Genomic DNA, 71,062 nt, shown 5'->3' with positions numbered 1-71,062 from the left:
CCTGCCTTGGGAGTTAAAACTCAGTCCACACCAGGTCCCAGGTCAACTGCCGCCTGTGATGATGGCCATGTGCCCAAGGCTAAACAGGCACTTGATGCGGACTCCCTGCTTGTTGATCCTTTGCCAGCGGAGGTTCAGAGAGTCATTGTGGAGCACATTGTAAAACATGACTCGCCCATGCACACTCCCTCTGGTTTTGAGCTCCGCTCATTTTCAGGAAACTCTCCAAAACCCCCTAATGAGGTAGAGTACAGGGTATGGCGACTTAGAGCTAAACAGGTACTAAATGACTCTACCCTTTCCGAAGGGCAGCAGCGCCGTGTTTTCCTCGATAGCTTGGCTAGCCCTGCTTTGAATGTGGCCCTTTCTATTGGGTCTCAAGCATCACCAAAAGACTATCTCGATGAGCTTGACAAGGCTTATGGCAATGTCACTGGAGGTGAAGAGCTGTATATCCAGTACCTAGAGACTCATCAGAATAGTGGAGAAAAGGCATCTGATTACTTGCGCCGACTCCAGACGTTGCTGCAGGAGGTAGTTGACGGTAATGGCATACCTAGAAGTGATTTTGATGTTCAGCTACTAAAGCAGTTCCTCAGAGGTTGCTGGGATGACTCTCTAATTGCCACTCTGCATCTAAAAGAAATAGTGGGATCTGCACATCATGTTATTCCCACTTTCTCAGAGCTGCTTTTTAAAATCAGAACGCATGAGAAAGAGAGTCAGTTAAAAGAAATGCGCAGGAGACGTTACATGAGCGGCACCTCAACTAAAGTGCAGGCTCGAACACTCGTAGCCACAGATGACGGCAGGCATTCTGGCACACCTCCCACAGCGCTGGATGCTTGTACCAGAGAGCAACTGGAGGAAAGAATCAGGCAGCTAGAAGCAGAGCTAATGAACAGCTCATCTGCAGCAAATTCTCAGTGTCCCAAAAGTGATAAAACTAGGCAGAAGCTATCGCACAGAACCAAAATCCACAATCCAGCTCCACCAACTCCTGCTAGGCTACCTGGTGATCATAAAAGGGTTGGGAAATTTTGCTATAATTGTGGGGAGGATTCACATATGTTGCCACAATGTTCAAACCCAACCAATGCCATATTAGTGCAAAAGAAATTGTGTGAGAGGCACAGTGCTGGGCAAAGCCAGTGTTCAATGGCTCAGCGACAGAATAGTCCACAGTCCAACTTGCTTTTAAACCAGTAGGAGCTCCTGCTGTGGAACGAGCAGGAGCTGATGGTCAGAGCAGTTCCAAGCCTTCAAGCCAGTGCATGTACGAAGCCCCAGCTCCAACGGTGCCTCCCCAGTTTCCTCAGGGTCTAATTGGGGAGCCTTGTGATGGTTTAGCATGGTTAGATCAAGTTCCGTGTCGGTGTTTAATTGACACCGGGTCCCAAGTGTCAATAATATCAGAGTCATTCTATTCTCGCTATCTTTCTCATAGAGAACTGCTCTCTATAAAAGAGGTACTGGACATCGAAGGTGCGGCTGGACAAAAGGTACCATATGTGGGGTACATTGAGGCTAAAGTTCAGTTCCCTGAAAGTGCTTGTGGCACAGACAAGTGTTTCAACATCTTAGCATTAGTTAGTCCAGATCAATCGTACAATGATAAGTTTTCTCTTCTTGTGGGCACAAATGTGTTAGGTCCCATGCTACAAGACTGTCAAAAAAAGGGTGGAGCAAAGTTTCTGCAGACTCTACCCATTGACACTAACTGGGTCATGGCATATACCAAATGTTTCAAGCAGGCTGACCCCCAAGCAGACGAGGTCAAAGCCCTCCGTGTTGCACTCTCCAGCAAGGTACCGGTGCATTTGAAACCAGGTGAGGTGTATACTTTGAAAGCCATCTGCCACACTAAACCTGGGAGCGATAAATTTCAGGCTCTTGTGTGTAGCTCGGAGGACACACCTACACCAGGGGGGTTTATCATCTATGACCAGATAGTTGATGTAAAACCTATGTCTCACTGTAAGTTTAAAGTTGCGGTCAAAAATGCCTCTCGGCGGGGCATCACACTGTATCCTGGAACAGCTATTGCTGAGTGCTCCCCCATTGATTGGGCGGTTCCTGTTGCACTCCCTGATCTGAACCCCCAGCCCGAAGATGCTCCTCTGCAGGCACAGTCCCTGCTAGCTTCTCATAGCGAGGACAGTAACCAATCTGCCGTGCTTCTTGGCCTTGATTTTGTGGACAGCCCGATATCACCACAATTCAAAGAGCACATACAGGCTAGAATTGTCAAAGAAGCATCAGATGCTTTCTCGAAACATGATCTTGACGTTGGTAGTGTGACGGGGGTCAGTCACCGCATTGAGTTAGAACCTCATGTCCCATTCAAAGAGTGGACAAGACGTGTTTCGCCCGCTGATTTCAATGATTTGAAAAGACACCTCCAAGACCTTTTGGCAACAGGCATTATAGAGGAGTCACATAGCCCCTATGCCTCTCCAGTAGTGCTTGTAAGGAAAAAGAATGGGGAACTGCGAATGGTTGTAGATTACCGGAGACTAAACAACCTCACCAAAAAGGACGCATACCCATTGCCTCGTATAGAGGAGACGTTCACTCTGCTCTCTGGTTCAAAATGGTTCACTGTTTTAGATCTCAAGAGCGGGTACTATCAACTTGAAGTTGAGCCATGTGATCGACCCAAGACAGCATTTACAACGCCGTTTGGAACATGGCAATTTCGGAGGATGCCTCAAGGCTTGACTAACTCCCCTGCCACGTTTCAACGGACAATGGAGAAAGTGATGGAGGGAATTAACCTCCAGGAGGTTGTTGCATTTCTAGATGACCTCATAATCTTCTCCAACTCACTGGAAGAGCATGAAGAGCGGGTGATGAAGGTCCTTAAGCGCATTGCTGAGTTTGGTCTGAAGTTATCCCCTTCTAAATGCAAGTTCTTCCAAACCTCCGTGAAATATCTGGGGCATGTAATATCTGCCCAGGGGATCCAGCCTGACCCAGACAAAATTACTGCTGTGAAAGACTGGCCATGCCCACAAACTGCCAAAGAGCTTCGGTCATTCCTAGGTTTCACGGGGTATTACAGGCGGTTTGTGAGGGATTATTCTTGCATTGTCAGGCCTCTCAATGACTTGTTAAAGGGAGAACTAGCCCCCAGGCATAAAGGCCAAAAACATTGGCCACGAACAAAGTCACCCTCACTTGGGGCAAAATGGACCCCTGCCTGCCAGGCTGCTTTTGACCTTATCGTTGAAAAACTGATTTCAGCACCTGTTCTGGCTTTCGCCAACTGGCAGCTCCCGTACGTAGTACACACAGATGCCAGTATGTCAGGCCTGGGAGCAGCGTTGTATCAGGTTCAAGACGGCCAGACTCGAGTAGTAGCTTATGCTAGTCGTGGCCTCTCCAAAAGCGAAAAGAATTACCCTGTACATAAATTAGAATTTCTCGCCCTCAAGTGGGCAGTAAGTGAGAAGTTCCATGATTATTTGTATGGGGCTAATTTCAAGGTGCTGACTGATAACAACCCTTTGACGTATGTGTTGACCAGTGCGAAGCTTGATGCTGCAAGTCACAGATGGCTTGCTTCTCTGTCGATTTACAACTTTGACATACACTACAAATCTGGCCAACATAACACTGATGCTGACGGGCTCTCTAGGAGGCCTCATGGACCCTCAGAGGAGGACGAGGAGTCCCTGGAGACAGACAGAAGAATCTCCAGCATGCTGGACTGTGCTAGTTTGTCCCCTGAGGAGTTTAAAGTTCTCGATGGGGAGGCAATGAGTACTGTGTGTAAGCGTCATAGTGTCAATGTCAACACGATCTTAGGTGAAGGCACACAGACAGTCGACACTGTAATCCCTGCCGTGGAAACACTCTTGTGCAATGACAGTGCGGTTCCTGATGACCTTGAGGATCCGGTCCCCCTACCTGGCCAGTCAGCCCTACCGGGAATGTCTATGGTGGACTGGTATCAGTTACAGAGAAATGACAGCTCTTTAGCCCGCATCATAGGCATTTTAGAGACTGGGGATGAGACTTTTGACAGAAAGTCTGAGGAACCTGAGGTGGTTCTGTTTTTACGGGAGAAATCAAAGTTACTTCTAGTTGATGGGGTGCTATACCGTAGAGTTTTTGATCAAAAGGGGAAGGCCTTCCATCAACTTGTCATCCCTAATAGCCATCGAGAGAGAGCTTTCCAAGGTGTTCATGACGAGACAGGTCACATGGGTATTGAGAGAACCTTAGAACTGGCTAGAGCGAGGTTTTACTGGCCAAAAATGGCTAGCTACATTGAGAACAAGTGTAAAACATGTGAGAGGTGTGTGAAACGAAAGGCACGAGTGCAGAAAGCCTCTAAACTTGTCAACATCAAAGTCAGTGGTCCCCTCGAGTTAGTGTGCATAGATTTTCTGACAATAGAACCCGATTCGAGAGACACCAGGAACATCCTAGTACTAACTGATCATTTTACAAAATATGCACAGGCATATCCCACGAGAGATCAGACAGCGAAAACGGTGTCCACAGTGTTATGGGAGAACTTCATCAGTCACTACGGGTTTCCTCGCAGAATCCATAGTGATCAAGGTGCTTGTTTTGAATCTGAAATAGTGGCAGAGCTTTGTAAACTAGCAGGGATTACAAAGTCCCGTACGACACCCTACCATCCACGTGGAAATCCAGTGGAAAGATTCAACAGGACTCTGTTGGACCTCCTCGGAACTCTGGAGGATAAGAAAAAAGAGGAGTGGAGGAAGTATGTTCGCCCCCTTGTACATGCTTATAACTGTACAAAACATGACGCAACTGGAGAAGCGCCCTTCCTTCTGATGTTTGGTAGAGAGCCACGCCTTCCGATTGATCTCTGTTTTGGACATAGTCCACGTGGCCACAGCACCAGAACACATATTCAGTATGTACGAGAACTAAAGAGTAGGCTGAAGTATGCATACGACCTAGCCTCAAGAAATGCTGAGAAGAGACAATTGTTGAACAAAAGACGCTGGGATGCTAAGGTTACTGCCCTTCCATTGGAAGTGGGTGACAGAGTCCTGGTAAGGAATCTGAGCCTAAGAAAGAAACACAAAATCTCTGATAAGTGGGAGCCTATTGTGCACATCGTTGTTAAGCAGACGGATGAGTCTATCCCGGTTTATGTGATTAGGCCAGAGGATGCAGAGGGCAGAGAGCGAGTTCTGCATCGTGACATGCTTCTTCCCTGTGGGTTCCTACCGGTTAACCTGCAATGTGACAGTCAGGATGTGCTAACCAGTTCGGTTCAACCTCTCATGAGAGTGGATGCAGGGAGCAACACAGAAGAAACTCGGCTGGAGGAGGAGTTTGGGCAAGACGAGGAAATAAACTTTACATCCAGCCAATTTCCTGACAATGACTTGTTGGCGGATCAAAGGGATGTTCTGGGAGAACAGGAGGCGTCCCAGCCACAGTATCCTCTGAATCCTGGGGCACCTGAATTCATTGTAGATCTGACAGGATCGGAGACAGCAAACGATGAGGAGGTGCTCAGCCCAGCCCCAACATGTGGTAGGCCACAAAGGAGGAGAGTGCCACCGGCTTATCTCAGTGACTATCAGGTCGGCTACAAAGTCGATTGTAAGCATCACAGTTCCAATGTGCCGATGACACTTGCATTGCTCAATAACTTTTTCCTGTCATTACAACAACAGATTGCTGGGTTAGTGCAATCTCTGTCGGGTGATAGTGACGGGGACGTCACACTTTAAGCAGGGGTGGATGTAACCCAGTGTTAATTTGGTTATCTAGTGGGAGGGGCTATGAGCTCACGTGGCTTGTAGCTGTGCCAGAGAGCAAGCTGGGGTGAGCTAGCGGGGAATATCGCCTTCTGCAGTAGCCTTGAAAAGGACTATTGTTCGTTCTCCTGCCAGGTAAAAATCTGTTTCGTATGTATATTATACTATTCCATGTGTTATCATGTGTTTGCTATGATGTGATGTGTAGTAATGGTTATTAAGGTGCTAATCGCTAATCGAGGCTAAGCTAGCAAGCTCGACAATTAGCCGCCATGCTAAGCGGACGTTGGTAGCCAAGTTCGTATGTCACTATAGGGCTATGAGCTCACGTGGCTTGTAGCTGTGCCAGAGAGCAAGCTGGGGTGAGCTAGCGGGGAATATCGCCTTCTGCAGTAGCCTTGAAAAGGACTATTGTTCGTTCTCCTGCCAGACGCTTCGCTGCTGTGCTGCCTTACTGCTGTGCTGCCTCGCTGCTGTGCTGCCTTACTACTGTGCTGCCTTACTGGTGCCATTAAAGGACAGCGGCCGCCATCCCTTCATCCATCCGGACCTTGATTATTTGGACCGAAGTACTCACACACATCCGCACTCAGTGCCATACACTCTCTTTATTTTGCTGGCCAGCTAATACCATTTGTTTTTTTTGTTTTGTTTTCATTCACAAAGACTATCCAAAGACATTTTGGTTATTGTCAAATAGACACTCTTTGATTACGGACTGAGGAGGTTGTGGTGTTACAACCCCAGGACTGAGGAAAAGGACTCTTTACATAATATATTCACTTGTCTCCTGGTTAGGAAAAGTGACTATTGATGGAAATATTTTTCTTCTTCTTGTCTTTGTTTACATTGTATCCCAGAGAAGTTTAAGTTGTTCAGGTTGAAACATTTGCACTTAAAGTCGGTTAAGTTTCCTTTGATATATCAGTGTCAAGCTGATGTTTAAGAGGGTATGTTAAGGACAGATGTGCTCCAGTCCATCAATCCTTTAAAGTGTTGGATACCGATGGTAAATTGCCATCAGACCCTAAATAAATTGTCCTCTGCTGTTATCCATATTGCTTCACTCATTCTTTGGTGAGTAGACGTATTGGTTACATAAGCACAGCCAGGTATAACCCAAAGTGAGCGGAGAATCAGGTGAATCGAGGACAAAAAAGGTGAGTTTCTCCCTATGATTCCCCGAAGTGCACAGTGACACTGGACCAGTGTGAAAAGAAATTTTAGTGAAAACCTGGTTATTAATCGCTCTAACTGGAATGGGCGGCTCAAGGCGCACGAGCGGAACGCCTAATCGTTCAGCGAGATCGAGACTGATTAAATTCTGTTCAGAACCAGAATCTAATAAGGCTGTGCACGAATGACTAATCTGTAGCATCTCCAAGGTGACAGGGAGTTGTAAACGGGGTTTCTGACCAGAATTCGAACCGCCCACCCGTATCCCCGATTCTACCGGCGGGCGACACCTTTTCCCTCCTTCGGGCATGCAGCAATCAAGTGTTCCAGCGAGCCACAGTAAAAACAGGCATGAGCCCGACGCCGCCGCTCCCTCTCCTCCGGTGTCAACCGTGACCGGCCAATCTGCATAGGCTCCGGCTCGGGATTAGTGACGTAAGCCGAGGCGACAAACTCATGCGAGTCCACAGTCGGAGGCGGCGACGGTGACGTACCCGGAAACGAGCGCGGTAAACGGCGCTGGGATTTGTAGTTCCTGTCCCTCTCCCTGTCACGCAACCTGTTGTCAATGCGAAGGGAGAGGGACGCCAGTTCCTCAAAAGATTTTGGCTCATCACGGGAGGCAAGCTGGTCTTTCATACCCTCGTTCAATGCCCGGAAAAACACCCCACGCAGAGCGTCGTCAGGCCAACCGGTTTTAAGATATCTTATTAGAATCCGCAATAAATGTGCGTGGAGAACGACCGAAAACAAGGTCGACCTGAAGCAAAAACCCGCTACAACTCCCTGGATCCCCTGAAAATGGTTCGGGCTCCGGGGACGTAGCATCACGGAAAGCTGATGTAGGTGGAGATGCAACGGCAACAGGTTGAGGCAGAGGAGCTGGTGTACCGGAGTCTTGGCCCGCGGGGCCCGAGGCGGAACCAGCAGCAGTAGAAATATCCGCTTGTAGAGCCTGGAGGGACTCCAGTATTTTACTTTGGCCATCTCTAAGAGTCTGCTGCTGGGCTAACAGGAACTGAATAGATTGTTCATGACTTCCTAATATCGCCCCCTGCCTCTGAATGGCTGACCGTTCCGCGTCTGCTGAGTCCATAACTGCTGGCCAGATTCTACTGTTACGGCCGAGACCGTTTCAGACGAGTGACAGGACTCAAACGCAAAACGCCGAACAGCTCGTAAGTATGTTTTAAGAATAATGTTTAATGTTTACACAAAATATTCATAAACAAAAGGTGAGAGTAGACGTTAAACTAAGTAACGATCTGGTCCGGGTCAGAGAGGACAGCTATTCCAGGGATTGGACTGGAAAGCAAGTCACATAGGGTCCAGGAAAAGGTCGGGGTCACTGTAACAGAATGCAAATGTTCAAAACACAGATAAGGAGGCATATGAATATATTGTTGGCTCAGAATCCTCCTTCGTACTGCGTACTTGCCAACGGAGGTCGGAGATGACATAGAGGGGTGAGTAGTCCGGGTGTGTAAATCCAAAAAACTCCTGGCGTGGAGGCAGAGAGGCAGGTAGGTAATTTTGGTAATAGCCTGAGGGACTGCCAGAAGGTCCAGCATCCAAGTAGAAGCTCTTCGACAGGGGTTGACAGTTAGGTGTAGCTAAGAAGAGGCGCACAAAAAACAAACATATAGTGAGGCAAGGTGATTCACAAAAACACGTAGGGAATTATGGTGGTGGCCTGCACTGACTGATGTTAGCAGAGAATCTGGCGAAGAGAGATTGAGAACGCTGGCCTTATGAGTCCCCGGCTAATAGCTAGGTTTCATTTGACGTAGACGTGACGTCGACGTAAAGCGCGAAATTTGACTGGCGGTCGGAAGTGAAAAAGATAAGCGCAAAATCACAGACAGACAGTACGCAAAATGCCTATGTCCTGTTGTGTTTACGGATGCTCCAGTAGGTCGACCAGAGAAACTGATAAACGGTATTTTAGGGTACCAAAAATAGCCCAACGAAGAGGAGAAAAATGGAAAATTCTAACCGAAAAACGTAGGAAAAAATGGATTTTAAATTTACGTTTACAGTCGGGAGGAGCAGAGTCTGCCAATGCCCGTGTCTGCAGCGACCACTTCTTCAGAGGTAATGTTATGTTTGCAAACGAACTTATTAGCATTAGGTTGTCGTTAAATTCTCGTTTACTTAGTGCTTTTAAGTTAGTAGTCTAATATTGACTTGATTGGGACTATAGGCTGCCCAAGTGCTTTGGATGACGAAGAGTCGGAGGACTGGGCTCCGACGGTCAATCTCGGCTACGAACGAAAACCCAGATCGGAATCAGTTCTCAAACGAGAGAAAAGAATGAAGCTTAAGGCAGAACAGCATCGATGTGCAGAGGCGATTTTGGATATGCAACAGACGGCTGAGAGCCCGGATTTGAGCCTAGTGACAGTGGAGAACCCCGAACTGCAGCTTCCAGCTGAGAATCCACAACCAGAAGACTTCAGTGTGAATGAGACATTCACTTATCCAGGTAAGATATTGTGCTGAGATGTAAAACAAACAAGAATCATGTCAAAGAGAAAAAGATGCCATTATCTGTAATGATTATGGTCCAAGTTACATATTACATGTTTGTGATTTTTTTAATCACAGAGTAAATCCATACCATTTTATTCAGAAAAAAAGAAAAAGTGGCACTTATTACCGTCAGGCACACACCACAGGTTTTTGTACACTGCTATGGTTCTTATATTGCCAGATTCCAGACAGTCTCCTTTCACAGATAAGTAAAGATATCCGTAATGTAAGGTTTCTGTGGTGAGAAACATATAAATATATTTTTTGTTTAGACGCAACATGTTTTTTTGTTGATTAAAAAAATTATTACATTAAATTAACATAGTGAATTAAACACATTACACCAGATTCTAATAGCCCACTAAAAAACTCCTACAGTGAAAATGAGTAAAAATTGAGGTTGCCTCTATTATGCTGATTATGCTCCCCCACTGTTATATTGCAGGCTGTGCGGATGCTGGATGCCAGACAGAGCTGACGATGGATGACATCGAGAAGATGGAGGATGTTTTGAGACAGAACACAGCAGAGCTGGTTGATCTTCGGAGCAAGGCTCTGGACACACAGTTCAGCCAGGAGGCTTTTGAAAAAAATGAAGACAAGACAAAGTTCTACACAGGGCTCCCCAACTTCTTAGTTTTAATTCAGATTTTTGAACTGTGCGAGCCCTATATCACCTCGGGACCTATGTCTTTGTTGTCCAAATTTGAACAATTCATACTAGTTTTGCTGAGGCTGAGACTAAATCTGCCCCTGAAAGATTTAGCTTTCAGGTTCAATATTTCTCTGTCCACTGCTTCTAGAGTTTGGCATAAAGTAATTGACATACTTCATAAAAGGTTAGAGTTCCTAATTGAGTGGCCAGAGCGACATGTTCTTCAAGCTACGATGCCACTGAGTTTCAGACAGGCATTTGGATGTAAAGTGGCTGTGATTGTTGATTGCTTTGAAGTCTTTATTGAGAGACCATCTAATCTTCTTGCACAAGCTCAAACTTGGTCCAACTACAAGCACCATCACACTGTAAAATTTTTGATTGGTGTTGCCCCCCAAGGCTACGTCACTTACATATCTTCTGCCTGGGGAGGGAGAGTTAGCGATAAGCAGATCACAATAGAGAGTGGCCTCCTAAAGAACTTGTTACCTGGAGATATTGTCCTTGCAGATCGTGGGTTCAATATTGGCGATAATGTGGGGTTTTACTGTGCTTCACTACAGACACCGGCATTCACTAAAGGGAGAAAACAGCTGTCAGCCTATGAAGTGGCAGAGACAAGGAAAATAGCCAATTTGCGTATCCATGTTGAGCGAGTCATAGGTTTAGTCAGGAGGAAATATCAAATTCTGCAGAGCAGGGCTATGCCAATAGAGAACATGTCCACAAAGCCAGGTGAGACACATGCATTGATCGACAAGATTGGGGTAATTTGTTGTGCCTTATCAAATCTCTCCAAGTCTGTTGTCCCACTGGAGTAAGGGGGGTGGGTGGTAATCAATCAGTTAAAAAAAATTAAATGTCTTGTCACTGTCACGGCTCACAGAAGGGGGTGGAGAGGAAGAGTAGTGTCCAGTATCTGCTGCTTGGCTCTGGTGATAAGTAGAACAGGGTAGAGTAATAGTAGTACCTAAGTCCTGACTCCTGATTAGTCTGTAAATGTTTTCAAATGAAATATTTTTCTCCAACTGTCATATTGTGCTGGCAGTTTGTACAGTATTATACTGTAAGTCTAATCTTGTAAATAAACCACCAATGTATTATTATGCTGCCTCAATAGCATTTAATCATTGTGTAGTGTTACACAACACTTAAATGACACAATTAAATGTACAATAAAATTAAATGACAATTTGTGCTCTAATGCTACGTCAGAGCAAATACAATAGCCAGAACTCATAATGACTACCATCAGGTCATAACAATATTCAAAATGTCATTATGTTGTCGTCCTTTTATCACATTACACATGTATGTTTGTAACTTGCTGTCCCAGTATTTCTGGGAGTATACTGTTTCTAAAAAAACACTCAACTTTAGGAATCGCATCATCCCAAAACTCAAGGTCAGGCAAAATCCTTTCAACAAATATGTCATTGCGGTTCCACACAACAAAGTCACAGTACTCTGCATTTGCAATGTGAAGCTGTGCCTGAATTTGGTAATAGTAGTCATGAGTTGGGTCCAGTGTGACATTATCCCCGTCACTGATGAGGCAGAAGCCCTTCTCCCCAGCACGCATGCGCAGGTTGACCGCATCTTTCTGAGAGTGTGGGCACTAAAATCACAGTGATGAGAACAACAATCAAGATTTATCTGATGAAACAGTGAAGAAGCAAAGATGATGGGTGTGGTCTGTGTTATCATAATCTCTCATTGCCCAAAACAAATGTCTATTTGACACAGACAATAAAGCCTCATCTTATCTTAATTGAACAATAGATTAGAAATTAGAAAAGGTATTTCCTGCATTTTTACTCAGTTCACTGATTCTTATGGAAAGATGTCACACCTATGGCCTTGACTACAACAGAGTCAATACCTTAATCTCGCAGATGCCAGTTCCATGACAGTCACAAGTGACTATCCCATCAGGGGAGGACCCCATGTATGGCCACTTGGGGTTCAGCCAGAGACCGCTGTCCATACATGAGAAGCCTGCATGCTCCTGGCTCATAAGCTTCTCATATGCTCCTCTGGGTGGTGCTTCATGTTTGCATCCATAACTATAAACAGTACACATGCCAAACATGAAAAGGAAATTATTACTTAGTATTGGATGTGTAAAACAGTAAAGTGATGTATTATACAATATGCCATTACCCTAAACTATACTTAGTTCTTACCCTGTATAACCCTAGCCGTATAAGCCTATAACTAACCTCCATCTTCATAACACTTTTTTAGTTACAGTTATGGACAGTTTCATACCCCAAATCTTAACTCTGCCTTACCCTACATCAAACCCTAAATACCTTGTAGCAGCTGTGGTGAACCTATATGCCTCTGGATAGCATATGGCCTTGATCAAGCTCTTTGATGGTTGCTGGGGGTTGGTCTTAAGAACTTGTTTCAGCTTAGAGGCAGTTACGCGTCCAGCTCTTTGCCTAAACCAAATACTGCTTGCACTCTGACTTCGAGTCGCCCTCTCTACAGCCTGGACTTGGGACAGGGTGAGCTCTTCAAGCTGGAAGTCCAGGCATAGCTCTTCAAGGTCTTTGGGGGGGGAGCTGCAGTGTCTCTGGTGTTCTGTACTCAGGCACAGTTTTAGGAAGCATGCTAGACTGGGGGACAAATTCTTTGTGGTAAGGTTCCTTAGACATCAGTGCTGCACTCCTTGGACAGTTTTTGCTTAAACTCTCAAAAAACCTACAGTATGTCCCTGAATCTCTCTGCACTCTTGGGCATGGAAGTGATTTCCCAACCTTTTGTGTACTTGTGCAGCCATCAATGGAACACTCAAGCTTTCGTTTTTTTGACTTTGCTGAAGAGAAGTCAATCAGAGTTACTGGGCAAGCAGGAATCTGGAAAAATTAAGCCAAAGAAGATCATTAAAATTTAAAAAGCTCTTTTCCAAAACGCTATATATTCGTTTCCAAAAATATTCGAAATTGAACAGTGATGGCAGTGGAGTGAGTATGTGTGTTTTAGGCTGGGTATAGTGGTTGGTTGGCAGTGAAGTGTGTGTGTGTATGTTGGGTGGGGATGGAGGTGCCATGTGCTGGGTATAAAAGGAGTGGAAAGTAAGCAGTTCCATGTTGATGAAAATGTGGTGTGAGGAGTTGTGAGTATTGAGGAATGCATGAGAAATGTGAATATATAAAGTGCTGCAGTCAGGTGTGTGTGTGCGCAGAAAACAAGTGCTAGGGTGTTGAGGCATGCATGAGAAGGGTGTGATATACAGTATACGGTTCTGCAGTCATGGTTATGTTAGTCATGAAAAAGGAAATGGCTTTTAAATGCTGTTATAGCGTTTTGGAATAGAACTCTTCATTTATTAAAGTACTGCCTTTTGTCTGACCCCTCACCTGCAACCTGCCCGGCTTGATTAGATCTACCAGGAGCTTGAAGCCCCCGCCGGTATAGCCTACAGGGTCATTGAGGCACTCAAGCTTCCCCACCATGACAAGGTAGCAGTATAGGGGAAGATATTTTATCCTACTGTCACATGAAGTCCCAATATAACATTCTTTATCCTACATTTTGCTTTTTGGCTTACCTTTTTAACATGAGATGGCATCAGCCACTTGCACTGCTCTGATGTGCATGTCGCTCTCATTTTCACCCCAGCTTCAACTGCAAAAAGAACAGCTCCAACGTGCGAGCATGATTCTGATAGTCTGGAAATAGAGCACATAATCTTTTTAACATGAAATGCAATATTTACAGTACATTTTGATGATGCATAGCTTACTAATACTAATGTGCAATGGCACTTTATTTGAAGTAACATGTTTATTCATTAACTCTTTCTCAACAGCCTATAGAGAAATCATTATCTAGGTGATGACATGACTGAATAGTTCTACCCTCTATCTGAAAAATGCATCTGAGTGTCATGAGGGATCTAAGGCAATCACACAAATTCTTAGCTGATGAATTCTTAGCTAAAAGAAAACACTCTCTCCCCACTACTACTGAAGTACACCTGCAAAATGCTAGCAGTGCCCTATGCGTATATGTGTGTGTGTGTGTGTGTGTATGTGTGTGTTCTCATTGCAATAACATCCTACTTAATTAGGCTACTAACCCTGCCATACAATTGCAATGAGCTGCAATCACTTCTCCATCCTCCTTTGCAATTACCCAAGTCTTCAGAGGTGTCTCGTTAGACCGCTGAGAATGGTTTACCTTGAAACAAACAACTGTCACTCTAACGAAGTCCTAAGGATGTGGCATGTTTGTTGACGTTAAAGCCGCTACCGCTAACTGTTAGCGTGTTTAAGATAAAGCAATATAAGAACAAACACTCACCCTTGCAAACACCAAACTGTATCCATCACGGAGACGTTTTGTTCCAAGGTTGTGGACCCACCCGCTGACAAAAAAATTGTACGCCTCCAGACTCTTGAAAGCTTTCATTTGCTGCCTAGTGTAGTAAGAAGTCTGGAGGACCAAGTAGTTGGTGATATCCACAGCCTCGATAGTAGGCAAATCCTTTACTTCTGTGGTGTATTCGGACATTTTCAAAGAATACGGATCACGTCCAATATATTTTTTAACTATCTGTTTATATCTCTCCCGAGAAACGGGGTCTAAAGTTGCACAATAGCTGCTCTCCTGACTCTCCACAGTGTCCTCCATGTTTACTTCCGCCCTCCACTCAAAAATCGCGCTGCCTCCGCACGTCATCAGAACCACGTGACCGCAACCCAACTATTACCCACAGATGTAAGCGATCAGCAAAAACACTGAGGCCCCTCCCAGGGGTGGAGACGCCGGCTCGGAGGGAGACACACTGGCACACACCCGGACCATGACAGAACTGGATCTGAGCTGATTCTGAGAATCATCATGAGCTTGCAAGGAGATTGTAAGCACATGATGGTGCCATCAAAAATTATCAGCAGTTAGGGAGCATTTTATATATATATATATATATATATATATATATATATATGTATATGTATATATATATATATATATATATATATATATATATATATATATATTAGGGGTGCAACGATATTCGTATCGATATTGAACCGTTCGATACAGTGCTTTCGGTTCGGTACGCATATGTATCGAACAATACAACATTTGTAATTTATTTTATCAATTTTCCTTCTGACGATGCTGTCTGTGTTGAGCGCTCAGTGAATCTGTGTTCGACTACTCCGCCTAGGCTGCACTGTCCAGCGCAGATCCACTGAGCGCTCAACACAGACAGCATCGTCAGAAGGAAGAGCGCAGGGCAAGCTAGCGAGACAGAAGTTAAGCTCTCCTTTTAACATGGACCTCCCCCACTCTCATTCAGATCTGGCGTTTGGAATTATTTTGGTTTTCATGTGACGTATGACCCTGAAGGTAAGCGAGTCATGGACTAAAGTAAAACAGTATGTTGGATGTGCCATGCAATGCTCAATTACATTGGTGTGAACTAGTGTGTTAGCGCAGTTAGCTCGTTAACGTGTTGGCCGTCTAGCCCCATGCACGGGGCGATCGGCGGTAGCTCATTAACGGAGATTTGCCGTGTTGTGGCGTTAAGGTCATTTCAACGAGATTAACCTGAAAGCACTAGTGGGAACACAACGAATATGACTGCACATTTACTCCGACATCATCCTAGTGCAAAGACAAGTGGAAGCAGACAAAAAAAAGCAAGCATGCTACTAACTTTAGCCGAGTCATTTAGACAGCTGTTAGCACATGATTCTCCTTATGCTGCTGAGAATATAGCCCAGAAGAAGCGGATAGTATAGCTTTTATTTTGGAAAGAGCCATTTCTCTGTATAAACTCTCTTTTCCAAAGATGAGTGATTCCTCAATCAGATACAGGGCTCGCAAAATCGCTAGCCCGACGTCCCGGAGCTAGCGATTTTTTTCAGTCGGGCTACCAAAATTCTATCTCTTCCCTGCCCGTCGGGCTATTGTAGGAAAAATATATGTCAATGCTTTTGCATTCTTTCAGAAATGTAGCTGGGTAATTATGTCATTGGCATCGGTGAGCCACTGTCAATATGTGACATATTGAAGTCGCGTTTGAATTTGCGCTTGTTTTTTTGCTTTCACTTTGCAATCGTGCGAACTGTGTATAGAGAGCGACAGCACTGATCTGTGAGTGATGATAATTTGTGCACCAATTCCTCTGACATCGTCTTATTAATCGTTAGCTTACTATGGAAACATGACAAGTGAAATCTCCCACAGCAAGCTTAAACATGTGAGAGGTTGATCGCGCAGAGAATCGCTGAGCTTATGTGAGTGAGTGTGTAAAAGCATTTCAGTTCTGCTGAGCCAAATAAGACAGGTCAGGGTGAAGAAGTGACAGCCAAAGAAAAGCTTACCACAAAACGGAGAAGTTATGACAAATCAGACTATAAGGCAAAAAGAAAGTGCAGCTTTATGGTTTCATGGACAAAATAATTTCTGTGGCTGCAATATGACAAGCTAAATAACCAGGGCTGCACATAAGTGGTCCGCAGGTGTGCATTCGCTGTCAAAATAAAAAACACGCACAAGGGTTAGGGTTAAATTTAAAAACTGTAATTTTGAGTTAAAATATATATTTATAATTTTAATAAATGACAAATTAAAAATGCTTGAACATTTTTTTTGTATCGAAAAAATATCGAACCGTGACACCAAAGTATCGAACCGAACCGAACCGTGAATTTTGTGTATCGTTGCACCCCTAATATATATATATATATTCTACAGAACATCATATGGTACATAGACCATACATATCCACTGGCGTGTAGCCCACATGTAATATCACAGCACTCCTGGTGTACATCGATTGACCAGCAGATGTCAGGGTGCTTCATGTGATCTTTCTTTTGGCGAAACCATTGACCGGAAAGATTCAACACATTCACGACGCTTCATCACACCCTAGATGAAGGAAGAGACAAATGTTAAAACAATAGTAAAATAATACTATTTAATGCTGTTTTAACTTCAGATGTTCTTCTGATGCACCATGGCCGAAACCATACACAGGATCTCAGCACATACACCTCATACCAAGTGTCATGCACAGTGAAGGAAAGGTCATGATTTGGGTTTGCCCTGTAACCGCAGAACTGCGGCACCTTGTAGTTATTGAGTCAACCATGAACTTTGTGTACCAAAATATTTATGTGAGACCATCTCATTAAACGTTTGACCTACGACCACGAAATAGGACAATGATCCCAATGATACCAACAAATCCCATGTATATTAAAATAAAATAAAAATCTGCATGGACAGAAAGGGTGAGCAATTTGTTTTATTAATTCTGACTTTTTTGTACCACATTATATGGACTCTTAATAACTAAAGCAAATTTACAGTTATCATCAAATATTTAACATTATTTTAGTTTAAGACTTTATCAGAGTTTTTATCATCCATTAAAACATCATTCTTATGGAGATGAAAGACATGTGAAGCTACAATTATTTTTTTTAATAAAGCATGAAGCTACTGTTACATCAAGTAAGACAAAAAAAAAATCCTAAGCCAATGCCAAAATAAATTTTTGGCACAGTGAACAAAACTCAGGCATACTTGAGTGTGTTTATGTGTTAATTATACAGTGTTGTTACTACCTGCTTGCCAATTTGCTAGCAGGTGATGGCAGAAAGACAGATTCCCACTTGTGCTGAGACATGAAGTAGCCTGGCTCTGCCCTCATTTTCATCAGCTCTTATTATTATCCTCGACATAACTGTGAAGAAGTCATTAAAAATCCTGCGCAATACAGAGACAAGTGCTTAACAGGCCTGAGCCACAGTGAAACTGAGAGGTTATAAAAGTTCTGAGGCTGCTATCAAGAAGCACTAACTTCTGGTTTGTCTAATTTATCTGTCTGGGTGTATTTGGCACGGGGACCTGGCTGAGCATTTAACTATCAAAGCTTGATGATACGTCTGAATAATTTCTTTCTTTTTTTTTTTTTGTGTCCCGTTTGGATCTTTAGCCATCAGAATTGTTGTCTTAAGGCCAAGAAAGATGCCAAGCGGATTTATTTTACCAAGTGGATCATCATGGCCTTGCCATATTGGTCCATTTGATTGACCTTTATTATAATTATGAATTTATTTTATTTTCAGTTGCTACAAACGGGACAGACATGACTGGGGGATAGGACAGGGAGAAAGAATGAAAGAAAGAGAGGGAGAGAAACAAAACCAGAGGGGAGAAGAGACGGTGAGAAGGGGGGGAAGAGAGAAAAAAACCAAAAAAAACCAAAAAAAAACCCAAACAAAACACCTGGATCACCTGTATGGAGAAAAAAAACAGAAGAGAAAGCAAACAACAAAGAGCAACATAATAAAAAAACAGCACCATCACAATAAACTAGCTAGCTAACAGTAGATACTAAATAATAAATGATATTGTGCAGCACGCAAGATAGACAGCGCACAATGTGCTTTGAGGCAGCAGCCAAGAAAGGTGTAGTCCGCGTCTGTGAACACCCGTGTGTACGCCTGTGTGCATACCTGTGTGGATCAGCATGCTTGTATTCCAAAGGTTTCTCCATGTAACGATCTGCTAGGGAGTGTGGGGAGCCACAGCCCCGTCCACCAGGGTATAAAGCAGGTATAGAGGAGATCCAGGCCCCAGATATCCAGAGGCCCCAGAGTACAAGGACCCGAGGAGGACCACCAAAGGGGGGGGGAACCGTGCCACCCTCCTGGGAAGAGCTGAGTAGAGCCCCAAAGGAGACGGCCAGCACCTCCTCCCAGCCCCCCAGCCCTGACGGCTAACAGAACCGGGGTGAGTGAAGACCTCAAACCTCCCTACGCCCGCTCATATGTAGTGTTGCTGTGTGCTGGTCTAAAGTGCATTTAAAACACAGGAGAGCATGGTACTAGCTTCCTCTCAGAGAGCAGCACGGCTCTTCCCGAAAACCCTTAGTGTCTAAATGCATTTAAAATTGAGGGTAGGGCACCAGCGCCAGAGGTGGGTTGGAGTACACCGACCATCCTCTGGATGCTGTAAAACGTGCCCACCCCCAAGGCCCTATATGTATGTGTTATGTGAGAGTGTGAGTAATGTGGATGTCTAGGTTGCAGAATAAAACTGAGGCACAGGCGGCCAGAAGGGGACAGAGGGGGAGTGCCTCCCCTGCACCCTGGTGAGATACCTGCACCCCAAGCCCTGCGTGTGTGGGTGGGTGTGGTAGAGCGGGAATAGGGAGGCAGCTGAGGATGGGGAGGGAAGAAAGGGAGGGGCAAGTGGCCCCTCCCTGGCAAGTGGCCCCTCCCTGGGGCCAGCTCCTCCGCTGACCCCAGTAGGCACCCCCACACTCCGGAACCCACCAGGGCAAGGGGGCCCAGGCCCATCCGGACCAGGGCCCGCAGCTGCAGCACCGCCCAGCCCCACAGAGTCCGGGGCAGCCCACCCGACTCCTCACCAGAGAAAACTGCACCCACCCCATCATCCAATTAACTCCCAAACTACACAAGACAATAGACACCCAGGTTGAGTTCATTCTCCACCTCTCCCCAGCTGCAGAGTGAACTCCTGTAGTGAGGAGACCACCTGCAAAGATATAACGTCTGAATAATTTCTAAACTAATCAGTCAAACTGTAAAACCTACAGTTAAGAGTCATGAATTCATGCGCTCAAAGCCGTCCAGTGGTGCGGATTGGAGTCTTTGGCAAGTCTATGCTGGACCCTGGGCCTTATGTTTGACACCCCTGCTTTAAAGCTTGTGAGTTGTGTGTGTTTGTGGCTTTTTACTCCGGCTCAGTGGAGAGGACGCTGTTTTTTAATTAAGAGATAAATCAATTAGAGAACAATAAATACAATGAAAAAATGTAAAATAGCATAACCACAGAATGAGAAGTTTTCACACATGCACATCATCTTTGTATGGCTCAGTTCTCATATACTGAACATGCCACACACACACACACACACACACACACACACACACACACACACACACACACACACACACACACACACACACACAGAGTATGGCCTTGTCTCACTTGGAGACATTTCCTGTTTCTTCACAGTGTTATGGCTGTAAATTATGCTAGACAACGCTGTAACTATAATCAGCTTTAAACACACACACACTCACATACATATACATAAACATGAGCGACAAACAGATTCTGATGTAAACATGAGGATTTTCTCCCATTTCATGCACTGTGAGCAGATGAATTAACATCCAAAAGAGACAACTTTGCTCCTAAATCATATCAACATATGTGAAATTACAGCATGAATTCAGAGAACAGGAGACAGTATTATTAATACCTGCATGAGCCCTCAGAACAGGTGATTCAAACCCTCTGTAGAGTGGACTGTTGCATAAATTGCAGAAGCTGTTGTTGATACGAGTTATGATAATGGCGCCATCTGGTGGCCATGTGCCTAAATGCCAGCGAGACACATTCGGTGAAAAGAGCGATTTCGGTGATGGTTGGTGTTGGTGCTAGAGCATCTTTTTAAAGACTGTTTCACCTGTACATATAATATATAAGTGGGACATTTAGCTTGTTTTTAGTTTTTATCCTTTTTTAATGCCCTGTGCTTGTTTTATTGTAAATAAATTATGTTTACTGCTACACTTGAGTTTTGTACTCCTTGTCTACCACCCCCTTATATTTTTTTTAGCTGAAACAACGACTGTACAAAAGAAATAATAAAGTGTGTAATATTAATATGAAATAGAATTTTAAAATATTACAGTTACCTTTGATACCAACAGGTATTGTCTTGGAGAAAAATGAACTACATTAGAAAATATGTGGGGTCATTTTTAAGTTTTCAAGGCTTGCTAAGATTATAGGCGCATCCTCAAAGAGTCATAAGGGACACATCAGTAAGAGCTCATACATATGCACAAAGCCAGGCCATAAACATACTCACGTCCTCTTTTATTTTGGTGACTGTTCTTCTGTGTCTTGTGTGTAGTTTAACTTCCTCCAAAGTCATCATGTTCGGTGCTTTTGGGTTTAATTCTTGTCCTCTGAGTCCAGTGTTTTGGGTCCCTCTCTTGTATGCCAAACAGCCAAAACAGGGAATAAGCTATGAAGCAGAGGTGGGACCAAGTCATTGTTTTGCAAGTCTCAAGTAAGTCTCAAGTCTTTATCCTCAAGTCTCAAGTCAAGTCTCAAGTAATGTCAGGCAAGTCAGAGTCGAGTCTCAAGTCACTGGTGTAAAAGTCCGAGTCAAGTCACAAGTCTGAAACTTTGAATTTCAAGTCCTTTCGAGTCTTTAAAAAAAAAAAAGAAAAAATAATGTTGCAGTTATGCTAAATGTAAATATTAGACCATGTAATTTTAAAATCTGTGTTTTTCTCAACACATGACAAAATAGTGAACTTAGAAAATATACACAAATTGTGAAATTGCACCTCTTTAAAATGCAGCTCAATTAAACCTAGCTCCAAGAATAATTTTCACCGACAGTTCTGAGATAAGCTGCATGTTATTCTTGGATGCGGTTGTAGGACCAGCTTTAAAATCGCATGACAAAAATATCATACACATTAAAAAAAACTGTATCACCAACGTAGCCTGGACAACATTTGCTAGTTAGATGAAGTCAGCTATCTCATCTTAGCATATTTATATGCATATTTATAATCATACGGTTCTTGGAGTGAGTGCATACACTCATGAAGTTTAGTAACTTCAGGTCACTGCAACAAGCCCAGGTACAGTTTACCGACGGATGGGTGCAGGACCTTGAAATGCACCGTGTAGAACGAAAGACCATCGTACGTATCATAAGTTTACCAGTCTCACAAATTGTCGTCATAAATACACATTCCTTAACCGTTTATTAATAGGACCTTTGAGCTCAACGGTAATTAATTAGTAGTGGAAATAATTTCTGGTACCCATCACAGAAATGTAGCAGTGACAATAATATTGTATGCTGTAATCGTACTGGGCAATTAGTGATACAAAACAACTGTTTTATCCTGTGAATAAAAGTATATGTTTTTGTCAATGTACCATAATAACAGAAGCGAAACGCAATATTGTGTCAGGACAATTCACTATTTATGCACAATAAACAAAGGAGCATAGCGCAACAATTTCTGTTCAGCGCCAGACTTGCTTGTAACCTATATCACTAATTATGTTATGAAAATGACGTATTAACTACTAAAAAACACTGACCTTCGTGTAAATGCTTGGAGCAGACTAACCTGTGAGCTGGAGTGTTCTGGGACGTTATATTTGATCTTTGAATGGCTGCGATCCAGACCATCCGTCGCGTCTTTGTTACTTCGGAAACATGGCTTGAACAATTTCTCTTCAACGACGTAATCCGATAACAACCGATCTCTTTACCCGTCGGCTTCCCGTGGCTGTCATGCGACCGGCTATTGCAGTTAATAATACAACAGCTTCTTGACATTTTTGTGTTTCTTTTTATCGCTGTATAACTGATTTCAATTGAAAGCCTGCGTGCGCCAGTACCGCTTGCCACGAGTTCCCAGAATCCTTTGCGGTTCTACCCGTGAATGACGTCACATTTTCAATCTCTATATAATATGCATGTTAAATTTTATATTTGGGGTAAAATATCAAGTCTTTTCAAGTAAACCGGTTCAAGTCCAATTCAAGTCCCAAGTCATTGGTGTAAAAGTCCAAGTCAAGTCACAAGTCTTAGAACATTTTTTCAAGTCAAGTCTAAAGTCATAAAATTAATGACTCGAGTCTGACTCGAGTCCAAGTCATGTGACTCGAGTCCACACCTCTGCTATGAAGTAAGATATTCATCCATCAACCAAGCATATCACAAAACTTCACATATGTCAATCAAACTGAAATGTCTTTTTCTGGGGTGTTTGACTGATTCGGTCTCACTGACACTTCATCACAGCTGCATCTTTCTTTGTGACCTTTCCTGTGATTGTGCAGCTTTTGAAAGGTTAAAAGGCAAGGTCAACTCAGATTACTTCATCATATTTATAGTTTTCACAGTGTCTTTGTTTGTGCCACATCTGCCAAAGACTCAAGAAGAAAAACAAGAAGTTCCTCAAATATTTTATTTGGACCCTATAGCTACCGCCCTATCTCCAAATTACTTCTACTTTCAAAAATTATTGAGGAAGTGCTTAATGAACACTGACTTTAGCAAAAACCCCAGTGATGCTTTGCCTGTGCTTATGAACAACATTTTTATTGAGAGTGCTGTAATCCATAATAAGTACATATAAGTAATAAATACACAGGTGTCTCCTATTATCGTCTTACAACTTATCTTAAAGCCTCCCCAACACACACACTCCCTACTTTGAACAAATAATAACAGACACAAAACAGCTAGAAACCTGGTTTATGATCAACATCTTAGTTTTTTCACCTGAATATCTAAAGTCTGTCCAGTTTTATAAGATTGGAGGCTAAGCTGTTGTACTCAGATCAAGCTGTTTTCACTTTTGTTACTGATGAAACATTTGGTATTCCAGCCTTATTAATGAATTCATATTTTCATATGTTTCACATTTTCACCCTTCATTTTGCTGTCTGCATTCATAAAGCCTGCATGAAACAGAAACAGCAAGAATGCATGGAGAGAAGCATCTCTGTAAGAGTCCATCGTCTGTTTTTGTATTTCCTGCCATGCTATTCTTTGCTCTACTGTAACTGTTAATGTGTATAAATAGAAATGCCTCTCTCTGTCAGTTTTTCTCTTCTTCGCTTTTTCATCGTGTATTTCTGCTTTTACAGTTACAGTCTTTTCTGCTTGTTTCATCTGCCAGTGCTTTTTGTGTTTTGGGTGCACATTTTTTTTTACACAGCAGTCATTTCACACATGTCTGGTGTTGATGCATAATATGACACCTTTCTGATCTTTGCATGTCATACTTCTTTCATTGTTCAGCATTCACACATGTATCATGCCCTTACTTCTCTTGCAGAGACTTCATGTTTCTTTAAAAAGAGAAATAAACAAAAAATTGAATTATTACAGGGTTGAGTAATGCTATCCACGAGTTGTTCATTTACACTGCATTTGATTCCCCCCCCCCCATTTGATACATTGAGAGAAACAGGATACTTTGTATCTGTAATCACACCAGCAGAGACAACATATTGTCAAGGAGTAAAACAGAAACAGAGGAAGGATCAGTATGTTTGATTTGGCACAGAAACATAGCTATAATTCAGTACGGAAGGATCATAAGAAAGAAATGACCATGATTTATTAATGTACAGAATTTAGATAGAGGTATTTGGCAGTTAGACTCCGATGGCCCGTTGATCCCAGCAGTGATAGGGATTAGAGCAGGACTCCCTGTGAGGGTGGGGATGAATATGGAGGCTTGAATACAGCCTGAGTGATGAGAGGCGGTGATGTGGAGAAGGTGGGTTGCACAAAGGCGTCTGCAAAGGAGAGTGACAGACGCGCAGTGAGATTTAAAGTATGTGGCATGAGTGCTACTTTGTCTGATGAAGGCTGGGAGAAAAATGATTGGACAACATCAGTGATGTCACCAAACAGCTTCTCACCTGGGAAAGTAGAAGTGACGTGAAGCTTAGAATTAGCCGGCAACACCTGGGAGCAGACAGATGTGAGACCTGAGATCTTCCTTATTAAACTTATGCATAAGATTCCTTATAACGGGATGGAAAGATGAGCTAAAGATGAGCTAACTCGGGGTGACCATTGGTAGAACAGACTGCACTTCAGTCTCCACTCCACTGAGAATCTCTACTCCAAATCTGAGCCTGATAAAGAAAAGCAAATAAACAGACATTAAAAGGCAGTATTCCTCACTAGGTTTTAGTATAACATCAGTAGCTGGTGTATCTGTAAGTAGTTTTTAATCTCTGAATAAAACACATTATAAAAATGAGCCAAAAAGAGGAAATGCTTGATAGTGAAATATGTGATCTCAAAATATTGTGGTAAAAGCAAGAAGAAAAATATAATACTGCTTCTCAAAGGAAGTTTTCATGTGGGTGAGCTTAAGATGCTTTTATCTCAAAATAACAAAAGCAACACACAGATGTTTTGTCGTGCTGTTATATGTCATATATGAATAGCTGCTGCACTAATTTGATAGGAGGAGGAAGTGATCTGAAGGTGTTGCATGCACACATATTTGCCGTAATTTCCATGTCCATTTGGTCATAAGACTTTGTAGTTTTAAGAAGATGACTTCTGCTTTTAAGCAATCATTCTTTAATAAGACAGCAGCTGAGGGTTTTGAAAGCTCATTAGTCAACTTTCTGATTAGACAGTGAAGTCTGCAACAGCCATGTTCTTCACAGAAGCTGAATGTTTGTTCTGGGTTTTTGTTCTCTCTCTCTCAGGTAGGAAAGATTCTGTTTTACCAGATCCCTTAATTCAATGTCCACTTATATGTATGTTAATGTTGCATTAATGCATAGGTAACATTTTACAGTTGTAGATATTTGAGACATGTAAAATGAACATTTGCTGTTGTTTAGTTTATGCTAAAAGAAGGAATTTTGCTGTATTCCGTAAGATCATCTTTTCTGGTCTTCCTGTCCTTTCACAGCCACTTGTTTCTAAAAAGTACACTTTATTATTACATAAGCTGCTAGTTTCTCAGAATTATGTACTAAACGTGGCCTTGCTTCAGTGCCATGAATCACTGGGTTTAACCCACACTAACTCACTCCCGGCTTGGCTCACATAGCTTCGTAAATGATTATTCTCGAACAACTACAGCGCCTAATCAGGATATTTAAGAAAGTAAAAGTGAGATTTTCATATTTGTTGGTAACTATTAGTGTGCAGAATTATTATGCAACTAAATGAAAAATGAATATTTCCCCATTTCCTTTGTTTATTTTCAGCCAATGAAGTGAGAATGACAAAACAAACAACTTTAAAACTTTAAATGTATAAATAAATGTTTTTGACATAAAAAAAAGTCATTGACCAAAACACTGAATTTACTTTCAAGTTGAAGATTGTTGGTTATTTGATTTCTCAATGATCAAATGTTTTCTGCAGCAGCACCCGGAACCTCCCAGACAATGTTCGGAGAGGGTTTTGGTCAGAAGAAGAAGTACTATAATTTTCCAGTTAATATGAAATCAATGGAAAATAACACGTTTGATTCTTCTCAAATCTTTGGTGGTCTGTTTTTAATACATTTCTTGACCCTGTGACTTTTTGCAACAAAACATTTGATGGTTCTCTGATAACGTTGCAATATATTAGCAATTTTCAGAGTGCTGCATGGAAAAATGCATGAAACTTATATTGTCAGAATAACATATGAATGTTATAGAAATTGTGTAAATCTGCACAGATGCTTGTTAATCAAATGTTGTGTTAAAGGTGTTCAGGGACAAACAAACAGCATCTGTGCCTTGAAAGGTTCATCAGTGAATCTGTCCTGCTCACATCAACATCCAACATCAAGCATGAACTGGTACAGTGTACACAGGGGGGGCTTCAAGATTGAGACATCTGCAGATGGAAAGTACAGCATGTCAGCAGATAGTAACTTGACTCTGACAGTCAACAATCTAGCAGAGAATGATGCAAACATTTACTGCTGCAGAGAACCTGCTGACAAATCAGACTGTGGCCAAAGGGGAATTTCTCTCAGTGTTGCAGGTACAGTGGTTTTATCAAACGCGTTAAGAACTCATCTATGAATAATCAATGTATTGATATTATTTCAATTAATGATCCTCTCAGAGCTGCAGGTAAAGGTGATTCCTGCCACAGAGGGACAGACAGTAACACTGATGTGCAGCAGCAGCTGTCCTCTGACTGAAAAGCCTGCAGCCTACATCTGGTACAAGAACAGAGAGTTTCTCTATGAGGACTGGTCTCCCTGGTACCAAGAGCTGCTCAGCAGTGAGGAAGCAGTCACATACTCCTGTGCTGTCAAAGGCTACGAGCATCTCAGAGCCCCTCAAGTCTCTGTGGGTGAGTCATGATGTTCAGTCAAATGATTCTCAGTAAACATACTCAGTACTCTAATATTTCATTTCATCTAGATTTCATCACACCAACATGCTTCAATGTGACGTACACTAAAAGCGAAATGTGTCCTTATCAGCAGGGATCAGAACATGAGCCTTGTTCCATCACATTTCCCAGAGGTGAACACACAAACACATCTTCTTACTGATCTCTGAAGTACACTGTTTGTATATTCACTTTTTAAACATGATTTAATCTGAATCACATATGTATTTAATCACATTAAACTATGTTTGAAGACATGTATAATGGAAATGGGTGCAAGATATAAAATTAAACAAAGCAAAGCGAGGCTTTTCCTTAGGAGAAGACAGAGCATGTACACAAAACTATGGTAATTGAGAAAAATAGTAAAGAAATAGCAGGGTATAAAATATGCATATTAATAATGTAGTGACTGATGAAAGGCAAACTAAGCTAAATGAGCGTTTTTAGCTAACAGCTACAATAAGCATAACAGTTACTGTACGGTAGAGCTGGGCGATAGAACGATAACGATATGTATCGCGATATAACTTTTACTCGATAGAGAAATTAAACTATCGCGATAGACCTCGCCGCTCTTGTCCTCTTAAAAAAAAAAAATTTAAAAAAAAAAGGTCAGCCAATCCAAATTAAGCAGCGCAGAACCGAACCAATCACAGCCGCAGCGTCACGTCGCGTGACTTGTTACGTACAGCACAAGTGCCAAGCCGCACATGTGTATTTGTTTGGGAAGCAGCCAGCCACCGTACTGCCCGGGTAATGGAGGAAATGAGTGTGCCGACTAGAAAAATCAACCGAGCGTGACCGAAGAGAAAACAGATGATGGTTCCAATGCCGGAGAGATTGTCGAACGGAAGAGCCATAGAAGTTCTGTAGTGTGAAGGTATTTCGGCTATTTCAAGTCTGACAAAAAACAGAGTAGCGTGCACTGTAAATTGTGCCGAAAGCAAGTCTGGAAATACAATAAACTGGTGCATGCGTCACACTGCGCCACGTTATTGTTTCGGTGAAATGAATTTCTACAATACTGTTACTGTTAATTCTACTCTCTGCAGTGTTTAAATGCTTACATATACACACAGTTACTGTCCCTCCACACATACGACTCGGTTCTGCTTCTATGCCCCAGCTTTGTTTACTTTTTCCCAACGAGGCTTCTAGACTTCTGATTGGCCAACATTTCTGCATGGTTAGGAATCTAGCGCCACCTGCTGCTTTGGCATGTTCATAGCAGCGTTTTCCTTCATTTCTGCCTTTATGTGTGGACGGGATTATTTTTTAAAACGAAAACGGAAAATCTCCGTTTTCAAAAATACCCGTGTACGTGTGGACGTAGCCTCAGTCTCTGACTGGAAGCGCTAATTCGTCATTCGGCTTTTGTCAGACTAAAGTAACTGTTAAAACTGTTTGAAAAGCTCAGCTATACAACAAGGAGAGATTGAGAATTTCCTTTTAGTTCTCAGTTTATTTGATATTGACAAAAGTTAGTCAGTTTTGTCTGTTCTTCTGTAAAACAAACTAAGATTTATTTTTAGAATTAATATTTTGTTTCTAAGTGGAATTGATAATTTAGTAGTCTGTTTCGTTTGTTCTATTTTGAAACTTAAACGGTTTAGCGGCTGCCTTTTGTGTAGTTTGCAATATTTGCCTTTATTTATCTGAAAAAGTCTCATGTTCCAACATCTACCCTGTTGAACTTCATCCATCCATTCGCGTCCGCTTAATGGATGAACTTATTATGGGAAATAAATATTTAAATAAAAACAAGCTGCTGATTATTTCACATTTTACTTGTGAGCAACGGCACATTTAAATCTTACAAATATAGTTATTTGGCTTATATCGTGATAGATATCGTTATCGCCTGAAATGAAAAAAACATATCGTGATATGAAAAAATCTTATATCGCCCAGCTCTACTGTACGGCTATCATTTGTTAACATGACGCTTGTTCTTATACATGTAATACATTTATTACCAACCTGAGAGTTTATCCGCTGGTCATTCGACATGACGAATGACTTCTGAAGTCTTAATTCAGCTCAAGACGCTGTAGATTCCCGTCAGTAACACTTTCGGTTCGCTAGTAAAACGTAGTTCTATTAATTTGCGCTTGAACCGGAACCGGATGTAAGTTCCAAAAAACTGAATTTTGGAACTGAAATTGAATTGTAGAACTGAAACTGAATGGTGAGAAGTGAAACTGAAATTATTCGAGAGCTGAATTTTTAAAGGATAAAATGCAGTTTCAAAGCAAATTAATTCATTTTCAAAATATAAAATTCAATTTCAAATTAGACTAATTCAAATTCAGTTTTCAAAAGCATTTATTCAAGTTACAATTCAGATTCAATCTGAGCAATTCAAATTCAAATTGAACTTATTCAAATTCAGTTTCTGATGGCACAGATTTCTGCCCATAAGGATCACTCAAGATTTCCCACACCACAAGATTCAAGATTCTTTATTTGTCACGTGCATAGTTATACAAGTACAACACGCAGTGAAATGTTACCTGTGCGAAAACAGAGAGAACAGTATATACAGTGAGTGATTATTAAACAAAGAGGACATTATGTGCAGTAAGTGAGTGAGTTATATATAAATCATGTCTGACAGACACTGTACACACAGTATTATTAGTATATTACAGTATTATTATAAAAAAATGATCTGGATACAAATATTTCATTTCATTTATTTTTGTCCAGATTCCATTTCAAAGGTGCTACAGTGTGACTTATGCTTATACAATCATGCGTTCTTACAAACAAGCATCAGTGGATAAGCCGTCCTCCATCACATATCCCACAGGGAAGGTTTTCACAAACAAACTATAAAACCATTTGTTTGTATTTATTGAAACTTATATTTTGGTCAATCATATAAGTTCTTTCAATGTTTCATGAGTAACACGAAGTGTATTCATCTCGTATCAAAATAGGTTCACATTCAAAGAGCTTCTTCAACATTGTGATTTGTAGCACCAGCTGTAACCTGACTGACAATCAAACTGCATACATGTGGTATCACACAAATTAAACTATTTTGAGATATCAATACTCAAGAAAAGTTTTTAAGTGTCAACGATATATTGGTTCCACTGTTTCCTGTTGATCTTAGCATTTAGAGTACTGAAACACATTTTAGAATTTTACTGGTTTTTGTCTTTTGCCCACAACTGAGACTGTTCGTCAGACCTAGAATCTATGTATGTGACACTTGCAGTAACTAGCAGACACTTCTTGTTTCTTCGCAATGTTATGGCTGGGCACTAAACAAGCCAAAACTGTAACCTGTTACACACACACACAAATACGCACAGACACACACTTGGGCAAGAAATATATTCAGATGTTTTTTGTTGCATTTTAACCATTTCATGAACTGAGCTCAGATGAATTATCATCCAGAAGAGACAACTGCAATCTTTGTAAAAAAAAAAAAAAAATGTGTAAAACACATTTACAAAGTGAAACAGAGTAACAGGATACAATATTACCACTACATGCATGAACCTCAGAGCAGGTGATTAAATCATCCCTCAACAGTAGAGACTGTTATATTGAAAGCACAAGCAGTTGTTGAAATGATGAGTTATGATAATGGCTCCATCTCGTGGCCATGTCTCTAACTGCTAAAGAGCAGAAAGAGTGAAGAGGGCTCCTGCAATTAGGAGTCCACCAAATTGTTTGGATTCATAGTGACGTTGTGAAGTCAGCATGTGCTGATTTTTCATTGGTTACCCGAAAGAATGTGTTCTATGCAAAGTGAGATTTAGTAAACAGCAAGACTGATTTAAAAGCACAATTCTTGAGTGAAAGGTGTTGAGTGAACAAGGCTGCATGTCACTGCTGCAAGGTGAAGAGTTCAACCACTAGAGGGCAGCAGACATAAAATTTTTATAGTTTTTCAGTTAGTATTTTACAATTTTTCAAATGTAAAATACTAACTTGTTCAGACAGCTATAGTTTATAAATGCATAAATTATTTAAAGAGGAAGGAAGTTTGGGTTCAGTTTGAAACCTGCATGATATGTAAAACCAATGAACACGAACTAAATGCCATTTTAACATAATCTGACATGCTGGCCAGGAATTTGACATACCAGTGTATGCCCTGTCTGCTTTGTCTCTATTTGACAAATGAATTGCAGTCCAAAAGGCCTGCTAAGGTTCTAGGCGCACCCTAAAAGAGTCATTAGGAATACATCAATCAATCAATCAATTAATGTTTATTTCTATAGCACATTTAAAAAGGACCTATGTCCATCAAAGTGCTTCACAAAAGTGCCACAATGCAGGTTACAACAAAAGACAACGAAAACAGTTACAGCAACAGTTACAGTTATGTAGCACAAATGCAGACCAGGTGGAAGTCTGAACTAACTTGCTTCAAAGGCTAGATTAAGCAAGTGAGTTTTTAAGCGCAATTTAAACGATTGTATGGACGTCAGTCAGAGCACATATTCACAAAGTCAGGCCATATAAAAATTAATGAACTAATCTGGCTAAACATGGTCCCTGGGTCTTGGTTTAGGAGTTTTGGGATGTTTTTCTAGTTTTGTATTTTTAATTATCTTTGTTTCATGATTCTATATTCTGCATATATTATATTTACATTTGTCTTGTTTCTTAGTTTTATGGGTGTTGCATTCAGGGTTTTCTTGGAGAGTGTTAAGGGTTTCTGGTTAAGGGTGCTTTCTTGGAGCAGCCTATTCTGGTGTATTTCTTTATACTGTATTTGTATTTTCAGGTTTTAATTCTCTTGTTTATTTCTGTTCTTGGTTTTAGTCTGGTTTGTGTTATTCCTTGAATCCCCATTCCTCCCTCCTTCGTGGTTCTGTGTCTGGCTTAGTCCATAACTACCGCCCCATTGCTAAGTTACTTTTACTTTTACTTAATGAGCAGCTGTTTAAGATAATGAAAGGAAAACATTTATTATATAAACATCTGATTTTGGGTAAAAAACAAAACAAAAAACAAACAATGCTGCTTTGCCTGTCCTTATGAAAAACATTTTAATTGAGAGTATCTATAATAAGACATACATACGTAAGTACACAGGTGTCTGCTATTATCATCTTACAACTTAACTTAACACCCCCCAAACACACACACTCCCTACTTTGAACAAATAATGACATACACAAAACAATCTGATTGAAACCTGGGCATTATTTATGATCAACATCTCAGCTTTAAGGAAAATATCCAAAGTCTGTCCAGTTTTATAAGATTGGAGGCTAAGCTGTTGTACTCAGATCAAACTGTTTTCACTTTTGTGACTGATAAAATTTGTGGTATTCCAGCCTTACTAATGAATTCATATTTTCATATGTTTCACATTCGCATTTTGCTGTCTGCATTCATAAAACCTGCATGAAACAGAAACAGCAAGAATGCATGAACCAAAGCATCTCTGTAAGAGTGCATCGTCTGTTTTTCTGTTTCCTGCCATGCTATTCTTTGCTTTACTCTAACTGTTTCTAATGTGTATAAATACAAATGCCTCTCTGTCAGTTTTTCTCTTCTTTGATTGTTCATCATGTATTTCTGCTTTTACAGTTTTAAATTTCTGGTGTTCCTTTCTGTTAAATTATCTGTGGTTAGACTGTCTTTTCTGTTTGTTTCATCTGCCAGTCCGTTTTGGGTGCACTTTTTGTAAACAGCAGGACTTTCTCACATGGCTGATGCTGATGCATAAGATAACATTTTTCTCATCTTTGCATGCCACACTTCTTCCATTGTGCAGCATTCACACGTGCACCATGGCCTTGATTAGCTTGCAGAGACTTCCTGTGTTTTTGAAAGAATGAGTTATTGCACGAGTTGTTAGATGTTAGGCATTCAATACACTGCATAGGACATTTTTTTGAATTTTCCCCATTTGATACATTTAGAAAAGCAGGGCATTTTGTTGTATCTGTAAACACATTCAACAGAGACAACATTTTGTCAAGTTGTAAAAACTTACATTACTGCATTAAAATGACAATTTGAATCACTGGAAATCAGATGAATTGTTTTCATGGTGTCCCATGATACACTTTTTTCTTCACTCACCTCTTCTCACTTCCTAAGAGTTGATACACCAGGCTGCGTTTAATCATTAATCTCTGGTTCTCTTCTGTAGTGTGGCTTCTGTCCTGTCCCACTGCCCCCACTCCTAACTGGTCACAGCATATGGCTCCACCCTCCCTGAGCCTGGTTCTGCTGGAGGTTTCTTCCTGTTTTTCCTTCCCACTGTTGCCATGTGCTTGCTCTTACACTATAAAGTACCTTGAGGCACATTTAGTTGTGATTTGTTGCTATATCAATATAACTGAACTGAATTAGTGAACTATTAAGTTGGATTTGATAACGTGTGATAACTGAAGGTGCTGAGGAAATAAAACTGCTACATCTGCACTAAGATTTGTAACAAGATTTAGAAAGTACCGTCCTCTCTTACTCATGCCCCATTCAACTTCATTATCTAATAAGCCATTTCCTGTAGAAGGAGCACAGCAATGTCTTTTTCTGTACTGAGCTCATGTAACATTGCTCACCTTTATCGCATTTAAAGTTTCTATTCTCCTATACTCTCCTTATCTTTAAAACACAATATATGAATATATCTCCATCAGGGATTGTCTGTGATTTCTAAAGACTGTCTTTCAATGGGTTCACGGAAAAAGTAATTGGTCTTCTGTAAGTAATATGCCCGCTGATCATCATTCTTTGAGAACTGAGAACTGTAACAACAAAACATCCTCGAACATTTCTTCTTCTTTTACAGCATTCAAATAACCTGAAATCTTGCTTTGATTTACAGCTTCAGTTTTCATTCACCTTGCCTGTCCACTGCTTTGATTTGCCTCCACTTCTCTTTCCCTTTTGCCACAGCTTCTGCATTTCACTTCGTCATCCTCCTGCACTGTTTACAAGTCCATTTTCACACCACCATGGAGAGCTGTTTGCTGGTTGCTATCTACAGCACTATCTGTGACTAGGTGTTCATTTGCATCACAACCTGCAGATCATTGCTTACAATAACCACTGTCACCAGCCTTCTACTGCTTCCTTGAACCACTGGCCTGAGCCTGCAACTCACTTGTTCCATTGTCCACTGTTATTTAGGCAGGCAGTATGAGCACTGCTGTCAAAGCACAACATGTGTAACTGAGCTGGGACAATAATAGTACACAAATCATTGCCATATTTAATTCTTTTAGACACTGAAATGTCTTTCAAAGGGTCATTCATATGTATAAATATCTGTCTTTAAAGAGACTGAACGTGTTGGAGTCTGATGTCTTTGCAACCAAGATGATCTGTTCATCTGGAATTAAGGAGGTGGGCAACAGATCCACACAGAGGATACAAACAACGGAGAGACAGCTGCCAACAAGTAATTCAATACCACACCTCTCTCAACCAAAACCTGAACATCTTCGTCTCAAAGAAAAACAACAGCCCTGTAGACTTCTCTTACCCTCTCAAGAAAGCAATTCTGAAAAGAGAAGCAGTGCAAACATCCACTCATTCAGTAGCTACACACACCCTCAGAGAGGAAGTTGTTTCCATCCTGGTTTTGGAACAGCAGGCTCTACTCCAACTTTCTGCTCAATAAAGTTTGTCACCATATATTTCCTCTGTAGTTGAGTGACTTTTGTATGACTTCAGCATCACAACTGGTGTATCTGTTTTTAAACTCTGCATAAAACACATAATAAAAATCAGTTGAAAAGAAAAAACATGGCTGACTCCTGACTTTAGAAATATTTGGCAGTAAACGCACTAATTCCAAATGTTGTACTAAAAGACAAAAACCTGTTGTTTCATAAAGTTTTCATGTGTGTGAGCTTGAGATGCTTTTGAATTGAACATTAAAAGTTCAAAGTGTCTGTGTCTGTGGGATTTCTTCTTAGTTTTATCTGGACCACAAAATGACAACCAAACCACATGTACCTGTTCTGACTCTGACAACATGGAAACATTAAAAAACAAACAGACAAAAAAAACCATTTCACAGTGTTTCACAGCTGGAAATGACACTTTGACACTATGGTTGAGGTTTCGTCTTTCCACAAGAGGAAGTGATCTGAAGGTGTTGCATGCAAGCACATTTGCCCTAATTTCTTTGTCCATTCTGTCATCAGACTTCGTAGTTTTAAGAAGATGACTTCTGGTTTTCAGCATTCACTCTCTAATATAATAGCAGCTGAGTTTTTTGAAAGCTTATAAATCCACTTTCTGATACGACAGCACAATCTGCAACAGACATGTTCTTCACAGAAGCTGAATGTTTGTTCTGGGTTTTTGTTCTCTGTCTCTCAGGTAGGAAAGATTCTGTTTTCCCTGATCCCTTAATTCATTGTCCACTTTGTATGTATCAGTGTAAATGCTGCATTAATGCATAGGTAACAGTTTATGGTTGTAGATATTTGAGGTTGTTTTTTTACTGTTGTTTATTTTAAGCCATAATAACGATTTTTTTTTTTTACTCTATAAGGTCAGTCCTCCTGTCCTTTCACAGTCACCACAGAAAAAATAGCCTGTTTTTGTATTTGTTACAGCTGGTTTATCAGATTGTTTACCTTTCCATTCTATCAAATACTGCAGTTTTATGAAAGCTGCTAGTTTCTAAAAATTGATGTACTAAATGTTCCTTTGCATCAGTGCTTTGAAGTACTGGGTTTGGGCCATAGTGAGATAAGTCTCTCATTCCAAGCTTGTGTCAAATTCATATCAGTAAATGATCACTCTGTGTTACAATTAAAAACATATGATCAGCACATTTTAAAATGTGCTGGAGAACTACTGTAACCCAAACTGTGGTCTTCTACCAGTGGCAACCATGTAGAAGCTTAAAACTGTGAGAAAAAGAGAAAATAAAAAGCAAGAACTGTTACGTTCCATTGTGGCATTAGAGCTGTCAACGTTAACACATTAATATGTCATTGCAATATCATAATGACATATTAATGTGTTAACGTTGACATCCCCTAACACACACACACACACACACACACACACACACACACACACACACACACACACACACACACACATATATATATATATATATATATATATATATGTGTGTGTGTGTGACAGCCCCTAACACACACACACACACACACACACACACACACACACACACACACACACACACACACACATATACATATATATATATATATATATATATATATATATATATATATATGCCCCATGTGTGGAGCTGCACAGCGACAACATGTTAGCGCGGTTAACCCGTTAACGCGTTATATGTACAGAGACATTTCAGGGATTTAGAGCCATTCTGTCCAAACTTTTGACTGGTATATATGGTGTTGCATGCACTCTGTGTCATGAACCGAAGTTCCGAGCGCAGGCAGGACCCAGTAGCAGAACACACACACTAGGGTAGGAGCGAATAAAGAAAGTAATTTTTATTGCAACTAAAGGTGTCCCGTGAGGGTAGCCAGAAAAACAACGTATGAAACCAGAAGAAACCGAGGGACCGCACAGGGAACGCCGAGAGCGGGGCTGTGAGAGGCTGTAAAACAAAAAGAGAGACAGATTACTGGGGTGCGGAAAAAAGGCAGCATACGAGGGAAGGTGGAGTGTGCGTCTCACGGTGATAGCCGGGCCGAGTGAACCAGAGGGGGGTGGAGCTCCAAAAGGGGTCGAGACGGCGAAGCTGAATGTGAACCAAATCTCAGGCGGACAGGTGGACAGGCAGGTGGCTCGAAAACAAAAACACGCCGAGTTGTGATCTGGGTACACAGGGAAAAAAAACAGTGTTAGGTCCGATGGAGAGTTTGTCATACGAGTTCTTTTCCGCAGGCGTACGTTACCGCTGAGAGGCGACTACGGACTGGCGTGGAGCAGCAGGTAGGGCAGGATTAAATAGTCCACCTGGTGATCGCCTGGGATGGGATGCAGGTGTGGGGTTAGCAGCCACGCTCGTGGGCGTGGACATCCCAGCAGCACCCCGGACGCCGGGCCGCGGACCATGACAGTACCCCCCCCTCAAGGGTCGCCCCCAGGCGACCGGCCGGGACCCCGCCTGCGGAGAGAAGCACGGAAAGCAGAGATGAGACGAGGGTCCAGAATGAAGGAGCGCGGGACCCAGAGGCGGTCCTCGGGGCCGTACCCCTCCCAATCCACAAGATACTGCCAGCCGCGCCCGCGCCGGCGCGCATCCAGGATCCGCCGGACCGCATAGGCCGGATGGCCGCCGACGAGCCGGGCGGGAGGAGGGGGCTCGGAAGGAGGGCACAGGGGGCTGAGGCGGACCGGCTTAAGTTGAGATACATGGAACGTGGGATGCACACGCCGAGAGGCCGGAAGCCGGAGCCTGACTGCCACCGGGTTGATGACTCGGTCCACTTCGTACGGCCCGATGAAACGGGGAGCCAGTTTGCGGGACGTGCCCCGGAGCGGGATGTTCCCAGCAGCCAACCAAACCTTCTGTCCCGGCTGGTAGTCAGGGGCTGGGGCGCGGCGACGATCGGCGTAGTGCGCCTGTCGTTCCTTTGCGCGCAGGAGGGCGCGGCGAGCGCAGCGCCACACACGTTGGCAGCGCCGGAGGTGATGAGGGGCCGACGGGACGGAGAGGGACAGGTCCTCTTCCGGGAAGAGCGGAGGCTGATACCCGAGGGACGCTTCGAAAGGAGAGAAGCCGGTGGAGGACGAGGTGTGAGTATTGTGGACGTACTCCACCCAGGGCAGGTAAGTAACCCAGGAGGAGGGGTTTTGACTGGCTACGCACCTCAGCATAGTCTCCAGCTCCTGATTAAGGCGTTCAGTTTGCCCATTGGATTGCGGGTGGAAACCGGAACTCAAACTGACCTTGGCGCCGAGAATGGAGCAGAAGGTCCTCCACACTTGTGAGGTGAACTGGGGACCGCGATCGGAGACAATGTCCAGGGGAATTCCGTGGAGCCTGAAGACTTCCGTGACTAACGCTTGGGCAGTCTCAGCAGCCGAGGGCAGCTTGGCTAGCGGGACGAAGTGGGCGGCCTTAGAAAACCGATCCACAACGGTGAGGATGACACATTTTCCAGAAGAGGTGGGGAGACCGGTAACAAAGTCGAGCGAGATGTGAGACCAGGGCCGGTGGGGAGTAGTGAGTGGGTGGAGCTGGCCCATGGGATGTTTCGTGGATGATTTATTACGAGCGCAGACGGCACAGGCAGACACGTAGTCCCTAACGTCCCGTAGTAGCGATTTCCACCAGAAGTGTCTGCTGAGGAGGCGCGCCGTTCTGCTCACGCCCGGGTGGCACGCGAATCGTGCTGTGTGGATCCAGTGGATGACTGCTCCCCGGGCAGGACGGCGGGAACGAAGCGCCGTCCTGGTGGTCCAGTCCCTGGGTCAGGGTCCCCCGGGAGCGCTTGGCGAATGGTCTCCTCAATCTCCCAGGTGAGAGCACCCACCACGCAGGAGGCAGGCAGGATGGTGGCGGGGGGGGGGGCGCCTCGCTGTCGGGGGAATACAGACGGGAGAGCGCATCGGGTTTGATGTTTCGTGACCCGGGACGATAGGAGAGTGTGAAGTTGAAGCGGGCGAAGAATAGGGACCAGCAAGCTTGACGGGGATTTAGCCTCTTGGCGGTTCTAAGGTACAGTAGATTTTTATGATCCGTCCATATAACGAAGGGCTGTTCGGTCCCCTCCAGCCAGTGACGCCATTCCTCCAATGCGAGTTTTACCGCTAGGAGTTCCCTGTCGCCGATGTCGTAATTCCTCTCCGCGGGGGTGAGTCGGCGTGAGAAAAAGGCGCACGGCCGGAGTTTGTTCAGGGGCCCAGACCGCTGGGAAAGAACCGCCCCGACTCCCGCATCAGATGCGTCGACCTCAACAACAAACTGTTTAGAAGAGTCAGGATGGGTCAGAATGGGTGTGGACGTGAATAATCGCTTCAATTTAGCGAAGGCTGCGTGGGCCTCAGGGGACCATGTGAAAGACACCTTGGGTGAGGTGAGTTGGGTGAGAGGCGCGGCCACCTGGCTGTAGTTTCGAATGAAACGGCGATAAAAATTCGCAAACCCCAAGAAGCTCTGAAGCTTCTTTCGTGTCTCCGGAACCGGCCATTCCAATATTGCTTTGATCTTCACCGGGTCGGTCTTCACCTGCCCACCAGCGAGGATGTAGCCCAAGAAGGAAATGGATGAGGCGTGGAACTCACACTTTTCCGCTTTTACGTACAGTCTATTTTCGAGCAGCCGTTGTAGCACGCTCCTCACATGGATGCGATGGTCCTCGAGCGTCTTGGAGAAAATCAAAATATCATCCAGGTAAACAAAAACAAACACGTTCAGGAAATCCCGTAACACGTCGTTGACTAGGGCTTGAAAAACCGCCGGGGCGTTCGTTAACCCGAACGGCATCACTAGATATTCAAAATGCCCTAGTGGGATATTGAAGGCGGTCTTCCACTCGTCGCCTTCACGTATCCGTACCAGGTGGTAGGCGTTCCGCAGATCTAGTTTGGTGAAGACCGTAGCTCCCTGGAGTGAGTTAAAAATAGAACTAATGAGTGGGAGGGGATATTTGTTTTTGACGGTGACGTCATTCAGCCCCCTGTAATCGATGCACGGGCGGAGCGTCCCGTCTTTCTTTCCCACGAAGAAAAAACCCCCAGCCACGGGAGAGGATGACGGCCTAATACGTCCTGCAGTTAGCGACTCCTGGATGTAATTCTCCATGGTTTCTCTTTCGGGGCGAGACAGGTTGTATAATCTGCTAGAGGGCAGCGATGCACCCGGGAGCAGATCGATAGCACAGTCATATGGACGGTGAGGCGGGAGTGAGAGCGCCTCATCTTTACTGAACACCTGCTGGAGATCGTGATAGTCGGGGGGCACGGAAGAGAGGTCCGGCGCGGGTGGCGGGGCGGGCCTCCGTTCCGTTGAGGCGGAGGGAACGGCTGACCTCAGGCAGTTCGCCAGACAAAACACACTCCAGCTCGCGATACTTTTTCCGGCCCAATCTATGTGTGGGTTATGTCTCTGTAACCAGGGGTAGCCTAGGATAAGCGGGGTGTCAGGAGCAGGAAAAGTGAAAAAGGACAGCTGCTCTTGGTGGTTACCTGATGTGATTAACCGTACAGGCGCGGTTTGGTGAGTTATGTATGCAAACACTTGGTTGTTTAATGTAGACGCAGGGATGGGCGGTTCGAGTGGAGTAAGAGACACAGCTAGCCTCTTAGCCAGCTTCTCATCCATAAGGTTCTGTTCCGCCCCGGAGTCCACTAACGCGGGGCATGTAAAAGTCTGATTAGAAGTCACGATAGTAACGGACAGTAACAATCGGGGTCTAGTAGTGCTTAGAGTGCTGCCCACCCGTATCCCCGGACTCACCGGTGGGCCGGGTCGTTTGGGCGGACCGGGCAAACAGCGATGCGGTGACCGGGCCTCCCACAGTACAGACATTCTCCAGCCCGAAATCGGCGTTCCCTCTCCTCCGGAGAAAGCCGAGAGCGTCCGATCTGCATGGGTTCAGGCGGGGGCGGCGACGGAGAGCGCGCACACGCAGCTGGGGGCGGGGGCGGAGAAACGCGAAACCCGGGGCGCAATACGGAGCCCATAGGCTTAGACCGCCGCTCGGCATCCCTCTCCCGCAAGCGTCTGTCAATCCTACGGGAGAGGGAGGCCAATTCATCAAAGGATCTGGTCTCCTCGTGAAAAGCTAGTTGGTCCTTCATCTGGTCATTTAACGACCGTAAAAAAAACCCACGAAGAGCCGAATCGGGCCAACCCACGGCGACCGCTCGAGTACGGAATTCAACTAGGTACTCCGCAATACTGCGCCGCCCCTGACGGAGCCCCAGCAACTTCTGCGCGGCATCGTCCTCCGATACCGGAGGGGAAAACGTAGCCTGGAACTCCTCCAGGAAGTCATCGTAATCGCAATCACGAATGGGGTGAGAATTTAAGTAGGCTTCAGCCCATGCTAGAGCACGCCCCCGTAACAATCCCACGAAGTGGGAGATCTTAGCAGTATCCGTGGGGAACGCGTGAGGCGTGCGACTGAAAAACAAGGAGCACTGGAAAAGGAACCCCCCACACAGGTCCAGCTCCCCGTGGAAGGGTTCGAGCGGCGGAGGCGACACGCCGCGGTGCACGGGGTCGGACGGCCTAGTTTGTAATTTATTCTGAGTGTCACTGAGCTCTTGACAACGGTCTTGGAGAGACTGGAGCTGCTGATCGTGGCAACCGAGGATAGCGCCCTGTTTATTAATAGCGGAGCGGAATGGATCTGCTGGGTCCATACTGGCCAGTCCGTACTGTCATGAACCAAAGTTCCGAGCGCAGGCAGGACCCAGTAGCAGAACACACACACTAGGGTAGGAGCGAATAAAGAAAGTAATGTTTATTGCAACTAAAGGTGTCCCGTGAGGGTAGCCAGAAAAACAACGTATGAAACCAGAAGAAACCGAGGGACCGCACAGGGAACGCCGAGAGCGGGGCTGTGAGAGGCTGTAAAACAAAAAGAGAGACAGATTACTGGGGTGCGGAAAAAAAGGCAGCATACGAGGGAAGGTGGAGTGTGCGTCTCACGGTGATAGCCGGGCCGAGTGAACCAGAGGGGGGTGGAGCTCCAAAAGGGGTCGAGACGGCGAAGCTGAATGTGAACCAAATCTCAGGCGGACAGGTGGACAGGCAGGTGGCTCGAAAACAAAAACACGCCGAGTTGTGATCTGGGTACACAGGGAAAAAAAACAGTGTTAGGTCCGATGGAGAGTTTGTCATACGAGTTCTTTTCCGCAGGCGTACGTTACCGCTGAGAGGCGACTACGGACTGGCGTGGAGCAGCAGGTAGGGCAGGATTAAATAGTCCACCTGGTGATCGCCAAAGTCATCATGTTCGGTGCTTTTGGGTTTAATTCTTGTCCTCTGAGTCCAGTGTTTTGGGTCCCTCTCTTGTATGCCAAACAGCCAAAACAGGGAATAAGCTATGAAGTAAGATATTCATCCATCAACCAAGCATATCACAAAACTTCACATATGTCAATCAAACTGAAATGTCTTTTTCTGGGGTGTTTGACTGATTCGGTCTCACTGACACTTCATCACAGCTGCATCTTTCTTTGTGACCTTTCCTGTGATTGTGCAGCTTTTGAAAGGTTAAAAGGCAAGGTCAACTCAGATTACTTCATCATATTTATAGTTTTCACAGTGTCTTTGTTTGTGCCACATCTGCCAAAGACTCAAGAAGAAAAACAAGAAGTTCCTCAAATATTTTATTTGGACCCTATAGCTACCGCCCTATCTCCAAATTACTTCTACTTTCAAAAATTATTGAGGAAGTGCTTAATGAACACTGACTTTAGCAAAAACCCCAGTGATGCTTTGCCTGTGCTTATGAACAACATTTTTATTGAGAGTGCTGTAATCCATAATAAGTACATATAAGTAATAAATACACAGGTGTCTCCTATTATCGTCTTACAACTTATCTTAAAGCCTCCCCAACACACACACTCCCTACTTTGAACAAATAATAACAGACACAAAACAGCTAGAAACCTGGTTTATGATCAACATCTTAGTTTTTTCACCTGAATATCTAAAGTCTGTCCAGTTTTATAAGATTGGAGGCTAAGCTGTTGTACTCAGATCAAGCTGTTTTCACTTTTGTTACTGATGAAACATTTGGTATTCCAGCCTTATTAATGAATTCATATTTTCATATGTTTCACATTTTCACCCTTCATTTTGCTGTCTGCATTCATAAAGCCTGCATGAAACAGAAACAGCAAGAATGCATGGAGAGAAGCATCTCTGTAAGAGTCCATCGTCTGTTTTTGTATTTCCTGCCATGCTATTCTTTGCTCTACTGTAACTGTTAATGTGTATAAATAGAAATGCCTCTCTCTGTCAGTTTTTCTCTTCTTCGCTTTTTCATCGTGTATTTCTGCTTTTACAGTTACAGTCTTTTCTGCTTGTTTCATCTGCCAGTGCTTTTTGTGTTTTGGGTGCACATTTTTTTTTACACAGCAGTCATTTCACACATGTCTGGTGTTGATGCATAATATGACACCTTTCTGATCTTTGCATGTCATACTTCTTTCATTGTTCAGCATTCACACATGTATCATGCCCTTACTTCTCTTGCAGAGACTTCATGTTTCTTTAAAAAGAGAAATAAACAAAAAATTGAATTATTACAGGGTTGAGTAATGCTATCTGTGAGTTGTTCATTTACACTGCATTTGATTCCCCCCCCCCCCCCCCCCCCCCCATTTGATACATTGAGAGAAACAGGATACTTTGTATCTGTAATCACACCAGCAGAGACAACATATTGTCAAGGAGTAAAACAGAAACAGAGGAAGGATCAGTATGTTTGATTTGGCACAGAAACATAGCTATAATTCAGTACGGAAGGATCATAAGAAAGAAATGACCATGATTTATTAATGTACAGAATTTAGATAGAGGTATTTGGCAGTTAGACTCCGATGGCCCGTTGATCCCAGCAGTGATAGGGATTAGAGCAGGACTCCCTGTGAGGGTGGGGATGAATATGGAGGCTTGAATACAGCCTGAGTGATGAGAGGCGGTGATGTGGAGAAGGTGGGTTGCACAAAGGCGTCTGCAAAGGAGAGTGACAGACGCGCAGTGAGATTTAAAGTATGTGGCATGAGTGCTACTTTGTCTGATGAAGGCTGGGAGAAAAATGATTGGACAACATCAGTGATGTCACCAAACAGCTTCTCACCTGGGAAAGTAGAAGTGACGTGAAGCTTAGAATTAGCCGGCAACACCTGGGAGCAGACAGATGTGAGACCTGAGATCTTCCTTATTAAACTTATGCATAAGATTCCTTATAACGGGATGGAAAGATGAGCTAAAGATGAGCTAACTCGGGGTGACCATTGGTAGAACAGACTGCACTTCAGTCTCCACTCCACTGAGAATCTCTACTCCAAATCTGAGCCTGATAAAGAAAAGCAAATAAACAGACATTAAAAGGCAGTATTCCTCACTAGGTTTTAGTATAACATCAGTAGCTGGTGTATCTGTAAGTAGTTTTTAATCTCTGAATAAAACACATTATAAAAATGAGCCAAAAAGAGGAAATGCTTGATAGTGAAATATGTGATCTCAAAATATTGTGGTAAAAGCAAGAAGAAAAATATAATACTGCTTCTCAAAGGAAGTTTTCATGTGGGTGAGCTTAAGATGCTTTTATCTCAAAATAACAAAAGCAACACACAGATGTTTTGTCGTGCTGTTATATGTCATATATGAATAGCTGCTGCACTAATTTGATAGGAGGAGGAAGTGATCTGAAGGTGTTGCATGCACACATATTTGCCGTAATTTCCATGTCCATTTGGTCATAAGACTTTGTAGTTTTAAGAAGATGACTTCTGCTTTTAAGCAATCATTCTTTAATAAGACAGCAGCTGAGGGTTTTGAAAGCTCATTAGTCAACTTTCTGATTAGACAGTGAAGTCTGCAACAGCCATGTTCTTCACAGAAGCTGAATGTTTGTTCTGGGTTTTTGTTCTCTCTCTCTCAGGTAGGAAAGATTCTGTTTTACCAGATCCCTTAATTCAATGTCCACTTATATGTATGTTAATGTTGCATTAATGCATAGGTAACATTTTACAGTTGTAGATATTTGAGACATGTAAAATGAACATTTGCTGTTGTTTAGTTTATGCTAAAAGAAGGAATTTTGCTGTATTCCGTAAGATCATCTTTTCTGGTCTTCCTGTCCTTTCACAGCCACTTGTTTCTAAAAAGTACACTTTATTATTACATAAGCTGCTAGTTTCTCAGAATTATGTACTAAACGTGGCCTTGCTTCAGTGCCATGAATCACTGGGTTTAACCCACACTAACTCACTCCCGGCTTGGCTCACATAGCTTCGTAAATGATTATTCTCGAACAACTACAGCGCCTAATCAGGATATTTAAGGAAGTAAAAGTGAGATTTTCATATTTGTTGGTAACTATTAGTGTGCAGAATTATTATGCAACTAAATGAAAAATGAATATTTCCCCATTTCCTTTGTTTATTTTCAGCCAATGAAGTGAGAATGACAAAACAAACAACTTTAAAACTTTAAATTTATAAATAAATGTTTTTGACATAAAAAAAAGTCATTGACCAAAACACTGAATTTACTTTCAAGTTGAAGATTGTTGGTTATTTGATTTCTCAATGATCAAATGTTTTCTGCAGCAGCACCCGGAACCTCCCAGACAATGTTCGGAGAGGGTTTTGGTCAGAAGAAGAAGTACTATAATTTTCCAGTTAATATGAAATCAATGGAAAATAACACGTTTGATTCTTCTCAAATCTTTGGTGGTCTGTTTTTAATACATTTCTTGACCCTGTGACTTTTTGCAACAAAACATTTGATGGTTCTCTGATAACGTTGCAATATATTAGCAATTTTCAGAGTGCTGCATGGAAAAATGCATGAAACTTATATTGTCAGAATAACATATGAATGTTATAGAAATTGTGTAAATCTGCACAGATGCTTGTTAATCAAATGTTGTGTTAAAGGTGTTCAGGGACAAACAAACAGCATCTGTGCCTTGAAAGGTTCATCAGTGAATCTGTCCTGCTCACATCAACATCCAACATCAAGCATGAACTGGTACAGTGTACACAGGGGGGGCTTCAAGATTGAGACATCTGCAGATGGAAAGTACAGCATGTCAGCAGATAGTAACTTGACTCTGACAGTCAACAATCTAGCAGAGAATGATGCAAACATTTACTGCTGCAGAGAACCTGCTGACAAATCAGACTGTGACCAAAGGGGAATTTCTCTCAGTGTTGCAGGTACAGTGGTTTTATCAAATGCGTTAAGAACTCATCTATGAATAATCAATGTATTGATAATTTTTCTATTAACAATCTTCTCAGAGCTGCAGGTAAAGGTGATTCCTGCCACAGAGGGACAGACAGTAACACTGATGTGCAGCAGCAGCTGTCCTCTGACTGAAAAGCCTGCAGCCTACATCTGGTACAAGAACAGAGAGTTTCTCTATGAGGACTGGTCTCCCTGGTACCAAGAGCTGCTCAGCAGTGAGGAAGCAGTCACATACTCCTGTGCTGTCAAAGGCTACGAGCATCTCAGAGCCCCTCAAGTCTCTGTGGGTGAGTCATGATGTTCAGTGTGTTACAAAATAAACTACTCTAAATAAACTAAGTCAAATAATTCTGAGTAAACATACTCAATACTCTAATATTTTTTTCATCCAGATTCCATCACATCAACATGCGTCAATGTGACGTACACTAAAAGCGAAATGTGTCCTTATCAGCAGGGATCAGAACATGAGCCTTGTTCCATCACATTTCCCAGAGGTGAACACAAACACGTCTTCTTACTGATCTCTGAAATGCACTGTTTCTATATTCACTTTTTTAACCCCTCAGCTGTAAAAAGGCTGAAGGGTTAAAAGATGTTATTGGCAGTTGGCATGGACACAGAGATTTGTGAATGCGAGAATGAGTAGGATTTCCAAATTGCTACAAAAGGCACATGTACTAAAAATCTTTGATGATTTTGAATCTCCTTGACACTGACCTCGAGGTCAAGGTCAAAGTTCTAGTTTTCTGAAAATTTTGTGATTGCAATAATTCAGGAATGGATTCAAGTAGGATTTTCACATTAACAGCACAGGTACATCTACTAAGAAGCTGAGGGGTAGCACTGACAGCCATCAGGTCACACGTGAATTACATTACGCTTTGGGTGAAAAAAGTAGAATGCCAAGATTATTATTGAAGTGTGTGGATGCAGTCAATGAAAATGTGTTAAACTGAAAACGTCCCTGATGAGGAAAAGACAGAATGAGTACACAGACTCCTCTCTTATAATGAAAAGAGAAGTGAGTTCAAGTACCGTTCTTTGAACTCACCTCTACAAATCTGCTCCCATACACAAAACCATGTAACTGACATACATACACGTATAAAATATGCATAATAACATAGTGACTGACGAAACTGTATTTATCATCTCTTCAGTGGTACATGTTGTAAAGACACCTGGGAACACACTGACCTGTAGCACCTCATGTCCTCTGATCGACCCTCAAACTGTCTATGTGTGGTATGAAAATGGAAAACTTTATAGGGAAAATATAAGAAGCATTTCAACTCCAAGTTCTTTGAAAAACAACTTTTACTGTGCAATTAAAGGTCATGAGCATCTTCAATCTGATGACGTCTGTGAGTATCAAAGAAAACTGTTAATTCTGTTAATTAATAACAAGCTGTTATCTCAACATGCAGACACCACAGTCAACTTTAAATCGTCCATCTATATTTCAGGTGTTCAGGATAAAAACTGCTGGACAGTGAATTATGTCAGCAGGAGAATCTGTGCTCTGGAAGGATCTTCAGTGAACATTATCAGTAAATACTCACATCCTGATAACATGAAACCAGAGTTTAAATGTTGGAGTAAAAAATGGAAAACAGGTGATAAGGAACTTGAAAAACCGATTGAGCCTTCAGGTCGTGTGGAGTATCAGGACAACATGAAGAACCAACACACCCTGACCATCAAAAACCTGAAGAAGAATGACTCAGGAGAATACACCTTCATCCTGAAAGGAAATGATAAAGAACTGAAACTGCCTGGAGTCTTTTTGATTGTCACAGGTAAAGTCTCCTAACAAGATGACCTAAGATGTTTCATTCATGTAAGAGCCTCAATGTTTTACACTAAAAAGCCTAAAAAGCCTCATGTAAACCTGAGCAAACAATACTGAATGTAAAAGTGTTATCAGCAAAATTTCACTGATCATCACATTTTAGCTGGTCTAAGAAGTGCTTCTTGTAAAACTGTTGACGGTCCTTTGCGTTCCACATTGACCTGTATCACATTACCCATCAAAATGCTATCCTATATTAAAAAAAAGGTAATTGGGAAATTTTTTTATGAGATTTATAGTTTTTAATTATTTAGTAATGTTCCTCTTTCAGAGCTGAGAGTGAAGATGAGTCCTTCTGCAGTGGTGACAGAGGGTCAGAGAGTCACACTGACCTGCAGCACCAGCTGTCCTCTGACTGACAACACAAACTACATTTGGTACTTCAACAGTCGACATCTGAACATGACAGAGACCCACAACAAACATCTGATCCTAGACCCAGTCAGCAGGGAGAATATAAGAAATTATTCCTGTGGTGTTAAAACTAACAAGGATAACACCACAGCTCAATGGCTACCAGCAGCTGCAGGAGGTTTTGCAGCTCTCCTGTTAATAATAATAATACTTCTCACTGTGTTCTGCTGCCGGAGGTGAGCATCACTGTGTTCTCTTTAAGATCAGTCATGTTCAAACTCTGATTTGAAATCTGTTATTCAGTCATATCCTTTCATGTTTGACACTCAGAAAAAAGAGGGCTTCTAGTCATTCTCCAAAGAGTGAAATATCAGACAACAAACAGCAGGTACACAACACAGTGCATCCACAATCCTGTTTTTCTTTTACTTGATCATTTATCCTTTGTGTGGATAGATTTTTTTGTCTTGTTTATCTCACCAATGTCTTAACCTTCCATATGGTGTAAAATGTGTACCATATGGGAGGTTATGTTTTTGGTCTCCTCAGGTTAGCCATAATCCCATATATGAAAACGTCTCAGCTCACTACAGCAGAATGCCTGTCAATACACACCAACCAGCTCATCTCTATTCCAATGAAGGAGAACTTGACTCCAATCAAGGTGACCTCTACTGCAATGAAGGCAAAGTCTATCCCAATCAAGCTGAACTCTATTCCAATACAGCTGATCTATACTCTAACATCCAATACTGAGTCACTGCCTTTTAAACAGAAAAAAAACTCAAAAAAGCGCCACAGCTGTTGTGTACAGAGTGTAAAACAACCACACTCTAAAATGGCACGTAGAATACAGTAGAAATGAGTAGAAAAGTAGAAATGCTTGTGGGTTTCAATTTAAAGATGTTTGATCATGAAATGCATGTGTTGTGTACAAAGTATAAGACAATGTAAAAATATTATTGCTAACTTTGTAAAACATGCAAACTTGTGAGCTTTGTGTTGTTGCTTTCTGCGTGGTTTAGAGCTTTCAAACTGAACAGTTAAAACTTAAAGTCATCATTTCTTTTTTCCCTGAACCATACATGAACTGATAATGGCTTAACATAAATCAATAACCTTTATGAGTATTAATAAATATAAAAAAAATGAGCTGTAGTAGTTTAATTCTTTCAGCTATAGTGTGAAGATTTATCTGAATAATCATTTGTCTCTTATTTCTTCAGGTTTTTCTGTAAAGTTTTTGAATGTTTGATGCTTGAATGACCCATTTTCCCTTCTATTATTGTCTCTTAAAGAAACTATTTGTTATCAGAATGTTCAAAAACATCACACAGTTAGGTGACAGTGTTGATACAGCCCGTGACTTAGGATGTAATTATTATGTAAAAATACTTATTGGTAGGTGCGATGGAATAAATGAGTAATAATTCAAGATCTCTTAGGAGAGAAGAAAAGTGTCCTGAAATACTGAGTAATTCCGAAAAAAGTTTAGAGAACAGGATTACACATACATTGTATATTTAAGTTGATAACTTTGGGTCATTTTTAGGAGAAATGTTTTTCACGACTTTCATTGAAAATACACATTTATTTTTACTGAAAAATGCCAAGGTTATATAAGCAATGATGTTATTTCTAATATTAATTAATTACATGTTATTAACCTAAACATTTGGAATTTTTGTCATATGAACATCCACCATTATAACCACAATCAGGGTTGTGGGGGTGCTGGAGCCTATCCCAGCTACCACAGGGTAAGAGGCAGGGTACACCCTGGGCAGGATATGTCCAGTTTGTCACAAGGCGAACACATAGAGACAGACAACCATTCGCACTCAAATGCACAATTTAGAATTACCAACCCCACTAACTGCATGTCTTTGGAACGTGGGAGGAACAAGAACCCATGCAAACATGGAAAGAACATGCAAACTCCACAGAAAGGCTCCGACTTGATAACAGGTAGGCAGACAACAACAGAAAATGTTACCAATACCAGCAGGATAACTCAGCAAACAGTATTAGATCCTTCAGCATTACTGTATCATGAGATATGATAATATTGTCATCTAGTGGACGTGTCTCTAACTGCAAAACAGACAAACAGACGAAAAAAAACCAAAATAACAGTAGAGGAGCAGAATTGTCTGAGACAGCAAAAAACAAGAGTGAATTTCAAACCACATTTTTTTTAAAGAGTAACTTTGCGAACAATTTTTTTCTTTTGTTTTTCACATCTACTTTTAGTTCTTAGCTAAGTTTTAGTTAACTATAATAACTGCATCAGAATCTGCTTCAGCTCCAAGTGTTGCCTTGGAGTTGAGGTTTCCATCATCTACCTGATAAATTGTGTTCAAGCACTGTGAAGGTTATATTTTTCGACTTTTCCAGTTCATACCATCAGGCCAACCTTCCTGGCTGATAAACTGATGCATGTGGATGCCTATCTTGTGTCCTGGATTGTGGATTACCTGACAGGAAGGCCACAATATCTGCGTCTTCAACACTTTGTGTCTTCCACAGAGATCAGCAACACACTCGTATCAGAAAATAAACCGGACTGCGTTAAAAGCATCACTGCATTCTGCAGGAAGGGCCCGAGTCGTATCTATTTTCTGAAGCAGCTGAGATCTTTTAACATGTATCGGACAACGCTCAGGATTTTCTCTGAGTCTGTTGTGGTCAGTGCCATCCTCTTTGCTGTTGCATGCTGGGACAGCAGGATGAGGGTCACAGATGCCAACATATTATTGATAGAAAGGTAAAAAAGATGGATGAGATAATGAAGCTGTTTTCTAATGAAAGTTTCTGTTAAAGGTGTTATTATTTGGAACTTTATCCATGTTTATTACGAGCATTAATGCTATAACTGTCACGATACTGGGTTTTGTACCCAGTGTTTTCTGTTTGGGAAATATCACTACCATTTGTAGTTTTTAGTTTAAATATTACCTTTGCTTTGGTTAGGTTTTCATTCTGATTTTGTATTCATCGTTTTCTTTGTTATTCTCAAGTTTTTCTGGTCCTCCTGTGTTGTCTATGCCTCATCTACGTTTCTGTGTCCATGTTTAGTGAGTTTGTCTTTGTGTTTACTTTGGCCTGTCAAAATCAGGTGTTAGTCTCAGTCTAAGTGTTGGTTTCCTGTTTTATTTTGATAGTCTTTTGCCCTGTGTGTGTTGTGTTCAGTTTTTCTTTGCTCGTTTTCATTAATTGATTCTGTTCACTTGCACCTTGTTTCCCCAGCAGTGTCTCTTTCCCCCATAGCCTCATGTCTTTTCAAGTCTATTCAAATTTCCCTCTGTTCAAGTTTTCAGTTTAGGTTTTTGTTCCTGAGCTCTGGCAATAAAGCTGTTTGAGTTTAGTTAAGCCTGTCTGCCAAGTCCTGCATTTTGGGTTCTCTCGTTGCTTGGCACACACCCTCACTTGATAGTAACAGTAAAAATATGACAGTAAAACCAAAAGTATTACAATTCTTAGTGATCAGCAATCATTAAAATCAATTGTCCCTGAGTGTAAAATATAAAAAGATTGGTGAAAACTTGGCACATAACATAATTGAGTAATGACATTTACAGTCCTCACTTGTTGAAGGTTAAGCAGAGAACAATAGAAAATGTTACCAACGTGTGCAGAATGGCTCAGAAAAGATGATCAGATCCCTCAGCATCAAGACTGTTGCATTAAACATGGAGTTGCTGACACAATGAGCAGTAATTATGGTCCCTTCTGGTCTCAAATTACTAAACAACAGAACAAGAGAGAAGGTGCTAAAGGAATCTGAAATTGTGCTTGTTTTTCAGCATTCAAACAATAAATCACAGAATCTGAGGCAGGAAACAACAAGAGTGAATGTTGAACACAATTTTCATTTAAAAATTTACAGTGTTTATCTCTGTGGTTGAAGACCTGTTGTCACTTCTGAGTGTTGCTCAAATGTGGTAAAAGCTGTCACTTTTAGGCCACACCCAGCACCCATGTGTAACCAGTATCAAAAAAAAGTCTGCATCTCCACAGCAGTTCATGTTGCACAGTGAGCTTGAATCTGGGGTTTCTTGATCACCACAGTCGTTTGTATTCATCACAAACCATAAACCACCATAATTAGATATGGACAAAAGCTTCAACACACAGCTTTCTTCTGAACAGCTTAAAGCACCTGAGGTGACTATTTATTGCACATTTATTTAAAATACAAGTGCACACAGCAGAGTCGACAAAAGATTGAAAGGAAAAGGAAGGAAGTTTGGTATTAGCCTCAAAGCTGCACAAGATGTGAAACCACTGAATATGAAACAACAGTCAATCTTCCCCCCCTAACCTTTCACTCTGAAAAGGAGAAAAAGCTTAGGTGACTGATGACTTACTTTTTTAAATTTTTATTCAAGCTTTCACTGTCAGTGTTAAACGTTAAAGTCTGGACTACAACAATCATGCCGCTCAGGAATGCTTGTCGTCTCTTTGTGGGTGTCATCATTTACATCACAGGTATCAGTGATTATTTATTTGTCCCTATTTAAGAATGAAAGTAACCATAGCTAATCCTACTACATGATTTATAGATGACAACTTTGAGTTCAGATTAGTTCCTAATGTAAACTACAGAATATCTCTCTCTTTTTGACTGAAAGGTTTTTTTCTAAAGAAAGTTTGTGTTAAAGGTGTTAATGGAGGAGAAACCAGGATCTGTGCTCTCAAAGGTTCATCAGTGGATCTGCACTGCTCACATCAACATCTGACTTCAAGCAGAAAATGGTTCACTGTCCAATGGAAGGGAAATTATGTTCAGAGTGAGCTCTCTGTGGATGGACAACGTGTAACGTACAACATCTCTGATAAGAAAAACCCAACTTTAACCATCAATGATCTAAGAGAGAGTGATGCAAACGCTTACTGCTGTATGAAGACTACCGACAGTCCACAACTCTGTTGGCTCAACAGAATTACTCTTCAAGTTGTTGCAGGTACAGTGACTTTTACTCATGAATTACTTTCCAAATGACATCATTGTATAAGTTGTTCTCCATCTTCCTCTCAGAGCTGCAGGTAAAGGTGATTCCTGCCACAGAGGGACAGACAGTAACACTGATGTGCAGCAGCAGCTGTCCTCTGACTGAAAAGCCTGCAGCCTACATCTGGTACAAGAACAGAGAGTTTCTCTATGAGGACTGGTCTCCCTGGTACCAAGAGCTGCTCAGCAGTGAGGAAGCAGTCACATACTCCTGTGCTGTCAAAGGCTACGAGCATCTCAGAGCCCCTCAAGTCTCTGTGGGTGAGTCGTGATGCTTATTCTGCTATATTATTTGACAATAAATAAATTCAATATGAACAGAAATCTCAATTCTAAATATAAAAATAATCTTCTTACAAATATTTAATTGCATTACTTTTTCTTCAGATTCCATCACAGCAACCTGCTTCAGTGTGACTTATGCTTATGGAGACATGTGTTCTTATAAACAGACACCAGTGGATGAGCCGTGCTCCATCACATATCCCAGAGGTGAAGTGGTACAAAAATAACACCACCAAAACTCACATGTCAGATTTGTTGAGTCCAACATTTGTATGAATTATATAAACTTTATGAATGTATCTATGCACAGTAACGGGAAGTGTATTTATCTTTTATCAACAGAGCTTCATGTTCAAAGGACTTCTTCCATTTCTGGGTTTGTTACACTGGCTTGTAGTACAAGATGTAACCTGACAGACCCTCAGACTATCTACCTCTGGTACCACAACAAACAAAGCTATTATGAGAATCAACATTATTCAGTTCAAAACTCTTCAAGAGGCACATTTTCTTGTGCAGTTAAAAGCCACAAACGTCTTCAATCTACAGAAGTTTGTATGTGTTAAAAAAAATTATTGATTCACTGACATCCTGAAATATAGACCAGTCAGTCATTTCATAATCCATCTATATTTCAGGTGTTCAGGATAAAAACTGCTGGAGAGTGAATTATGTCAGCAGGAGAATCTGTGCTCTGGAAGGATCTTCAGTCAACATCACAAGTGAATACTCACATCCTGATAACATGAAGCCAGAGTTCAAATGTTGGAGTAAAAAACTGAGAAGTGGTGATGAGGAAGTTAAAAGGCTGATTGAGGCTGCAGGTGGTGTGGAGTATCAGGACAACATGAAGAACCAACACATCCTGACCATCAACAACCTGAAGAAGAATGACTCAGGAGGATACACATTCAGATTCAACAAAGATCATGAAGGATGGACACAGTCTGATCTGCCTGGAGTCTTTTTGATTGTCACAGGTAAATCTAAACTCTTCACTCAGCAGACTTTACTCATTAACAGGATTGTGAAAATATTCCATTACAGAGCAAGAATCAAAAGCAAACAGACATTTTCCTTTTATAGAAAAATTCACCCTTTCGGTGTATTTTTTTTTTTTTTTTTGTACAGTCAGATCAAGTGAAAAAAACATTATTTTTGACTTTTAAAATATATAAAACTATTTTATAATCCTGATCAAATATTTTCTAATGAGCACTTTGCTATATATCAAATACACACAAAAATTCATTTTCCTGTTCACAGAAATTAAGAAAATGATAGTTATTCAAGTTTCATGTTGGATTGAGCAAATATCACAAGGTGGAATATTAAGAAAACATCTATATAACCCACACGTAACCTAGAACAGTAACAATAATGGCATGAATAGCTGAAAAGAAATTAATAACCCCAGTTGTCAGACAAATACAATGAAATAAAGCAAACAATCCCTGTAAAATGTCACAGAAATGAAGAACTGAGCTTTTTTCACTTAAAACATGGCATTACTCACTAAACATGATTTAAAAATGACACTGACGGAGTCTGGAGTCTAATAATAATAATAATTATTATTATTGTATGTTCTTCTTCCAGAGCTGAGAGTGAAGATGAGTCCTTCTGCAGTGGTGACAGAGGGTCAGAGAGTCACACTGACCTGCAGTACCAGCTGTCCTCTGACTGACAACACAAACTACATTTGGTACTTGAACAGTCGACCTCTGACCCCGAGAGAGAACCAGAACAAACATCTGATCCTAGACCCAGTCAGCAGGGAGGATGCAGGAAGCTACTCCTGTGCTGTGAAAACCAACAAAGATATCAGCTCTGCTCCAAAGACTCTCACTGTCCAAAGTATCACAGGAACATGGACACCAGCAGCTGCAGGAGTTTCTGCAGCTCTGCTCCTTTTAATACCTCTCACTGTCTACTGGTGCAGGAGGTAAGCTACACTGTCTCATCTGTCATACCTGTCATGGTTAAACGGTAGCTCAGGAGTTAGAGCAGGTCATCTGTTGATCAAAAGGTTGGTGGTTTGATTTTTGGCTCCCTCAGTCTGCATGCCAAATATCCTTGGGCAAGATACTAACCACCACTTGCTCTCCAATGCATCCATCAGAGTATGAATGTGTATGCTAGTGAGAAAGCATAGAGTGAATGTGGCATGTTGTATAGAGCGCTTTGAGTACTCCAGGAGTGCAGAGAAACGCTATCTAAAAATCACTACATTTACCAAATGTTTTAACATTTTATTTATTTCTTTTTGTGCAATAGAAAAAAGAGGACTTCCAGTCAGTCTCCAAGACAAGAAACTTCAGATAATAAACAGGTTAAAAAAACCTCTCATTTTCTCTTCACAGGAATAATAATTTATTCTCCATCACAGAAAAACTTTAAAATCACTCATCATGCTTTTTTTTCTCACTTACATCCTAACCTCTTGTAGCCTTTTTGTCACTGGAGCTCACCACCTACCTCGATCATGTTTCTACTCAACAGTTGTATTTTTTATGTGACTAAAACACATTCACATTATGACACAGTATCATCAGCTGCATCTGCACACATCTAAAGCTCTTTTGGGGAGGAGACCACTGAACTGTTATCCATAAAAAATCCTGACCATCCTCTGCACAAAATGCTAGCCATTAGGGCTGCAGCTATTGGTTATTTTAGTAATTCAGTATTTCATCAATTATTCCATTGATTAATTGAATAATAAGAAATACTTTTAGCTTCATTAATGACAATAATAAATCAAAAAATGTACTCCTTTTTGTTTCAATTTTAAAAATTGCTGTGTTTTACTGCATACAAAGAATGAAAGGAAAAAACTAAACTATTTAAATCTGATAGATATCATACATCAAAACTTTTTGCAAAATGTACAACATTTGCAAAAAAGTAATTTCTTTATTTGAATGAGGCAAAAACTGAATCCTTAGTGTTAAATAACCCAGTGCTCATATCATTTGTCTTCTTTCTGTAGATGCACCCTGGTCCCATTTGTGAAAACATCTCAGCTCATTACAGCAGAATGCAGGTTAATACTCAACATCAACAAGATTTCTACTCCAAAGAAGCTGATCTTCATGCCAGCGAAGCTGAGCTCTATGCCAAGGAAGCAGAAGTCGACGAAATTGAAACTAATATCTACTGCAGCATCGAATCGTTGTGATTTAACTAAAAAAATCATTTAAAGGGAGCATTCACTGATTGGGATAATAATGAACTATCACAGAAGGGACACCACAACTGATAAGTAGAGAGTAAAAATCATACATCATAGTGGAAAATAAAATACAAGAGTAAGAAAAGTAGTAGTGTTTAGAAAAATAGAAATGCTGCAGCTGATGAAATGTGTTGTACATGTCCTGCAAAATACAACACAACTTCAAATTATATGCACATGCAAGCTGAACTACTGTACTGGATAGTTTAGAGCTTTGGCAAAATGTCTGTAAAACTGAACCGATGAAACATTAAAGTCATCGTGCTGGCATTTTTCTCTCTTCTTCTGGACCACAAAATAGCTCCATCACTTTACGTACCTCCACCGTTATACTGCCCGCCATGAAAAGTTTTTATTAAAAATATATCTGTCTCCTCCGCTTGCTCACAACTTCTATGGGGAGAGAAAAAAAAAAAGCACAAATACATGACAGGTGTGCCATTCTTCCCAGTGTTGCTGCTCCAACACTGCCCTTCCTCTCCCTCTGACAGCCAGCCACAAACCGCACCCGGCTGCCATACCTTCATGCCGCCAACAGAGGAAGTCAGCCATAGCCATCTGTGCCCCCAGCATCTGTACTACCTAAAATGTTTTTTAAAATGTGGTTGAACCTTTACAACATCGCATGGTCTGAACAGACGATGAATGGGCACCCCAGCACGTAATAACGCGAAGAGCTGACCAAACACTCTTTTTCCACAGAGTTATAGTGACGTTCATGCTCTGACAATTTCCAGAGTGCTTGCTTCAGCCTCTCATATGTGACTTGCCATCAGTCTGTCCACTGAACCAGATCTAAGCCAATTTTCCAGTCAGGGGACTGGTTAGAGCCACAGAGTTCAGGATAAACCTCTGGTTGTACCCACCCAGCATTAGGGACTGCCTCGCCTATTTTTTCGCCCTTGGCCACAGGCAAGCCATGTTGGCATCTGCTTTGTCAATTTGTCGATCTGGGCTACCCCTTCAGAAGAGGCATCAAGTGCACAGTCCATTCCTCCATTGACCACTTGAATGGTGTTGCTGTCTCCTCAAACATCTCCATAAAGAAAAATACACCATTTGCTCCTTTTGTTTTGAATAGTGTGGATTTGGCAAATGGCATCACTCACCCAGCTGACCATTTCCCAGACAGCAACCTCTGCAACACCTAGATCTATGCACCTATGCCCGACTACCTGCAGTGGGTCCAAGTGCTGTCTGGTCACTGCTGCCTTCTCTGTGTGGATGGCAGCTTCCTCTACCAACGTTTCCTCCAGAGCACTCCCTGTGAAAAAAACCAACACGTTAGTAGATCAGATGCGAAAGGTGAAGCCCAAAGAGGTCCCAGTGGTGTAGTGTTATGAGCTGTTGCCCTCAGAACTGGAAGAGGCTTCAGTAGAACCACAGGTACATCTCTCTCCCCCCCCCCCTCAATCTCTCTCTCTCTCTTCAAGGACAAGTGAACATCAAAACCATTATCCAGGATGAAACAACAACGATCTATGAGTACATCAGGAGATGGCCACAGTCCACAGTTCACATGCTTAGTGAATCCCTAAGGCAGCGGAAACCTGAGAAAGAGCAAGAACAAGAACTATCACAGACGGAAAGGCTCCTGCAAAGCATATATCATCGGCAGATAGAAGAAGTGCTGACACTGAAAAATCCTACCAATGGCTGGATAATACCTGGCTGGAAAAACAGCAGAGAGGCACTAATCATAGGAGCAAAGGAACAAGTTTTAAGCACAAGATTGATAGAGGCTGGGGTCAACCACACCAGGCAAAACCTCAGGTGCACAGTTTGCACCTGAGGTCTTGCCTGCTTGTATCTTGCAGGGTATAAGGTATAACGTGTATGTAGTATTCAATTTGTCTCTTTACTTTCTAGTATAACTAAAGTATGTAAGTCATGTAACTATCTACTATTTCCCAACACACAGAGGACAAGAGAAAACAGACAAAACTGAACTCAACTGGTCTGCATTGTTGAGAAAAGTATACGGTCTTAGACACAATATTTTAACACAGATGTGACAATAATTAACCCTTACCTGTTAGGAAGACACGCAGATAAGCAAATTCATTATGTAACCATTAAAAAGCATATTAGCCTTCCAACTATGTGGTTTTTAACAAGCAGCAGTCAAGGCATACATAAACCTATTTGTGCACGACTGACAAGAACCTATCAAAAATATGGTGTGGCGGAGGTGTGGTCCCGGGCGCGGCTGCAGGGGAGGATTGGTGCAGTGGGCTCAACGGGGCGGTGCTGGAGATGCCGGTGAGAACAGCTGATGGCGATTTGGACTGATAATGGTTTCCTTCCCTTTTTATAGTGAGACGGAGAGGAGCGGAGGGAGAGGGAAATCGGCTGGGACCGACAGCTGTCAGACTGTGTTCAGTCATAACCGGGGAAAATTGTAAATAAATGTGGAACCTGGTGATAAAGACCTGTGTGTGTGTGTACCTGTGTATAGTGCATTTCACATATGGATAATATTTTACCTGACCCAAACGAAAATTTTTCACAAATATACAAATATTCTTTTGTAACAAAGGTAGGACTGTGAAATTACTGAACAATTTGTGATGTAGCTTGGCACTCCGAAGTTTAGGCGACAGATTCCTTCACAATTTATTGATCTGATGACTAAAGTGTTAAAACCTTCTGTTAGGACATTCATCAGGGACAGGTGAGTCTGATGGTCCATGTTTCCAATCCAAGGTGGAGAATGATACATTAAAGAGGCCAGCACTGGGACAATTCCAAGTATTTCTAAAGAGATGAAGCTCGTTAATTTGATGGTCTTCTTTTGTTCTTTTTTTAAATGACACTATAATATATAACAACAAAAAACAATGTGTTTATGCCATTGTGATAGCCGGTGTCTAGTATGTAATGTTATTTGAACATGATCCTTTTTATGAAAAAACTTCCCAAATCCCACATTTCTGAGAAAAATAATGAAAGAAGTGATTTTTGAAGTATTTCAACAGTTTATATATCTTTTTTCAATTATTGTTAATATTGTTTTTTGTTACTTTTTTTTGCACCTGTGAGTGGGTGTTGTGATGTCTGCCATTTGCTGCAGGGGGTGCTGCAACACTGCCAGCAACCCCAAGACCAAGAGTCCTGATGATGACTTAAAAATATAGGAATAAACTCACCTGTCTTCACTGTAAAATAAAAAATAAATATAATAAAAGAAAAGAGTCAGTTCTTAATCGAACCCTGAATTCAGTTGTAAGTACTAGTATGTACATATGTGAACCTTATTAAATTCATTACAACCATCTGCCGTTGTAACAGTATGGAGAAATGACAGCAAGTGCAAAAAAACTGACCTGATTTACATTAAATACTGATCAGCTGTGATCACTAAATTTCTCTTCTAGTAAAAATCTGCCACATAACCTCAAAAGACAGACAACTAACAACATTTACAGCTCAGTTTTCTTCTGCTGCACAGAGCTGACAATGGGTTAGCAGAGTACATGAAAATGTTCCTCATACCTGCAGAATGGCTCAGCAAAGATGGTCAAATCCCTCAGCAGCATAGACTGCTGTGTTAAACAAGCATTTGGTGACATCATGAGCAGTAACAATCGTCTCCTCTGAGCTAGAGAGAAGGTTATACCTTTTAACAAAGTTTTAAAAATGCCCCCAGAATTGTCTGGGTTCATATTGTGCTTATTTTTCATCAGTGAAACCACATGTCACAGCATTTGAGGCCACAAAAAACAAGAGTGAATTTAAAACACAATTCGTACTCAAAGTATTTAAACCGTGTTTATCCCTGTGGTTGAAGATGTGTTTACACCTCTGAGTGTGATTCAAAAGTGCTAAAGTCTGACACTTTCGAACCAGCACCTGCATATATCCACACCCAGTACAAGACTCCATCCATCCATCCATCCATCTTCATCCGCTTTGTCCGGGGCCGGGTCGCGGGGGCAGCAGCCTAAGCAAAGAGGCCCAGACCTCCCTCTCCCCAGCCACCTCCTCCAGCTTGTCCGGGGGAATACCAAGGCGTTCCCAGGCCAGCCGAGAGATATAACCTCTCCAGCGTGTCCTGGGTCTGCCCCGGGGCCTCCTCCCGGTGGGACATGCCTGGAACACCTCAGCCAGGAGGCGCCCAGGGGGCATCCTTGTCAGATGCCCGAACCACCTCAGCTGGCTCCTTTCGATGTGGAGCAGCAGCTGCTCTACTCTGAGCCCCTCCCGGATGGCCGAACTTCTCACCCTATCTCTAAGGGAGAGGCCAGCCACCCTTCGGAGGAAGCTCATTTCTGCCGCTTGTATCCGCGATCTCGTTCTTTCGGACTATGATAGCAAATTAATTAACTATATGATTTTAGATGATTTATAAACTTTGAAATCAGATTAATTGCTAATGTGAACTACAGAATATTGTTGCATGAATAATGTTTAGCATTATTCATGCAAAAATAACAAACCAAACCAAACAAATCAAACACAACCTAGAGATCAAAAACAGAAAACACTGGAGCCCAGAAAATAACCAAACAAAAAGGCCCACAAAAGGCGCAGGCGGCCCGGAAACCACTCCCAAAAACAGTTCAGGGGGCTGGCCCGGAGGTCGACAGCGCAACAGCCCAAACCCGGGCAGCTCGGGGGGCAGCTCGGGGGGCGGCCCGGAGGTCGACGGCCCAAGACTCCAGAAAATGGCCCAGAGGTCGACGGCCCAAGAGTCCAGAAAACGGCTCAGGAGGTCGACCGTGAAGCCAGCGACCGTGACGGAGCAGATCCGGAGGCCGACCACGACAGCAATGATGTCCAGCCAACGACCTGGAAAGTGGCCGGGCAGGACGAGGACGAGCAGGACGAGGACGGGCAGGCCGGGCAGGACCAGGCAGAGCTGAAGCTGTAGCTGAGGCTGCACCAGACGAGGAGGCAGAAGGCTGGACGGGCCCCTCGGACCCTCCAGCAGAGGCAGGTTGCTGTTGCTGGACAGGCCCCTCGGACCGTCCAGCGGAGGCAAACAAAGGCAGGTGAGGTTCTCCAGAACCACCAGCGGGAACAGATGAAGGCCGGACGTGCCCCTCGGACCCTTCAGCAGGACCAGGTTGCAGAACAGATGACTGGGGAGAGGAGTGGCCGTGGCAAGGGCGCCGTTTCCTTCAGGATGAGAAAACAGGAACCGGTGAAGAAATGGAGACCTCCTCCTGATCCTCCGACCACATAGCTGCCAGGAAAGAGGCTGGTGAATGGACAGGTGAACAAGGTCCCGGCTGGCGTGTGGAAGGAGAGGAAGTCCATGGCAGCGTAGAGGCAGGTGGAGAGTGTGTGTCTTGCTGAATCAGCGATGGGGAAGATTTAGTGAGTGAGAGAGCAAGCTCACCAGCCCTAACTTGCTCTCTCCAGGCAGTAATGGTGCCAGCCAACTTAGTGTCCTTAGCAAACTGAGTAAGCTGAGGGTTATGCCTAATGATAGCATCTACTGTGCTTAGCCCAACTGCCATAGTCCGTAAATCCTGTGACTGGGCAATGCAGTCGAGCAGACTCACCATCCGCATCATCTTGGCGTTGAACTCAGAGGAAAGAGAGTCTGCGGGGTCCATGTTCTGGTCACGATCTTCTGTTAAGGAATGGCTTTGTGCAGGCAGGAAAAGGACCCAAAGTAGTGATGGGTCCAGCAACACTGACGCACCGACGCTTGTATCAAGCTCACAGAGTGAAGCCTGTATCGTTGCGGGCGTCGCTTTAAGAAAAGTCACGTGATCGATACAGCTGCTGTATCGCTCATTGCCAACGCGCCAAACTGTGTTTAGAAGGTATCGCGTCCGCATCTGTCAACGGAACGAGTCGCCACCAAAAAAAACAAAAAATTACTCTCGCAAAGATAAAAAAAAATAAATAAATACACATCTCTCCATAACAAAATGGAGCCCGAAAGAAAAGTTTCTGCTGTGTGGGATCATTTTGAGCTTTTAACTGCAAATAGTTTGTCTGTCTTTATTTCAGTGTAATCTATCAGAACAGGAAAAACAATAATGTGACTTGCAGTGTAAATTACTTATTTCATTTTATGCAGGTTAAATGTCGCATCTGTTCTGCGGAGCTTTTTACATAAACACAAGCACCTCCTCAGTGTTTAGGCATTACAGAGCCAAACATGAAAATGAGGAAACAATCACACCGATAATGAACACAGGTCGGCCTATATTGACACTGAACAGCTTAACCAGTCTGAATACTGTTCTGGGCCAGGCAGTCCTGAATGTTATTATAAAGGACTGCCAACCCCTTAGTATTGTGGAGAGTGTCGGAGAGAAACATTCCAAGATCACAGGATCCTTTAACGTACTGGGGGAATAGGAAGACATCTTATCTGAACCTTTTCCACCTGGCTTTACAGTTTTTGTACCCCAGCTTCATCTGTGCCTGTGAGATTTCCAAAGCTGGGGAAATGGTGTAAAAAAAACCCCCAAAAAAAACGCAGTAGACTGAATGCAAAAACATTGGATATACTTATTTTTCTGAATAGAAATTTATAAACTCTGAGTCAATTACATTTAAATGGGTAATATTATATTCACAATACTTCCATTTTAATGATGTCTGCAATGTTTGCAATGTAAAACATATAAAATGATTCCATGGAAAGTACAATACCTTACAGTATATACAAGTATGACTAGGTATTTGAATCCGTGTCTGTTGTGAGTCTCAAGTAAGTTGCCTGCAATGATATTTAAGGTCCAGCAGGTGTCAGTATGGAGCAAAACAGCAACACTGTGTCAACACAGTATCGATACAATTTGGGGAATGTGCTGAAACGCTTCACGAGGCCTCATTTACCCATCACTAACCCAAAGTGCAGACTCCAGAGACAGACAGGAACTCAAAAACGGTACCAAAACTCAGACTCCAAAAACAAACTCTGGCAAACAGCCAGCCCACACAGCATCATAAACAGTAGATCACAACACAGACAGAGAAACACAGGGCTTAAATACACAGAGGGAGCAATCAGGGAATGGGTAACAGGAGGGAAACACAGCTGGGGCAAATCAGGCCTAACGAGACAAAGGAAGCAAAACCAGATGCATTTACATGAGACACAGACTTTCAAAGTAAAACAGGAAACATAACACAGAGACGGGAACTTGACAAGGGGATACAGCTGACAGGGGAGACAGAACAACTAGAGAACACAGAGACATAAACCACAAGACAGACCTCTAACAAAGAGATGGAAAGGAAACATAAATTACACTGTAAGTAATTTTACTGTATGTAGTTACTTTGAGGTAGTTTCGGGAAATGTTTGTAATCTTTTATTGTACTTACACATTCTCATGTTGTGCATGGCGATGTATTCACTGATACTGTGTTTTCAGCCAGAAGGCACAAAACACACTTTTCCTGTTTTAAAGGTGAAAGTGAGAAGAAAGCTTTTATGTACAGAAGTGGAAAAGTGGAGACGTTCTCACTTCTGTAATAAGGCATCTTACATTCACCAGCAATTTTTTTTTTATACTTTTTATCCCAAATTTCTTCTTTTACTGGACAACATGGTCCATTCATAGCCATTCCAACAGAGGTGTTCGCTGTCATCATGTTTGGTCTCATCTAACAACTATGTGAGATTTGAGGTTGGAAAGGCTGCCTTACATGATAAGACATCACCACCATGCTAGCTTTAGATCAGCCAAGGGATCCCACTACACTGACACCAGATTGTTATGGAAATATGATATAAATTGATCTGCACACTATAAATAAGTTGTCTTTGTGAGATTTTAATTTGGTGTTTGAAAAATGAATTAACAACTTGTTGTTAATTCATCATTTATAGGAGCAAGTTATCTACCTGCTGTGTTCACAGAACACAAGTATATCTTAATCGAGGGTTATATGAAGACAAAACAAGATATTTTTGAGCCTTCTATTCAGCCATATTAATTTAACACAAGGTCAAAAAGGTCAAAACACTTAAAATTTTCCATCACAGCTCTAATAATGTTTGGTGACCTTCTTGTAGAATTGCCTTCATTCACAGTGCACTGCTACTTTAAAAGGAGCTTCAGACAGTGTGGGAATGATTTTTAGGAATGTTTGTAATAAAACAATTGAATTTCCCCAGTCTTTGTTTCCCCAGTCTACTTATACTTTTTCCTTTTTTTTGATCCATGATTTCCTCATTTGGGGTCCTGCAACAGTTTGTGCTGCTAATTAAAATAGATCATTCAGCTGTCCTGTAAACCTCTAACTCTTGCCAGCCAACCAGACAAAGTGGTAGTTTACAAGGACAGAGGACCACAGTTGTTAGATGTTTGTCAATTAATGGCAAGATCAGAGAGCAGGAACCCAACAAACTCAAGAAGTCTCAGGGGCAGAAGGCAAAACTGCAGGAGAGGTGGAAGGTCCCAAATTGGTCCCTATATGTGTCAGGAGCTGTCACTGCAAAACTCATTCCCTGGGGAATACTGTGTAATTGAAATATTATACATTTGGGAAAATGTGGAAAAATATCAATTACTTACTCACTACTTATGTAATGTTGATTTTATGTTTCTCTTGTTATAAAATACACTCAAAGTATTGACTTTTTAAAAATGCAGTGTTTTATTTGATTCATCTAACCTGTGAAAACTTTTTTTTGTGGAGCTGATAAACAGATCAAAGAGTAGAAACAATTTGTAAAATCAAGTTGTAACAGTATACAAACGAGTTAGTAAAAACCTGGCATATCATAATGATTCAAATAACCCCAGTTATCGTGAGTTGTCTTGACAATGGGTAGTCAGAGAAAAATGGAAAAAAAAATAGAAAGATTTTACTTATACCTGAAGGATGGCTCAGTAAAAAAGTGGTGAAATCTCTAAACAACATTGACTTTTGCATTAAATAACCAGCTTCTGAGATCAAGAACTATAATAATGGTGCCCTCTGGTGGACATGTCCCCAACTGCTTCACAAGTTAAAGAAGGACTCTGTGTCAGTTCATATCTGACAGGTCACCAAGTGTTTATTTATGTATTTATTTAAATCAGAGAATATGTCACTGTTTTTGATGCAGCTGTGATGGCATCAGCCACACATGGGTAAATCAGGCCATTTGTTCACTTTATTAGTTTGTTTTGCAGTTTTCTTCTTTAATATAATTCATTAATCATTTGGTTAAACCTAACACTGATATTATGAAAATGTTTTCTGTTATATTAATTATGCTTCTCTTTCTTTGAGTTATCTTGTTTTGGTTGGTGGTTGTTTCCTGTCTGGGCAAAAGGCGTGGCTGAGGACTCAAAATGCCTGCTCAGAAGGACCAACCATGTGCTTATCAGGAACAGGAGTGGTTTAGGTTTACTTGTGTTATTTTGTGCTTAGTTGATGTTACTGTGTTTTTGTTTTGTGTGTAAATGGTTAGGCCAAACCACTATAAAAGCTATGTCTTTGTAATTAGGTCAGTTTGTGAGTTAAGGTGTGTCCACTTTTAAGTTTCTGGAAATTACTTTTTGTAGAGTTATATGAATATGAATATTCCATGCAAGTGTATACAGCACAAGTGTGTGTGTGATGATACAGAAGGTATTTGTATTTTCCTTTAAATGTTTTTCAGGCCGGACACACACAATACAAGTACAAAGAAGATTCAAAGGAAGAGGAAGGAAGTTTAGTTTTAGTTTCAAAGCTGCTTAAAGTGTGAAACCAGTCAACATGAAACAGCAGTCATTCCGTCCCCCTCACCTTCACTCTGACAAAGAGGACTGTTCAGTTTGACCGATGACTTACTTTGTCTCTTTTATGGTTCAAGCTTTTACTTTTAGCTTTAGGCTTAAGGCCTGGACTACAACAATCATGATGTTGAGGACACTGAGGTCATATTTATTCCTGATGTACAGTACTTCAGATTTTTCAGAGATTAATTAATGAACGCTCAAAAAGAGAGATAATAAAGAAAGATAACAAAGCTGTTTACTAATGAAAGCACTAAGGCTGGAACGATAAGCCACACCCAGCAGGCATATCGAAGGGTCAGGAGTGCATGAGGTTGTAATTTGCTGCAATAAGTTGACGAGTTAAACCACCAGAGGCCAGCAGAGCTCGGAGCAGAGCGGGCAGCCAGGCTGAGCACGGAGCAGAGGTTGAAGGTCGCAAACTGACATCCACGTCTTCCAGAGAGCCCAGACCTCCTGCTGCAAACAGACTGCACCAACCATTGTCTCCCACCAAGCTGTTGTAGGACAGATCCAGTGCACGGAGTGAGGAGAGACAGCCCCGTCTGCACACGGCAGCTGCACAGAGGAAGAGGACCCATTGATAACTGATCACTTTATGCCTGTTCACTTTACTGTTTTGTTCACAATGTTTCTGATGGAGACAAAAATAACACCGAATAGTTTCATTGTTTTGTTTTATACGACAGCTACAGATGCTGGCAGCATGAAATAAATGAAAGAAATATCAATTTCCTTCAGGCTTTACTTGTCTTAATATACATTTATGCAGCCTAATGATCCACTACAGACCAAAAAAGAAAAAGTATAATGTCATTGTGTGTTAGTTACCCAGATGTTGCATGTCATCAGTGGTGAGCTCGCAGCTGCAAAGACGGAGCTCGCTGACGACTGATGGCTGCAGAGCATCCAGCAGGAGCGCCAAGTGACCGCCAACCACTTTACACCAGGAAATATCCACCGTGCGCAGATAGGACACCGCCAGGGCTGATGCATAAACACAAAGTTTTCACCATTTCAGGCTAGAGGGTGGAAGAGGTATTCGGGGAGAATGACTTGAAGGAAAACTTCTATAAATAAACAAGTGTGTGTGTGTGTGTTACCCAGAGCAGTGAAGGACTCGTTGCTCATGTAGCAGCTGTTGAATGGCAGCCGCCTCATTTGTGTCGCAGGGAGGGCGGAGACCAGCAGGTGGACCACACCTCCCACTTCCTTATTGGATGACACATCAAGCTCAGTCAGTGCAGTGAGAGAGGGCAGCACCTGGACTGAAAAACAACGAGTCACATGACTGCTGCAGCGAGCATGCGATTAGTGTCCGGCGTGTGAGATTGGTAGCAACTGACTCAGAGCCTCTAGATCATCTCGCGTGAGGCAACACAGGTGGAGGTCGAGTCTCTCCAGGTGTGTGACGTGAGCCAGGTGAAAGGTGAGGCGGCTCAGTCCACCAGCTAGAAGCAGCTTTACAGTATATTAATCAGAACAATGCTGCTCTCTAATGTATCTTGGTAAAGTGCAGAAAAATCTAATGTTTTATATGATACAGTGTGATTTCAGTAACATATCATAACGGAGGCTTCAGCAAGTACTTACGAAGGAAATCTTTCCTCTGCTCTTCAGTTAGTTCATCAAATACCTCCCAAAACATCTGTATGGTGGGGTGGCGGTCATGATATCTCCAACCATAACTTGTGTTCTGAAAACAGTGAAAATGACTGTTATAATCATAGAGTTTGTAAGGTCAGGCATACACTATGTTGCCAAAAGTATTCCCTAACACATCCAAATCATTCAATTAATGTGTTCCAATCACTTCCATGGACACAGGTGTATTAGATCAAGCACCTAGGCATGCAGACTACTTCTACAAACATGTGTGAAAGGACGAGTCGCTCTCAGGAACTGAATGAATTCCAGCATGGTAATGTGATAGGATGCACCAGTGCAACAAGTCCAGTCATGAAATTTCCTCGCTATTAAATATTCCATAGTCAGCTGTTAGTGATATTATAACAAAGTGGAAGTAATTGGAAATGACAGCGAGTCAGCTGATGCTAAGGCTCATAGTGCACTTAAGTCACCAATATCTGCAGTCTGCTGTTGTTACAGATGTCCAAACTTCATTGGTTTCCATGGCTGAGCAGCTGCATCCCAGCCTTACACTGACAAACACAATGCAAAGCGTCAGATGGAGTGATTTAAGCATCTCAACACTGGACTCTAAAGCAGTGGAGATGTGTTTACTGGAGTGACGAATCACACTTCTCTGACTGGCAATCCGATGGATGTGTCAGGGTTTGGTGGTTGCCAGAAGTACTTGTCTGACTGCACTGTGCCAAGTGTAAAGTGTGGGCATGTGTGCACATGGCTGGGCACCAGTGCACAATACAAGGTCCATAAAGACATGGATGAGTGAGTTTGGTGTAGAAGAACTGGACTAGCCTGCACAGAGTCCTGACCTCAACCTGATAGAACATCTTTGGGATGAATTAGAGCAGCAACTGTGAGCCTGGCCTTCTCCTCCAACGTCAGTGTCTAACACCATAAATGCACCTCTGGAAGAATAGTCAAAAAATTCCCATAAACACACCTAAACCTTGTGGAAAGCTTTCCCAGAAGAGTGGAAGCAGTTATAGCTGCGAAGGGTGGGCTGACTATTATATTATACTATCATACAAAAGTCTGGATTAAGACTGAGATGTGACTCAAGTTCATATTTGTGTTAAAGCAGCCGACTGAATGCTTTTGACAGTATGCAGTACACAGTTATTGTGCTACAGGACAGCTGTGAAACTACAGCCTGTGTCTGTTTGGCTGACTGTACCTGTTTGAACTTTTCCCAGTCATGCACGTCCTGGCCGACCAGCACTCCCTGCAGCTCCTCTGGTCGAAACAGCCTCACCAAATCCTGCTCACACACCAGGAAGAAGCCTCGCTTGAACTCCTGGAACAGACTCTCCACTGATGTGTTGAAGGCATGATTCACATAGGCCTCCACAAACTCCTTCCTGTTTAGGAGGGAAAATGTTAAATTAGCAAACATTTCACAGAGACAAAGGTGCTGCAGATGAACCTCACAAACACTTCATGTTTTATATGCTTACCGTATTTCCCGGACTACAAAGCGCACCTGAATATTAGCCGCACAAGCTAAAATCAGGGGAAAATCCTGTTTTGTACATACATTAGCCGCACCTGACCAAAAGCCGCAGGTGTTTCAATATTGACTTATCATATGTAAGAGAATATGCACAAAGCGAATTGTCAGGAAAGAGATGGCTGTTTGGAGACACACCCCTTTTATTAATATTTTGAAAATCAAGTTATGGGTACATATTTGCACATGTGCTGTGCTTCATAAATGAGTAACAAATGCAGTACATAACAGTAACCTGCAGCACACCAGAAAAATAGATTCAGACTACCTTTTAGGCTCAGGTGCAGTGACACGGCTTTAACAAGAAGAAAAGTCAGTCATTCACCACCATCTTCCTGCGCACTAAAACCACCAAAGTCCTCTTCTCCAGTGTCGGAAACGAACAGGCTCAGGATGGCTTCGTCATCCACTCTCAGCTTCTTTCCTTCGTTGTCACTTTCAAAACCAAAGATAATCCTCATTGTCATTGTCAGTGTCGGAGTCGTGGCGGTGTCCTCCTCTTCATCATGCAGCAGTCCAGCCCTTCGAAATCCGTTGGTGATCGTGGATGTTTGCACACTTTTCCACGCTGTCAGAATCCACCGGTAGAGTTGAGCACAACTTGCTTTTCGCAAGTTTATCGCCGCTCGTCATCCACGACTCCCGCTGAACGCATAGCGCTACTTTGAAGTTTGTTTTTCGCGCTACTTGTACGGCACTATGTTGCCTGGCGGATGGACATGTGACCAACATACCACTCTTGAACCCCGATCCTTCCGCCAGGCAACGTAGTGCCGTACAACAGCGGAACAAACAAAACAAATCGTCTTACGATATCACAAAAATCATGGACAATCTATAGAAAAGCCGCACCTGACTAAAAGCCGCAGGGTCCTGGTGATGATACGGGCAGCAGAGTTCTGGACGCGTTGAAGCTTGTGGATGGATTTTTGAGTATAAAAATAACCTGAATAAATACAAATAAAGGGAAAGAGCTGTCCAGACCTCTGTCTCTGACCATCTGTGTTAACACTTGAAATCGGAAACATGTAAATGTAACAAACATGTTAAAACATAAGAAATCAGGAAGGGGCAAAAAAAGCATTTTGCTAAAAAAAGATTTAGAGCAGAAGTTTTTAAAATGAAGATATATTGCATTTATTTACAATTAAAAACACACAGAGCAGAAAGTGTGTTACTGTTTTACATCCACAGACACACAAGAAAAGAAGCCGGCAACGTGAGGTCAAGTTATGGCATTTTTATTTGTGTATTTCAGTACATGTATTCAGAATAGAGTTTTTAAAAACAAACAAACGTCCCAAGTCAAGTTTGGGGGGATTTTTGTGAAAGAAAGGTTGAGAGAGGGGGAAGGAGGAAGAAACTATTGCTCTCCTTAAACTTGATGCTGCTGGGTCAGTTTTTTCTCAGCAGTCTGCTCCAGAATCCACTCCTGTCCTCGGCTTTCTTTTCTTTTTCTTTTGCCTTCAGCTCTTTTAAAGTTTTGTTTAGCTGCTCCTCGGCGTCTTTAAATGCTTCTTTCAGCTGCTGTTTGGCCAGTTTGACTTTCTGTTTCAGGAGCTCTTTAGCTTCCTTTT

The 71,062-nt window shown here is 42.2% G+C and overlaps 3 protein-coding genes and 5 long non-coding RNA genes across 10 annotated transcripts; 3 read left to right on the top strand and 5 right to left on the bottom strand.

Moving 5' to 3' along the window:
* Positions 1 to 8,139: 8,139 nt before the first annotated feature.
* On the bottom strand, positions 8,140 to 8,714 carry LOC143418966 (uncharacterized). The gene is made up of 3 exons (XR_013098913.1): positions 8,636 to 8,714; positions 8,367 to 8,545; positions 8,140 to 8,280 (listed from the first exon to the last, which is right to left on the bottom strand). It is a non-coding gene; the product is annotated as an uncharacterized LOC143418966 (long non-coding RNA).
* A 312-nt stretch (positions 8,715 to 9,026) lies between these two features.
* On the top strand, positions 9,027 to 10,940 carry LOC106675182 (uncharacterized). Its single transcript, XM_024801264.2, has 2 exons — positions 9,027 to 9,417; positions 9,910 to 10,940. Exons 1-2 carry the CDS (start codon positions 9,246 to 9,248, stop codon positions 10,938 to 10,940), a joined length of 1,203 nt encoding a protein of 400 aa, XP_024657032.1. The 5' UTR covers positions 9,027 to 9,245.
* Positions 10,941 to 11,233: 293 nt separating this feature from the next.
* On the bottom strand, positions 11,234 to 14,833 carry LOC143418965 (uncharacterized). Its single transcript, XR_013098912.1, has 5 exons — positions 14,210 to 14,833; positions 13,679 to 13,799; positions 12,885 to 12,983; positions 12,002 to 12,185; positions 11,234 to 11,737 (listed from the first exon to the last, which is right to left on the bottom strand). It is a non-coding gene; the product is annotated as an uncharacterized LOC143418965 (long non-coding RNA).
* Positions 14,834 to 25,358: 10,525 nt separating this feature from the next.
* On the top strand, positions 25,359 to 34,839 carry LOC143419164 (uncharacterized). The gene is made up of 4 exons (XM_076885464.1): positions 25,359 to 25,416; positions 26,417 to 26,698; positions 26,783 to 27,016; positions 34,331 to 34,839. Exons 1-4 carry the CDS (start codon positions 25,362 to 25,364, stop codon positions 34,351 to 34,353), a joined length of 594 nt encoding a protein of 197 aa, XP_076741579.1. The 5' UTR covers positions 25,359 to 25,361; the 3' UTR covers positions 34,354 to 34,839.
* Positions 34,840 to 35,228: 389 nt separating this feature from the next.
* LOC112430001 (uncharacterized) lies at positions 35,229 to 49,206 on the top strand. Of its 2 annotated transcripts, XM_076885463.1 has the most exons (9): positions 35,229 to 35,380; positions 45,587 to 45,868; positions 45,953 to 46,186; positions 46,292 to 46,396; positions 47,063 to 47,266; positions 47,369 to 47,701; positions 48,026 to 48,344; positions 48,439 to 48,496; positions 48,658 to 49,206. In XM_076885463.1, the coding sequence occupies exons 1-9, from the start codon at positions 35,326 to 35,328 to the stop codon at positions 48,862 to 48,864; spliced, it is 1,797 nt and encodes a 598-aa protein (XP_076741578.1). In that variant the 5' UTR covers positions 35,229 to 35,325; the 3' UTR covers positions 48,865 to 49,206. The 2 variants fall into 2 exon arrangements, with proteins under 2 accessions (XP_076741578.1, XP_076741577.1); XM_076885462.1 differs by lacking the exon at positions 35,229 to 35,380 and having other exon boundaries at positions 45,482 to 45,868.
* LOC143418963 (uncharacterized) lies at positions 36,423 to 40,747 on the bottom strand. Of its 2 annotated transcripts, XR_013098910.1 has the most exons (4): positions 40,416 to 40,747; positions 36,907 to 37,118; positions 36,686 to 36,825; positions 36,423 to 36,605 (listed from the first exon to the last, which is right to left on the bottom strand). It is a non-coding gene; the product is annotated as an uncharacterized LOC143418963 (long non-coding RNA). The 2 variants fall into 2 exon arrangements; XR_013098909.1 differs by having other exon boundaries at positions 36,423 to 36,825.
* On the bottom strand, positions 41,339 to 41,909 carry LOC143418964 (uncharacterized). The gene is made up of 3 exons (XR_013098911.1): positions 41,837 to 41,909; positions 41,616 to 41,755; positions 41,339 to 41,534 (listed from the first exon to the last, which is right to left on the bottom strand). It is a non-coding gene; the product is annotated as an uncharacterized LOC143418964 (long non-coding RNA).
* Positions 49,207 to 67,933: 18,727 nt separating the features above from the next.
* Positions 67,934 to 70,349, bottom strand: LOC143418962 (uncharacterized). Its single transcript, XR_013098908.1, has 3 exons — positions 69,754 to 70,349; positions 69,153 to 69,336; positions 67,934 to 68,024 (listed from the first exon to the last, which is right to left on the bottom strand). It is a non-coding gene; the product is annotated as an uncharacterized LOC143418962 (long non-coding RNA).
* Between the last annotated feature and the right edge of the window lie 713 nt (positions 70,350 to 71,062).

Source organism: Maylandia zebra, linkage group LG6 (assembly GCF_041146795.1).
Source record: "Maylandia zebra isolate NMK-2024a linkage group LG6, Mzebra_GT3a, whole genome shotgun sequence".
Classification (NCBI taxonomy): domain Eukaryota; kingdom Metazoa; phylum Chordata; class Actinopteri; order Cichliformes; family Cichlidae; genus Maylandia; species Maylandia zebra.
Note: the sequence above shows the minus strand (reverse complement) of the source record. Positions and strands in the feature narration are given on the sequence as shown.

Excerpts from the sequence above, each read along its gene's own strand:
- LOC106675182 (XM_024801264.2), top strand. The coding sequence starts at position 9,246 with ATGAAGCTTAAGGCAGAACAGCATCGATGTGCAGAGGCGATTTTGGAT. Across the intron at positions 9,418-9,909 it reads TGAGACATTCACTTATCCAG|GCTGTGCGGATGCTGGATGC; the intron begins GTAAGATATTGT and ends GTTATATTGCAG.
- LOC112430001 (XM_076885462.1), top strand. The coding sequence starts at position 45,493 with ATGCATGAAACTTATATTGTCAGAATAACATATGAATGTTATAGAAAT. Across the intron at positions 47,267-47,368 it reads TCTTCAATCTGATGACGTCT|GTGTTCAGGATAAAAACTGC; the intron begins GTGAGTATCAAA and ends TCTATATTTCAG. Across the intron at positions 48,497-48,657 it reads TATCAGACAACAAACAGCAG|GTTAGCCATAATCCCATATA; the intron begins GTACACAACACA and ends TGGTCTCCTCAG.
- LOC143419164 (XM_076885464.1), top strand. The coding sequence starts at position 25,362 with ATGTTCTTCACAGAAGCTGAATGTTTGTTCTGGGTTTTTGTTCTCTCT. Across the intron at positions 25,417-26,416 it reads TTTTGTTCTCTCTCTCTCAG|GTGTTCAGGGACAAACAAAC; the intron begins GTAGGAAAGATT and ends GTTGTGTTAAAG. Across the intron at positions 27,017-34,330 it reads AGCCCCTCAAGTCTCTGTGG|AGACTGAACGTGTTGGAGTC; the intron begins GTGAGTCATGAT and ends CTGTCTTTAAAG.